The sequence below is a fragment of the Periplaneta americana genome, chromosome 2 (assembly GCF_040183065.1).
Source record: "Periplaneta americana isolate PAMFEO1 chromosome 2, P.americana_PAMFEO1_priV1, whole genome shotgun sequence".
NCBI classification, from domain to species: domain Eukaryota; kingdom Metazoa; phylum Arthropoda; class Insecta; order Blattodea; family Blattidae; genus Periplaneta; species Periplaneta americana.
Genome location: NC_091118.1, coordinates 18,754,893 through 18,826,981, shown reverse-complemented (window position 1 = coordinate 18,826,981; position 72,089 = coordinate 18,754,893). Strand labels below are relative to the sequence as shown.

The 72,089-nt window shown below is 35.7% G+C and overlaps 3 protein-coding genes across 3 annotated transcripts in view; all 3 read left to right on the top strand.

The window, feature by feature from the left end:
• The window catches only part of LOC138714830 (gastrin-releasing peptide receptor-like), a 9,523-nt gene extending 4,030 nt beyond the window's left edge, over window positions 1-5,493 (top strand). The window contains exon 2 of the mRNA XM_069847010.1: window positions 2,137-5,493. Coding sequence (XP_069703111.1) covers window positions 2,139-3,821 — 1,683 coding nt within the window. The 5' untranslated portion in view covers window positions 2,137-2,138 and the 3' untranslated portion in view covers window positions 3,822-5,493. The remainder of the gene's footprint in view (window positions 1-2,136) is intronic.
• A 14,420-nt stretch (window positions 5,494-19,913) lies between these two features.
• On the top strand, window positions 19,914-34,014 carry LOC138714825 (gastrin-releasing peptide receptor-like). Its single transcript, XM_069846997.1, has 3 exons — window positions 19,914-20,018; window positions 28,354-28,485; window positions 31,601-34,014. The coding sequence occupies exons 2-3, from the start codon at window positions 28,470-28,472 to the stop codon at window positions 33,265-33,267; spliced, it is 1,683 nt and encodes a 560-aa protein (XP_069703098.1). The 5' UTR covers window positions 19,914-20,018; window positions 28,354-28,469; the 3' UTR covers window positions 33,268-34,014.
• An 11,363-nt stretch (window positions 34,015-45,377) lies between these two features.
• On the top strand, window positions 45,378-65,874 carry LOC138714860 (galanin receptor 2a-like). Its single transcript, XM_069847081.1, has 2 exons — window positions 45,378-45,550; window positions 61,378-65,874. Exon 2 carries the CDS (start codon window positions 61,380-61,382, stop codon window positions 63,024-63,026), a length of 1,647 nt encoding a protein of 548 aa, XP_069703182.1. The 5' UTR covers window positions 45,378-45,550; window positions 61,378-61,379; the 3' UTR covers window positions 63,027-65,874.
• The last annotated feature ends 6,215 nt before the right edge of the window (window positions 65,875-72,089 follow it).

Here is a 72,089-nt window from a genome sequence, read left to right as displayed (position 1 = left end):
TTTCTACGGTTTTAGTAAATGGCGCTTGGCACATTATGGTTCTGAACCCTTCATATAATGTAAGGGAAGTCGCCACATAAACCTAGCTCTGCGAGACATATGCTAGGGAAATTAGTAATTAAAAAAAATTAAGATTGTCGGAGACTCGAACCTTGATCTAGTACTATTCACTCGTTTTATAGATCCGTAAGCTCTTGAAACTGATAGTACCAGATCAGCATAATACGTGGTTTTACTATTCATATTCCCTTCGACTAAATTTGTATTCATCGATACAAAAATTAGTCAAAAGTGACGCAGCACATTCGGTGAGCACTAGATTGGCCGTGGTAGACCCACTCTTTGGCCTTCTCGTTCTCCCGACCTCACTCCACTTCATTATTATTTGTGAGGCATCTTCGAAGAGTCAGATATACGAGATTCCAATTGAAAGACAGAAGCTCCGTAGCTACTGCCTCTTTACAAGGAATGAATAGTGTCTTTGAACGTGTGAGACCAGCCATGACACGTCGATACAGAGCGTGTATTGAAACAGAAAGCCACACATTCGTACAGTTTTTGTAGGAGCTCACAATAAAAAGTGAAATTTAATCCTTTCGTTCTCAATAATATCAAAACGTTTTGTATTTCTTGTCCTTCACAGGAAGACTACTCAATATTAGTTTCAGATCTAGTGTTATTCAACAAAAAGATCTTTGTATTGGTCTATGCTATTATCCTTAGAAGTTTGAGTACTGAATTTTGTTACATATATAATAGTAATAATTATTATTGCTATTATTATTATTATTATTATTATTATTATTATTATTAGAGTTATTATTTTGTTACTTCATTTTTATTTTCATGATTATTTATATAATAATAATAATAATAATAATAATAATAATAATAATAATAATAATAATAATGTTAATAATAATAATTATCAAAATTGTAATTACGAGGGGGATCCAGGAAATAACGACCGTTTTGTTGTAATAATTAAAACAAAAATACTTATTTGAAAAAACAAAGTCTGTTACATAACTGAAGCTTCCTTTACTTCTCTACATAATCACCACCTACATTTAAACATTTGTCGTATCTGTTCACTAGCTTTAAAATTCCCGTGTTATACTCCTCTGTCGCCAGTTCATTAAGCCAGGTGTTCACTGTCTTCAACTCTTCATCACTTCCAAAACGATCCCAAAAGACAGTAGCCATGACTTTTTGTGTTGAGAGAGTCTGTTTGAATTTTCTCGGTTTCTTGGATGATGAGGGATGATGCCATGACGTGACTGGCGCTTGGTCTCTGAGGTGTTGTGAGACATCCAGGTCTCATCACCAGTCACAATTTGATCAAGAAATGCGTCTCCATCTGTGTGATATCGCATCATGAATGTCAATGCTGAGGCCATTCTCTGAGTTTTGTGTTGGTCACTCAGTTGCCGTGGAACCCATCGTGCACAGATTTTGTGGTACCCAAGATGTTGCGACACAATTTCACCAAGCAAAGAACGAGAAATGTCAGGAAAGGCAATATGCAATTCGTCGAGTGATGTGCGCCTGTCTTGCAAGATTCTGTCGTTCATTTTAGTATTCAGGTCTTCTGTGATGAGTGATGGGCGTCCGGGTCGAGTTTCATCGTGGACACTTGTTCCCCCATTGTTGAACATTTCGCACCATTTTCTCACATTTCTTTCATTCATTACAGTATCACCATACACTTCTTTCAATTGCCGGTAAATTTCTGCAGGTTTCAAATGTCGGGCATTCAAAAATCGAATCACACTCCTCACCTCACAGTCGGCGGGATTATCAATCACGTCGTTCATTTTGAAGTAACACAAAATGCACAATGGCGACTTGTTGCAACCAGTACTCACAACATTATGAGAACACATGTTAAGGAAGCCAGTTGACCTTCAAACAAGTAAGGGGAGTCAGCTGCGCGGCGGGTATGCGCGAACGGTCGTTATTTCCTGGATCCCCCTCGTATTATCATCATACTGTAATTATATTTATTATTATAATAATTATTATTATTCCTTACTCTCTTTCAGGGGAGTGGTAGGATTTTGTTAGTTTACAATTTCTTTACATTGTACTATTGTTGCTGTCTCACACAAATCGAATTATTGTTTTACTTTACAGATATGTCCGTGTTCCTGTTCCATCTACTGGGGCTGCTCAGCTTTCTCGTCTGCGTTCCTACAGAAGCGGTACCGGATGAAGGTGAAGCAACCACGAAGACATTTGTCAACTCTAGCTGCCCTGTAGAAATCATTCATACTGTCAGCCCTTACTGGACTTCAAACTATACAGATGGGGGTGAACTGGAGAAAGCACTGCAAGACATTGTGGAAGTCATAGCCTTACAGGAACAAACTCTGAACTCTCTATTACTGAACGTATCAAACTTCAATCAAACTGAAGAACAAACTGCGATGAACCAGAAAGAAGTCTTCCCTAAACTTATGTCTGATTTGGTGAAGTTGTCGCATGAAGAAGAAGATGTACTCCCTCATCATAATCAAAGCCACTATGATGAGGTTGGAAACAATGATACTGAAGAGTATGAGAAATATCTGCGGATAATACGGGATAAAACACAACACATGGACCATATGGTAAATATACTGGAGATTAATCTGCAGCTCTTTGAACCAGACGTTGGGCTCACTAAAGAAATAAAAAACAATAACACTTCTGAGGTGAATTCTGTGAGGTGCGTCATTGACAAATACAGATCATGTATTAAGTTATTAAATTGCACTATTGAGGACATGAGTGAAGTATTAAACGTAGAGTATTTTCTCGAATTTCGAATGAAATTTCATCTTCTCTGCCACAGATTATGTGACGACGAAACCTTGAATGATCACAATGATGGAAAGAGCAAATCGGACGTGTTGTTCTTAACTATGGGAATTATCTTCTTCATTTTAGGAGTTATAGGAAACAGTGTCTTGCTGCTTATTTTCTCAAGGCACAAGGAGATGCGCACCGCTCCCAACTTAATAATATTAAACTTGACTATAACAGACATGTTGGATCTCTTGTGCAATTTTCTATTATTTTATTTATCTCAGTTTAATGAGTACTTTGTTTTTGGTACTATAATGTGTCACATGTATTTATTGGTGTGTTACACGGTTGTTTATGCCAGCATTTATTCAGTATTAGCCATGTACGTTCAGCGATGTGTAGTCCTGACGCGTATTTCGAACCCTCAAGCCTCCAGCCGTCCAACACGTAGGAAACTCTATTGTGCACTCATGTTAATAATAGTTTGGGTAATTTCAATTATTCTAGCCATCTATCCCCTTGGATATACCATCACAAATAAAGGTTGTGGTACGGACTGGGATAATAGAGATTTTATGAGAACCTTCAGGTTAAGAGAACTAATTCTTATCTTTGTGATTCCTTTCATTGTAATAGCCATTTCGTCTTGTCTAACCGCTCGTGTGCTGAATCGCAGCATTCCCGGTGAAAGCATTGGCCTTGAAGAAGTGAGAAGGGGGAGAGTACTAAGCTCGAAAGTAGTCATTGCTCTCACATTTGTCTTCACTTTTTCCTACGGTACACATAATGTTCTCTTGTGCATTAACGAATATCTTATCGACACCCCCAACAAATTAAGACTGACCATATACATTACTTACATTCTAACCTTTACTGATGCTTGTTTTAACCCCATAGCTTTGTTTGTGACAAGCAGCATATTCAGACGATACATGAAGAAGTATTTATTATTTTGGAAATCCTCGAGTTATGCTAAAATAAATGCTGTCACACATACCGCTAATGCAAGAATTCAAAACACCGGCGTGTGAGAGTTGTACACCCAATATTTTTAAAGGCATTATTTGTGAAATTGGAGAATATTCGTATGAATGATTTTATCTTGACAACATAATGTTATTATCATGCATGACTCATTGCTTTAAGCCTATTGCTGTTGCATACAATGCAATTGTGCTTGTTGTAATTTTAATAGGCTATCTTTCGCACTGTACAGTATATTTTGCATGGCCATTAGCAGCAATTCCTTCATGAAAATTTGTTTTGTTTTGTCTCACTGAGTGTTAAGGGGAGAGGATGATTAAATATGGTGAAAAACGGTGAACTTTCATTTTTCTTTTAAAATATTTTTGGTGTGTGGAAAATTCATTACATAAAATGTAATACAGGTAGGCCTACTCATTTATGGTCTTGTCTGGAGTATTGGATTACGCGGAGATAGAATGATTTGACTGGGAGGGCACACTAGGATGATAAATTAGGCTAATTCACAAATACGAACCAGTACTCTTATCATGAACACGCAAATATGCCTTCAAGCACAAAAAAATACAAATGCATAAATATACATCCACAATGAAAAAATAAACGCTCTGAAACCTATACCTTGCTTGGCTAACAAGGTAACCGTTCCTGGTCGTGTACTTTGAATTTAATGAAAATGCATATTTACGCTACAGTCGCGACGCTGTTATTTCCGGCGTGACTCCTCTTTGCTTACGCCTTAGGCTTTATAACGTCTAGGTAAATAGTATCGTTCACCATTTTTGTTCTTTCTTTGCCGAGCTACCAAACGAGGAATCTATTTGCCGCACCGTTAAATATTATCATGTCGTAGCTCCTATGATAATAAATCAAACGCAACGTAATTGAGCAAATAAATGAGCGGAAAATAATGTCCTCGTGTGCTTTCTGCGAATGCCAACGAAAGAGCCAAAATGGTGGGCGATTATATTACGTAATTATCGAACCTTAGGAAGTGCATAACGTCATCAGCAGCCAATGACAAGACGCACATGTTTAAATGTAGCCGACTTGCAACGTGATTGTCTGCCGGAAATAAGAGCGACGGGACTATAATTTTCGTTCGTTAAGGAACGTGGTGATAGTCGTTCGTTTCGCTTTTTCCTCGTTTAGGAAATATGACTTGAAAATCGACGCTACTTATCCCGCTTCTTGCTTGTTTGATACTAGGAACATAAAATTTTTACTGCATGTTGTGTACACTGTGGTAAACAAAACAGCGCATGGGTTTTATGATTAAATTAATATTTTTGAAATAAAAAACGAAATATTTATTGTGGCAATGGAAAATTTGTATTTTTAAGTATGCAGTGATTATAACAATTATTTCCCTCTCTTATAATAAAGATAAAGGAAAACTGATGCGTCATGTTTTTCTAAATATGCCACTGACTTGCAAAAAAAATCCAATCATTTTACTAAAAGATTGAGCGACACATTACATTTTGAAATACGCAATTTTTCAGAATATTTTTGTTGACAGCCTTCATGTGTTTAAGTGAGGGTGATAAGTGAAATTTCTATTTTCTACATTTTCAGGCTACATCCTTGATTTATTGTACACACAATCACAGTTTGATAGATAATGATGTGGTGCAGTTTCATTCCTGAGTCAATTAGTTTCCGAGTTATTAACAATATATTAACACTACGAACTCATTGCTATTATTAATGAAAAGAGAACTAGTTTATTTATTACAAATAGTAGGAATTAAAAATTCAAATTAACGCAAAAGGAATAGTAATTACCAGGGAACGGATTTATATGGACTAAAAATATATGAAATATGTAAATATATATGTAGTTATTTTTACCAAAATATGGAATTAAATATGGATTTTTACCAAAATATGGAATTAAATATGGACTTAAAATTATAAAAAAATGACTATGTACGTTAAATATTGGTACATTTTAATCAAACTAAACAAAAAATATAATGGACGTACCTTATCTTCCAATGTAGTTTCAACAAAACACAATTTTTATTGTCTGTTACCATAACAATAGGTTACAAACATTTCTTTCAAGTGCTGAAAAGTGAATCTTCTTCTATTGTCTCTGAGGATAGATTTATACTGACTAAAAGAGCGTTCGACGTCACAAGAAGTAACTGGTACATAATTCAATTTCACAATGTCTGCTGGGGATAAGTCCAAGTTAATCTTCACTGTTGATTCACCACTCATCACAGCAACAACCTTTTGTAGTTCTTCATATCCAGGGTTTTTTGAAAGTACAGTGTCCACCTTAGCTCTTACTGCATCTGCAACTTTACCTCTACCACGATTCAGTTGTTCCACAGTACTATTTATAATTTCAAAACTTTCAGATAGTGAAAGGTGCCTATTTTGGAGACTTTTGAGCGTTTTTATGATGCATGAAAATGTATGCTGAATGTGAGCTAAGTCATTCTTCACACTTATGTCACAGGTAACTGTTTTCGCAGTATCAATTGAGACTGCATCTTCAGAGTCCAATGCAAGGAGAACATTGTTAATAGAGTCTATATGTTCGGCATAATATTCAACTGCTTCTAGCCATGTACCCCATCTAGTTAAAATTGGCTTTGGTGGCAATGGAATTTCAGGGTGCATTTCTTTCAACACGTTAACTCTACTGGGAGCTTTGAGAAATACTTTTTTCACTGATGAAATCAACAAATCTACTTTAGGGAAATTGTCTCTGACCACTTCTGCCACACGATGAAATGCATGCGCCACACAAGTAAAATGAGTCAATTTAGGATATACAACAGATAATGCTTGTCCAGCTTTGACCATATAAGGGGCAGCATCGCTAATAAAGAATAACACATTATCGTACATAATACCCTTTGGCCACAGGATACCCATAGCTTCGTTGAACAGTTTAACTATAGTTTTGTTATTGCACTTTTCTAGAACATCACAATGTAAAAGAATTCGTTCAGAATATTGTTCACTTAACAAACCGATAACTACATTACCAACAAGTCTACCTTCTTTGTCGGGAGTCTCATCAATGGAAACCCAAATTGAACTATCTTTAATTTCATCTCTTATCTTCTGTATTGTCTCATCGTAGATGGATGGAGCATACGTCTTCCTAAGTGTTGACTCATCCGGGATTGTATGTTGAGTATATTTTTCAAGGAATTCCCTGAAGACCTTATTCTTTAGTTTGTAGAGAGGAATATCAGCAGAGATGAGAGAACGGCACAGGTCGATGTTAAACTCAGATCTTACATTCGATGTTGTTGGTTGTGTTAAAAACAATTGTCTCTGCTTGGAATTTAGTTGTTTGTTGGCCTGATGTTTACTAGTTGTAATGTGTTGTTGCACCAGGAACTTTTGTGTAGATGATACTGCACACTGACACAAATTACAAAATAATATTTTATTGTCAGTTGATAAACCATCTTCTTTAAATTCTGAAATGTAACTTGTTAGTTTTGATTTTAAATTGACTGAATGACGTACTTTTGGCATATTTACCGTCTTTATAGTATGATTTACAAAACTGAACCTATGTGTACTCTGACTGGCATTTAACTGTTGAGCTGCACAACTGAAGTCTGTTAAAAATTTTAAATTAAATTAATACAGTTTTGTAACTTACTTTCCCATTGTTGATAGGACTGCTAATTTTCAAATAACTCTGATGTTAAAGGGATTACTGAACATGTGTTTAAATCTCTATTGTTGAAATGTATTTTTAAAAGTTAATGGAATTTTGTTTTGTTTTATTGTTAAACCTAATATAATATGGACTGTTTTATATGAAATATGGAAAATATATGGAAATTAACGAAAATATGTACTAAACTCTAAAATATGGAAAAATATGGAAAATAAAAGTAGGATTTTTCAACCCTACACATTGTGAAACATAAAGATAATGCAAAATATAAATTATATTAGCTTTATAAGTAAATATGTATTTACATATAAATCCTTTCCCTGGTAATTACGTTATAAGAGCGGTATATTGACGTTTTCGTGTTCGGGGAAAAGATTGAAAAAGCGAAACGTAGTTGAGCTTTTTTAATTTCCGAGAACATGAAAACAAACATACCGCTCGTGTATCGTACATTATTTTGTGCGAAGATCGTTTATTACATACCTGAAAGACGAATTTCTAATTAGTTGCAATGAAATCTCCATGTGGGTTTCTGTTTAACGACGGTAACTTCGGAAAACCAAAATATCTTTCTTCAACATTGTTGCTATAACATTTTTTCTGTGTTTACTATACTCCAGCAGACCGTGATATACGTCTATCTTTTTTCCCCCAGTCTATAAATGCGAACTTAAAACAAACGGTAAGGTTATGTAATGATTTATTTTTCATTTTAATATTTTAACAATATTATTTATATAACATATTGCAGTAATAACATCGGCATCTGGAATCTTGTTGATTTTTTCACGGCTTCCTTAATGTTATTTGTATCAGGAATGCAATAAGTTTCGTGGAGTAGTAGACTTAACTTAATTTTTGCAAATATTTAAAAACAATAATTAACATGGTTATTTAGGTGAAATTGCAGTGGTAAGTTTCCAATTTATAATTATTACTATGTTAAACGTCTCTAAAAATAATATGTTAAAAGCCTAAAGCAGTAAAATGAATGTCGCGCTTAAGCGGTAAGAAGAGGGAAATTGTTATGTGTGTTACGTTGGGAATACTGAATGTGATATTTCACACTTACCGCGTATTGGTTCTGTGCGGAAAACAAGCAAATACGCACGATCTCGCACAAAAGTATTTTTAATAATAAGCTCACCATAAACTTCAATAATATGTATATATCATTATCGTGATGATCCTCAAACTGTGCTACTTAAATGAGGCAAATTAAAATTCTACTTCCGCATTTTTTTTTTCCTAACAATTTCCCACGCAACTTCATAGCTTGCTTTCTCATGAATTCCGGCCTGGTTGTTGCATTTGATTTGATTTATTGTTGCCTGTATTTAATTTATTTCTATCATAAAACATGCTTAGTTCTGACGATCAGCACCTGCCAAGGGATAGAGTTTTTAAATCGTGGTGATGAATTTTATGTCGAAATTGCGTATACATATAGACGGGCCAGTTCAAAAGGGAAACAACTATACTGCGTTTCAAATTGGAATGATGCAAATTGGAATACAGAGAGACGCAGCAAAAAGTTACCGCACTATGCAGGGTACGTGTTTGTTACGCGCGTGATGTTACGTAGTGTTCACTACTACACTTGTTATTGAACATTATTTGTGTTGTTATTCCACTCGTCACTTAAGGGGAGAGGATGGTATTTTTTTTAACTTTTTTTATTTGGTGTAAAATATTAATTTTTTGTATGTAGAGAGCTCATAGCTGTAGGAACTCAACCAAATATAAATATTTTGAAAAAAAAACTTATTTGGGAGCCCAAATTTGAAAAAAAAATATATACCCAATACAGGATTGTACTAAAACCGATATATCTAAACCGTTTTTAAAGATAGATTCAAACTTTTTTTTAAATATAATTACAAAAGCATGTTCTACAAACTGTCCGTAACAGAATTTTGATATTAGTTCCTATGTTCGTAAAATAAACAATTAAAATTTAATAACAATTTTCTGATTTCCTTTCTTGCAAACAAACGGACGTATTTTTAAAATGAAACCAATTAACAAAATTCTGTTACAGAGAAACGTTTCCTAATAGTCTAAAGAATGTGTGTTCTAAATTTCTTGCATGTATCTTTAATAGTTCAGAAATTATATCCATTTTTGTCTGGCAATGTAACAAAAAAAATGAAGTTACTGGAAACCGATAAAAGCGGGCGTGTGATTTAAAAATCCATAGCGCAGGAAGTTTAAAAATGACGTCTCAACATCCGATAAGAGTACAAATACCCACAAAATGTTATGCAATGCATTCCACACATATCAAAGAGTATTTTAAAGAAAAAAAATTTTTATTTATTTTACCGGAAACAACAATAAAAGTGGGCGAGTGATTTAAAAATCCATAACGCAGGAAGTTTAAAAATGACGTCTCAACATCCGATAAGGGCACAAATACCCACAAAATGTTATGCCATGCATTCCACATATATCACAGAGTATTTTAAAGAATTTTTTTTAATTTACTCATTTTTCACCAAAAAATACCATCCTCTCCCCTTAACACTCCGTACGCTTCCCGATGTCCGCGCACTCCATCCCCACCACTCGGGAATTTTAGGCCTACTGTAATGAAACTGAACGCCCGCCCGTGCTGCTACAGCTTACCCGTGAGTCGAGCAATGGAAGGATGATATAAGATGTATGTGTAGAGACCCGAAGTATAGTATAATATACCTGCATTGTGCCCTAACTATAACCTGCAGAATTTTTTCAGCTTTTTTCCTCATGTCAGTGACTTTTTGTTAAGTATAGAATTATATTGAACTTTAAAAATAAAACAACAAATGTATCAGGACTCAGGATGATATACATACTACGCGACCAAGGCGGGAACCGTTTTGTTTGGTGGCGCTGCGATTCGCTTCACAACACAGGCCGTGCTGTAAAGTCCGCATCAGATGCAAAATGAAGCACATGCCGAACTGCGCTCTTGTTTCATTATTATTAACACGATTTATACAGGTACATCATTTTATTTTTACTAACATTTTTAATATTAATCTGGCTATACCTTTCTATTAACGATTGAAAGAGGAAACACAGTTTGCTACCCCTTCCACGACTGGAGTTCGATGATACTGGCGTAAAATACAAACCTCTTTACTAGGTATAGGAGGGAAGAAAAGTAGTTCAATTATGTAAACTAGGAAATATCACAATTTTAAGTTTGATAATTTTCATTAGGTTTTCGTTTAATCAAAATACAGTACAGTATTACCACTTAGTGTTTTACTCACGAACTGAGCTATCCATTCGGACGTATTAATTATGCAGTGTATATTATACTGTCTACAGCACATTAGCGTACAATATAGAGAATGAAGTTAAATTGAAAAATAATCATAATATGGATATTTAAACACATTTTTGAAAATGGTGGCCGTTCATTTCGATACAGGCGTCAGTTATTTTGTGCATATTATCGCACTATAGACTATTGTACCTAATTCCAATTACCAGTTTCGTCCTTCGTACTAGTAACTCAAGTTGAAATAATTCTATACCTACTCTATAAAAGAGTACCTTACGTACTGTAAATTCAATCTTCACATCTGCCCGATCCGAAAAGATAAAATTACTCAGAAATGCTATCTACTGTCCGTTCAAGTTGTTTTGTCGCAGGGTCGTAGGAAGGGGGGTGAATCACGTGACAGTTAATTACTTAACGGGGCCCTTTTATTTAAGTTACTTTAAACACTTTTATAATATTACGTAGACGTCCAATTCCTAACAGAAATTAATGTTTTCAGAAAAGAGCTAAGACAGCCCAGCTACTATACTTTAGAGAGGGGTAACAGAAGCAGGTGGATGAAACCGGGATGCGACGTAGGCAAACGGACGACAGTACCTGTGCGAAAATATGATTCAATATTGAAAGCTCTTTCGTCACTGGAAAACGCGAACATATTTCTGGAACGTACTATACTCCTAACTCAGTACTGCTTACACGCCTTCGGCTCTGTGTCGTGAACGGTTGGAAGTTTACTAGTAGAAGGGGTGGGAGTGAAGTACATTTAAAAACTCAGATACAATAAAAATTGAAGTAAAAATAAAATGATGTCCCTGTATGTTATATGTTCGTATAACGGATTACTATATCAGAGCGTTCTATTAGATACTTCCTTTTATCTTTACATTTTTTTAATGCAAACCTCATGGATAGTATGAGTTTTTGTAAAGTTTCCTTGCATCCTTTAAAACCTATCTCTCTCACAAAATTTATGCAACTTTCCTAATGTTGGAAGCTCTTTGTAGAGACTATAATATTTATGAACTTCTCTTCTTATGATATACGCTAGGGCTGATTACCTAGTTGGTTTTTTCCGAGGTTTTCCCCAACGGTAAGGTGAATGCCAGGTAATCTATGGCGAATCCTCGACCTCATTTCGCCAAATATCATCTCGCTATCACCAATCTCATCGACACTAAATAACTTCGTAGTTGATACAGCGTCGTTAAATAACCAACTAAAAAAATCTTGTCCGTGTCGTCTAATTCAACCTATTTGCAGGAGGTCGTCTGACTTTGCTTGGTGTTGATATTTCTAAACCCTTGTCCTCACATTCTTTACCTTCCATTCTAATCCTACTAATTGTCTCCTTATTTAACTTCACATCAGCTGTTGTCTTCGACAGAGGTAGGAATAAATAAGATGTCTTTTCTTCATCACAAAACTTTATGGCATTATAAATAATGCTCCGCGCTTGGCTACGAAACACACGTCTCCCTACACGCGGCATTGCGACCAGATTGAAACGCTAGGCACTGGATGTGACGACACTCCAGCAGTAAACATACGTAGCGAGCACGGAGTTCCTCATTCTGTCACGACAGGTCCCGCCTTGGTCGCGTAGTACGTATACAATCCAATTAATATCATCTTGGTTTCAAACTTATAGTACAGTATATACAAAACAAACGGAATTTGGAGTAATTTCAATGATCCTCGGATTTTTCACAGCAACACGAAACTTTAAAAAGTAATTTTTCAAAACTTTAAATTTTGAGTTGTTTCCTTTTTGAACTCGCCCGTCGAATCATATAGGCTACATTGATGATCAAAGAGAAAGCAGCTGCATGTTTTAGAAAAAAAAAATAAATTTTAATGAATTGAATCTTAAAAAATTAAACACTTAACCTTTGATATAGCTATGCCAACGATGCATATTTCCATAATGCTGGTGCACATTTCTTATTTTATCAAGCTAGTAATACATTTTGTCACAGAAAACAACTGACGTTCAGCCCTTCCTCACAAATAAAGTATTGTTCGTTCCATTCCTTATGCAAATAATAATTCCTTGCTTTCTTCGATTCACTTATTTCCCTTGACAGAGACATTTTTTCTTTATCAAGCCATCACTGGGAACTACAAGAGTGAGTGCTTTGTAGTTTGTCAACAACCCCTGCAAGTACAGCTGAAACAGAGGTTGGGCGTTGAGAAATCGCGTTCTACATGTTCTAAACACAGTCTACTATATACAGTCACGAAGCTTGGGATGATTTTTTGCCAACGAGTTGCATTTCTCGCGATAGTTGCTAGCCGCTTGGAGCGCTGTGAGTACTAGGAACAATAGACTTTGTCGTGATCTAATACAGGCCGTAAGGCAGGCCATGTGACTCGCTTAACCCGATCAGTCGAGTTGGTATAGCGCTGGCCTTCTATGCCCAAGGTTGCGGGTTCGAGCCCGAGCCAGGTCGATGGCATTTAAGTGTGCTTAAATGCGACAGGCTCACGTCAGTAGATTTACTGGCATATAAAAGAACTCCTGCGGGACAAAATTCCGGCACATCCGGCGACGCTGATATAACCTCTGCAGTTGCGAGCGTCGTTAAATAAAACATAACATAACATTAACCCGATCACGAAGGGCGGCGTTTCAACCATATAAATTAATTGGAATGCATAAAGAGAAACATATATTTCTCTAAAATGTAGTGTAATTGCATTAATAAAATTTAAAACAATGATTAGGGGACACTTCAGTCATAATTCCTTGCGAGTTAAGGTATAATGTTATGGTTGTGTGAAAATTACGTTGTTCGTATGTGTAATACCTGCCTTTATTTCGATTAGATATTGCGAAATTCTTGTACATTCATTTATGCACGATTCAATAATTTTCAGTTGCACCGCACGAATATTTAGATATGTTGAAATTATAGATTATGTTTACTGCACCAGTTGTCCCTTTCTGTCTAATTTTAGTGGTCTCCAATGCCCTGCCACTACATATGTATGTTATGTCATATGGATATTATAGGTTATGTTTACTATATTTAACTTATATTCCTATATTCGCAATTATACATTATAATTAAACATAATGTCATGAATTACGTCCGTCACATTCTATTTGTCTGTATTTAATACTACAATTGAGTACTAAATTATTGTATTTATCTACTACTTAAGAGACGAAGTAACACAATCGTACGTACATTAATTTCATAGGAGTGGTATGGTAAATTTTCTGTCTACAATTAAGGAAGGTAGATGTGCTAAATCAAAATCACAATATAAATTCGTTTTTATTGAACCTCAAAATAGCTTCCATTCTAAACTTGAAATGTTGACGCGAACAGATTATGTTAACATGTAAAATTCTCTTCACATTAAAATAACACAGTTTTGTAATTATTTCTGCAACAAGAAGTAAACGAAACTTATGGACAAATTACACTAAATAAAGCTTAGCAATGATAAGCAATAAAGTTATAATATAATATTTCACTGAGCTCCATACACTGAAATAGAAAACCCGAACAAAAATTACGCCCTGGTCTAGATCGAAAAAGCATTGACTGTGCCGTATTTCGCATTTTTGTGAAAAGCGATGTAAACTGTGAAATGTTCGTTACCAGTTGTAATAACTGTAAATAGCTAAAATACAATAATATGAATAATAGTATGGGACAAGGAGACGTTTGTAGTACTATAAATTGTAAGAAAAATAGGTTAGAGTTATCCTTCTTCCGAAAGATCCAGGAAGGTGAGTTTATAGAATATAATTATATAGTTTATGAAGATTATATATAAACTTTGTCTATTTCATATTTCAATAGTGGAAGGCGAAAGTACAATACATTTTATCGTCTGCTAGGGAAAGAGTCTGCGATGAGGCGATAGTAGCGATCCTGGTGGTGAGCAACTATCTATGGATGCATCTTTCAACTGTCTATGTTTGCATATTTAGTAAGTATTAAGCTTCGTGACTGTATATAGTAGACTGTGTTCTAAATGTAATACATTTGCCGACCGCTGCATGGGGAGGAAGAGGACTTGGAAGAAACGAAAAACTAAATACCCAGTTTCAATGCAGTCTCTGTTCTAACATTTAATTATATATTTTTATATTTTACAAGCTATATTACATTGTGCGTTAGTAGATGTTTTATTAAATCCACACAAAATGACCACTAACGCTATTCACCTTTCCTGATGCTTCTTTTAACCCGACACATATATCCAATGCACGTAAGAGTTTTATTTAACGACACTTTCAAATGCATAGTTAAATCACCGTTACAAATTAAACGCTTGGGAGAAATGTTGCCTGGAGCTTTCTCTCAAGGACAAGGTTGCTTCACGTGCTCTGAAGTATCTTACCGCTTATTAAAATCCATCATACTCAGCTGGATTTTAAGCCACGGATCTGAGATACAATGACCAGAATATTAACACCGAGACCACTACAGACGATATATTCCGATGATATAAACAAAAAATTGTTTTGGAAATGCTCTAGTAATGATTAAAAAATAACTTCATCACATTCACATTCATGCAGGCCTCATACACCAATTATTGATAACATATATATTCCATTGTAACGTACCTTTAAATTCAAAATATTAAGAATTATTATTATTATTATTATTATTATTATTATTATTATTATTTATTTATACTGGCAGAGTTAAGGCCATAGGGCCTTCTCTTACACTCTACCAGGTCACAAAGTATACAAGTAGTTAAAATTCAACAAAAGTTATAGAACAGAATACTAACATATTACAAAAAAATAATAATAATAGCATAATAAAATCGACACTAAACAACATGAACATAATACCATAATAGAAAAAAGAAAGTAAAATACATTGGAATATAGTGAAAGCAACTCATTTAGTACAAATGGTTAATATGGAAAAACGTAAGGAAGAATATATCAAAATGGAATGTAATAAAACAGTAACAAAAAAGAAAAGAAATACAAAAATTAAATGAAATTCACTATAAAAAGGCTATGATAATAAATTCATCGACTGATAAAGAGAACAAAAAGAGCAAAGGAAAAAAAAATATATAGCCTATATTTTTACAAAACTATGGCAGAGAAAAGGGCTTATAACTGAAAGGAATCTAATTCAAAAAGTGCAATTTTAATTTATTTTTGAAACTAGACAATGTCCGACAGTCTCTCACATGTTGTAGTAGAGAGTTCCAGAGATGAGCTGCAGAGACGGTGAAAGATGAAGAGTAGAAGGATGTTCTGTGTTTAGGAATGGAGAGTGTGATATGGTGTTGTGAGCGAGTATCTATTTCGTGATATGAGGACAAATGTTGAAAACGAGAAGCTAGGTAGCTAGGGTTAGAGGTTTGAAGAATATTGAAGAGTAAAGTGAGAGAGTGAATAGTTCTTCGCTCCTTGAGACGGACCCAGTACAGCATATTTAGTGAAGGTGTGATACGGTCAGATCTACGGACGTTGCAAATAAATCGAACGCATCCATTATGAACACGCTGTAGTCTGTCGTCAGTCTCATGTTAAGGTCAGCGTAGAGAGTGTCCCAGTAATCAAAATGAGGCATCAAGAGCGACTGCACTAAATTCTTCTTGAGATGCAACGGAAGGAAATTTCGAATTCTTTTTAGTGTGTGAATTTTCATAAAAATTATTTTATGCTCGACCATGCCGAAATGCAGTAATTATACACCTGGTAGCAGTCCTTTAATGCATGTCATTAAAGTACACCTACTCATTAAAGTACAGGTGTTCAGCCAATGACAAGTCAGCTTTGTACCGTTATAAACCCGCCAGTATCGATTATTCTCGAATATGCAATCCAAAGAGAATTAGGGAAAAGTCACGGAGGCTGGAAATCTAATACTGTCGCAGAAGGTTATGTTCTGTTACTATAATAATTAGAGTTAATTGTAAATAATATTTAAATAAATTCAATTTGTCATCTCGTTTTTCAATTCTAAATCAATTTTCAGGTTATACCAGAGTAATGTTCATCTTATTCTGTGCCAAAGTCAATGAAATTCGGCCTCGGAAAAAATCAATACTTTCGCGTCTGCGCACATCTCACAATTCAGGTCAGTTCGCACATAACCATAATTTTGAATACTTTCAAGTTAGAAATATGGTCGAGCATAAAAAGTCGTATGAAACTTGCCTATAATGGTAATTAAGACGCTCGTATGAAAATTATGAAACTCGCTTGCGCTCGTTTAATAAGCAGTCATACTTGCGTCTTAATTACTGCCATTATAGGCTCGTTGCATAATGTACTATTACATATGTGTGTGATTTGTGTATTCCAACTTAAGGTTTTGTCCATATAAATTCCTAGATTTTTTTACCCTATCACTGTAAGGGATGATAGTTTCACTCATTTTAACAGGAGATAAGTCACCTGTGTTTAATTTACTTAAAAGTCGTTGATGTCCAATTATAATTACCTGTGATTTCTCTGAGTTCAATTTCAGTCCAAACTTTTTCGTCCATGAAATAATTGATTTTAGGTCATTGTTTACTTCATTTATTGCGTAATTTAGTGCCGATATAGGTGCAGAGGTATATATTTGTAAGTCGTCAGCAAATAGGATATGTCTACAGTGTTTAATAGATTGTGATATGTCATTTATGTACATAAATATATGCTTAAAAATATAGTTTCTATATAATGCTTTTTAATTACTCTATATAGATTCATGATTATTTCATTAGTAAATAACTTTTAAGAAGGTACAATGTTATTTTTAACGAAAGAAAAAAAGACAAGTACTTTCATGCTCGTGATAGATGCAGTTTATTGTTGCTTTTTATGATGCCCAACTGTAACACCTGAATGGCTCAATGTGCTCTGCCTTTTATACCCCAGAGCCGTCCACCCACAAACAGAGCAAGACAAATCGAACATTCGTTAAACTGAATACTGAGGCAGTCCGCAAGGCAGAAGAGCATTGCATACTGCCTACAGTGCCAGGATTTCAGTAGTAATGTAACATTTCCATTTTTCCCAACCAGCCGTGCACGACTCTAATTGTCACTAATGATTTCGACAAATGTATTAATTTGGCTACTGGGATGTTTACCTGAGTGAAGTATATCATAATCAACACCCAGTCATGAAGATCACCGCTCATCTCTTGAGTAACAAACAATAACTTATATGGTGGTGATGGTGGTATTGGAGGTGGTGGTGGTGGTGGAGGTGGTGGCGGTGGTGGTGAAGAGGAGTAGAAAGGAAGGAGAAATACTATCACTCAGATTCCATTTCTAAACGACTGCAAACATGTAAACTGTAAAAGATTGACATCATCTAAGGTGATGAATTTATACAAAAATGTAAAAACAAAATTGGTACACATAAAATTTTCCCCTGTTAAATGTGATAAATATACTGGAACAAAATTATGAAACAATTCTAACAATTTACATTTCATAAGTTCTCTAGTGTACACATTGAAAGACACTCTTTCAGCTTTCCCAATGACGGGACTGCCTCATTGGACAAAGCATAATAAACATATTGAGTGAAAACAAAAACAGACCACAAAAGAGAAATGAGGGGAACAAACAAAAGGGAAAATTAAGTACAGGAAAGATAATAGCATGCATATAACAACCCTAAACATAGTAAACAAACAGATTAGACATTCGAGGAAAAGTGTCCCTTTTTAGGAAACAAAGTACAGATGGTATTTTAAAATGGTAAGTGATCCTCTGATACCGGCAAGGGAAACATCACGAATAAAGTCGTTGTTCAGCTGGAACTTCTTGCAGAAACTGGCAAAGAGGCGAGGTATTGTGCCCCTAGCGCCAAACATTAGCCCAACTATTTCAATGGAGTTGAGGTGATATTTCTCCAAATAGAATGCATTAGATATGCTGGATTAAAAATGTATAAAATTGTATCCTTAAAACTAAGCTATTGTATAAGTTTCTACAAATTTTCACAAACTTGAGTTTGTGCAAATAATATATGTCACTTTAAAGGTTTGTCAATTTCCTCTTTGATTTCTAATGTCCATCATTAGGTTCCGATACAAATCCTTATCACAACTGAAGAGAACAGGGCTGGCAGGCAATGGGACCACCACTTCCAATCCATCTACCTTGAAAATGGTGATCTAACAATTGGCGTACTGGAAGTTTCAAATGTGCTGGAGCACCGTCTAGTTGATACCATAGTTTCCTGGCCATGCCGGTTCCCAGATCCAACACCATTGGATTTCTTTCTCTGGGGCTGCATGAAGGAGAAAGTGTACCAAACGGGGATAGCATATATCTTAATGTCATCTATCATCTGATATCTTCTTCTGCCCCGAACTCTTCTCCCATTTACCATTCCTTCCAGTGCATCCTTGAGCAGGCAGTTTCTTCTCATCCAGTGATCTAACCAATTCCTTTTCCTATTCCTGAGCAGTTTCAGCATCATTCTTTCTTCTCCCACTCTTTCCAACACAGCTTCATTTCTTATTCTGTCTGTCCACTTCACACGTTCCATTCTTCTTCATATCTACATTTCAAATGCTTCTAGTCGCTTCTCTTCACTTCATCGTAATGTTCATGTTTCTGCCCTATAGAATGCCACACTTCACACAAAGCATTTCACTACTCTCCTGCTTAGTTCTTTTTCTAGAAGTCCGCAGATGTTCTTTTTTATTAAAAGCTTCCTTTGCCTTACTATCCTCTCTTTGACTTCCTGGCTGCAGAATGTCCTGTACAGCATCCCTTATTTCCTGTTTAATTTTTGCACACTATTACTGAATCATTCAGTACATAACATGAGAAATTACGAAACTCATATATAACTTCGAAACGTTGGGTGTTTCTGTAAGACATACTATTTCTATTCCACACTTCGATGTGTTTAATAGGATAACAAGGAAGCTTTCTTGTGTTGATATGATAGGTATAGTTAAAACTATGCTGAGGAAAACTTCAGTCTCTATATTTACTCGCCCGACGGCGCATGCACATTCAATTGTATCGACGTTCAAGTTGAAAATCACGTACTTCAATTTAGTAACAAAAAATACCATACACACTGTATATAACAAGAATCTCACGTGACCTTGAGGGTATTATTAATGTCTGCAAGCAGGAGGACGATGACTGAACTCTAATCTTTCTACCATGTGTGGATCTTACCATTACAAAAAAGGGGGTTATGAGGTTCTCTAAGATTTCAGGTGATGATTGGAAACAACCAATAGCTCAGTCCTACGGCTACAACGTGACCGTCGCCATCATTTCGAAGTTTAGCCTGAAGAAGGAAGAAGCTGCGGAAGAAAGTGTGAAACTCTTTACACCAATTCACAAGTACGTGCAAAATCAATTTGATTCATAAGGCCGTTTTGTATAAAACATAAAAAGAAACATTCAACAAATGTTGAACTAACATGTGAAAATAAAAATTGTTTTATGTAGGTCCAAACCGGATGTATTTTATCGTAACTAATTGCCTTTGATAACGTTAAATGCCCTATGCAGACCATTTCACTTAAGTAAGTCCATGTATTCGCCAATGTATTGTATGAATCTTTGTTTTCAATCAATCAGAGACATCTATACAGAAATCGCATCGTTTTAAATAAACAATTTTATTTTACCGCTATTGCTTGGCAATTGTTTCCTCCTACTCAGATTATTTAGGAGGCCATCGCTGATTGTTAGATTCTTTTTAATATTGATTTCTCTAGTAATTCCTGCATTTATTTCATTTTATTAATAATCAAAATCAATATTTTCATTCCTTATTCCTCTTTTAGCGCAGTTTACATTAGAGCACTGTCAAATATTTTTCCTCTTTCTTTAAAATAATACCAGGACGTACGACCCAATGAAAAATAATAATCCGTAAGTATTTTAATATTAATGATCATAATAATGATGATAATGATAATGATGATAATAATAATAATAATAATAATAATAATAATAATAATAATAATAATATACGATATCTTCTCATCAAATAATTATTATTCCGTTCGCGAAACAAATTTCACGTCATGCTTTGATTTTTCTCAGATAAATAATTGACGATCAACTAAATTTGTCTATGACAACACGATGTTATCTATACTAACAATAAATCTGTAACCGACATTTTTTTGAAATATTTGTTTGTATGTTTGTCTGTTGTCTATCTGTCTGGATGTTTGTTATCTTTTCACGCGATAATGGCTGAATCGATTTATATGAAAATTGGAATATAAATTAAGTTCGTTGTAACTTAGATTATAGGCTATATATCTTTCAAAATACTTTATTTAAAAGGGAGCTTATAAGGGGGCCTTAATTAAATAAATCGAAATAGCTCGCTTATTATTAATTTTTATGAAAACTATTACATAACAAAAGTTTCTTTAAAAACGATTTCCGATAAGTTTTATTCTATGCCAAATTTTGATAGGACTAATATTACTATCATGTACAGAAGTACATAATATTTCCGTCCAGGAATTCTGCATTACCATATGGCGAGATATACAGTATATCAGTTTTAAAATAACATTGCTTTTTTATATATTGGCCAGGTCAATTAAAATACGAGTAATAAGAGGTAAAACAAATGACTCTGCGTTTATTTAAGGCGGCCTTGGAGTCCTTGGACAACAATCGGATTAATATACGGATGATATGATGTGTTTATAATATACTAAATATTATTATATTATAAAGAGAGAGTATTTGTGTGTTTGTAGGAGGCAATCTCAGGAAACTATTTAATAGATTTAAATAATTCTTTCATCATTGGAAAGTGTAGTTCCTTTAGATCGACGTAGCCTTTAGTAGTAGGTTATTTTACGACGCTTTATCCACATCTAGGTTATTTAGCGTCTGAATGAGATGAAGGTGATAATGCCGGTGAAATGAGTCCGGGGTCCAGCAACGAAAGTTACCCAGCATTTGCTCATATTGGATTGAGGGAAAACCCCGTAAAAAACCTCAACCAGGTAACTTGCCCCGACCGGGAATCGAACCCGGGCCACCTGGTTTCGCGGCTAGACGTGCTAACCGTTACTCCACCGTAGCCTTTATGTCATTACTGAAGTTCATGAGTGAATGGAGGACTGGGCACAAATGCTTATAAGGTAGGACTAAACAGAACCTTACCCACAGAAAACTTTATATATTGTTGAAATTAATAATTAGCTATATGTACTGCAGTTAAATTTAATGCTATTTGGAGGTACTGCACTGAAATTTGATGTCCGATTTGCGTTCCGTTTTTTAATGAAAGAATGAAAGTCAGAGATGGAATAATTTTACAAATATACACGCGGCACATATTAAGTATTAATTATTCAGTAACATAACAGTACATATTGCTTAATTACGTATTTGGGTGAGCTACGGTAACGTATACCTAATAGGGAAGAGTTCTATGTAGTGCACAATACTCCATTTTGAATAATTAACAAACCCAAATTTTTAGCATGACTTGTGGTTTGTAGGCCATCTCAAACCTCAAACTCCATCACTCTGGGCGCGAGATATTATACACTCTGTCAGTTATGGCCGAATCTATACTAATAATAAATCTGTAGCCGAAATTTTTCTGGTAATTTTCGATTTGTCAAAAATAATTGGTCCTAACATATACAATTAACCACCCTGAAACCGAAAATCGCTTTTTTGAAATTTTTGTTTGTCTGTCTGTCTGTCTGTATGTTTGTTACCTTTTCACGCGATAATGGCTGAACCGATTTAGATGAAAATTGGAATATAAATTAAGTTCGTTGTAACTTAGATTTTAGGCTATATGGCATTCAAAATACATTATTTAAAAGGGGGGTTATAAGGGGGCCTGAATTAAATAAATCGAAATATCTCGCTTATTATTGATTTTTGTGAAAAATGTTACATAACAAAGGTTTCTTTAAAAATAATTTGCGATAAGTTTTATTCCTTGAAAATGTTTGATAGGACTGATATTTAATGAGATAAATTAGTTTTAAAATTAAAATAACTGCCATCTAAGGCCGTGTAATGAATTAAAAAACAAATGACTTCGTCTATAAGGGGCCTTGGACAGCAACAATCGAAAGCTATGAAAGATAGCCTACAGATAATGTTTCTGTGTTTGTATGAAGTAATATCAGAAGCTAAATTAACCGATTTGTATAATTAATTATTATTTCACCATTGGAAAGTGTAGTTTCTCTAGATGGACATAATGCTATATGTGTTATTACAGTAACTTGTGAGTGAATCGAGGACAGGTAAGATTAAAATAGCTTCTTATGCACAGAAAACTTGATAGACTATTCTGTACATTCGTTTCCTGTATTTCCTAAAATAATTTTTATGACCAAATGAGTGGTGTCTAGATCAAAATGATCGCATTTTAATTATGCAAATACAATTTAAATTAAGTAACATAATAAACGATTTATCCTTATATCAAACACGAATGTTCCCTGGATCAAATATCCTATTTTAATTATGTAATTATTTTATATTTATTTCTAACGGGTGCAGTGGAGCGCACGGGTACGGCTAGTGTTACAATAAAAACATTAATAACATAGGCATTTCAGCATAACGTCATACAATAGCAGATGAAACTATGAAGTATTACATAATTGAAATACGACCATTTGGTCTAGGGAGCATCCGTTTTCGTTGCAAGAATAATTCCTCTATGTTTGTAAATTAGTCTTGAATACGTTGCGCTACTGGAAAAGTTTTTCTTCCTGAGATTCAAGAGCCCTCACAACCAATTAAAAACTTAGGTAAGTACTTATAGTAGTACATCCGTTATAAACACACGTTTTAAGTAATATAGGGCAGTACAACACCTTATTTCAAATGGTATCGTTTGGTGTCAAAACCTTCTTCCAGCTGAGAGTAAATAATCTTCAGTTCTTACAAATAAATTCTATTTCAGACGCTGTTAGGTCTAACATAATACCAAGCTTAAAAGTAGAATTAATCGAACTCCAGAAACTATTGCATGGTAATAACAGTTACATTCATAGTTCTAAATACAACTTTGAAAGTAATTCAGGAGCAAACGATTTATAATTGATAATAAATTAATTATTAACTAACAATAACGAAGCTGTATTTGGAAATATAACAGATTTAAGTCAATGATATTTATTTATAACAAGTGCAGCGAAGCGCGCGGGTACGTCTGGTAAGTCCATCTCAAGCTGTATGCGAAAATATGAACTAAACGTTTTAAATTATTCTTTAAAATCGTAGAGCGGATGTAACATCATCTGCCACCTTTGAGGGATGAGATGTGGGAGACTGAAAATAGGGGATAGCGTCATGCATTACAGGCGCCATGTTCGGTTCAAGTTTGTCGAGTTTTCAGAGTTCGAAATTCGCCTGTCGTGTTTGTTCCACTTTCTGATAAAAATATTCGCTGTCTTCCACATCCACCTCTGCATCATTTAACCGCTTAAGGATTTCAGCACAGATCTTACGATCAGTTTTTTTATATTAAATAAAACGAAGTTTGTAATGTTTTGGTTGCCTCTCTCATGTTCTAACATTGCAGGACACTACAGTAGGAGGGAATATCCTTCTTTAATAATAATAATAATAATAATAATAATAATAATAATAATAATAATAATAATAATAATAATAATCATAGCAGCAACGGGTCGAAAACATAGCATTAAACACGAAGGTTATGCCATCATCTCTAAATGTCATAAATTGTATAAGAAAGTTTGTAGATCTGTAATTTAACCACAAACATGGCAACAAATCTACAGCAAAGACCTGCTTCCGATACAGCTTGTCCCTTGGTCGCACTAGACTAGAACGTATTTTAAGTATACTGTTTATCTACAATAATCTCACTAGAGGTTTTGATTATTCTAAAGAAATTCAAATCTCGAGTAGGATTTGAAGTGACTCTTACACGATATGAAGAAAGTATATAAAGATTAGAAGAACTAAGTACTGCAATACAATAAAATATTAATTGACTTACTAAAATAATGAACTGTCTTGGAAAGTAATTTTGTACCAACATCTCATTAGAAATATTCCGCTAGATGGCAGTAGTGCGTTATCAGCTGATCTCGTGAAACCAGTTTGCAGTTGTGGCAATTATACAATCTTCATTGAACTCTATGGACGATTACTAGTCAAGAAGGCTTTGTTGATTCAGTTTCATTGTTATTAAAACAGTTGCGTTCCACTTCAATTATATTAAACAATCACTGATACGTGACTATCCATAATCTCATACAGCAGAAGCTAAAGCATAACATACATAATATAAACAAGATAAATGACAGAAAAGTTTTAATTAAGAAAGATTACATAAACATGAGTCATTTTAAAAGGTACAATTATTATTGAAAGTACAATGTTGGCAAACAAAGAAACAAATGCTAGGGAGGTGATAAAAACAAATGCTTGGGACATGATAAAAGCAAATACTAGGGAGGTGATAAAAATTGTAGGATAAGCAGTAATGATTGGTTGAAACATGTCGTTCTGTACAGCTGTGTAAAATGATTTCGTCTAAGCTATAGGACAGATTTTGTCAATATACGCGGTACTCAACCTGAAACGATAACCATATTATACCGCTGGTGAAGTCACAGGAATATCTTCTGAAAAAAATTAACGGATATTTGAAAAAATGAGAAATAATTATGATTTTGTCGAAAACGCATCTAACAACTTTTGCAAAAAGAAAAAATGACTCATTCTTGTTGTAGTCTTAGCACAGTGGTCGTCAGCACTCGCTGAAATGTGCAAAGTGTACGCGGTGCCGTCCCGTGTGCACCGTCGTGCAGCAGGGAGAGAGAGAGAGCATACCCGCTAGCAGCTACGGAGTGCACCATAGTGCACTGCTTTTTCCGCGGGTAAGAGAGGCTAGCCCCAGCGTGCTCTGTGCTGACGACCCCTGTCTCAGCAGATTAGGAAAACTTTAGTCACGAATAAAAATACAGAAGTACTTCCTTTCAAAACGTATTGCTATAAACAATCAGATTAAACGCCTTATCCCTTTATTGGCATTTAGACGTGTAAAATAAGATTGTATGTAAAAATTAAATCATTCATAACATTTTTAAAAGCAGAGAGACAGGCAATGACACGTTACGCGCGTCAGGGTACGTCGGGGAACAGACTGCTCGACTCACCGGTAGAGGCAGGTTCACAATAAACCGGGAACGGAAACGACAACGAGAACGGGAACGGAAATATTGTTAAAATAAATATATTTAAATGCGAGCATTCACAATTAACTATTGTGAATGCTCACATTTAATTGCATTTATTTTAATATTATTTCCGTTCTCGTTTCCTTTCTCGGTTTATTTGAATCAGCCTTAAGCTGTGACAGCGCGAATGGGCGTTCAGTTTCATTACGGTAGGCCTAAAATTCCCGAGTTGTGTTGTATTACCACACTTGTTACCCTGAACATTATTTGGGTTCGCTATCAGTATGGTGAAGTTTAGTATTGCACAACGGATATTTCTACTTGAGTCACTTCTCCTAACGAGAAATCGCATGACAGTACCGTTCCCAAGTTCCTACGTCAGTGCCGTGACGCTGCAATGCCTCCGAGATAATACAATGCAGTATAACTAAGTTATTCAGAAAATGGCGAGAAACATTGTCCGTTTTTTTTAACAGATAACCACAGAAGAGGGTATTAACAGAGAAGCTTGCAGATATTCAAACAAGAATCGAAACCAGCCCGACGAAATCTTCACGCAGATTGGCGCAAGAGTGTGGTATTTCGAAAAGATCGGCATTACGGCGACTGAAAATGCTACAATTTCATTTATCAATATAAATATATAGCGAAATAATTCCTCTAATTTGGCTTTAACTACAACGTGAGCCAGATCTCTGCGTTCTTCTATTGTTCACCAGTTTCGTTATACAGGGACATCATTTCATTTTTACTAACATTTTTAATATTAACCTGGCTATACCTTTGGATTAATGATTGAGACTCGGAAACACCGTTTACTACCTCCTTCCACGACTGGAGTTCGATGATACTGGCGTAAAATACAAACAAATCACTTTACTAGGCACAGGAAGGAAGAAAAGTAGTTCATCCATTTATGTAAAGTAGGAAATATCGTGATTTTGAGTGTGATAATTTTCATTAGGTTTTGTTTAATCAAAATACAGTACAGTATTTGCAATAAGTGTTTTTACTCACGAACTGAGTTATCCATGCGAACGTATTCATTATGCAGTGTATATTCTATACTGTCTACAGAACATTAGTGTACGATATAGAGAATGAAGTTAAAATGAAAAATAATCATAATATGGATATTTAAACACATTTTTGAAAATGGTGGCCGATCATTTCGATACAGGCTTCAGTTCTTTTGTGCATATTATCGCAGTATAGACTATTGCATCTAATTCCAATTACCAGTTTCGTCCTTCATACTTAGTAACTCATGTTAAAATAATTCTGTACCTACTCTATAAAAGAGTACCTTACGTACTGTAAATTCAGTCTTCACTTCTGCCCGACCCGCAAAGATAAAATTACTCAGACATGCTATCTACTGTCTGTCCAAGTGGTTATGTCGCAGGATCGTAGAAAGGGGGGGGGGGAATCACGTGATAATTAATTACTTAACGAGGCCCTTTTATTTAAGCTATTTTAAACAGTTGCATAATATTACGTAGACGTCCAATTAATTCCTAACAGAAGTTAATGTTTTCAGAAAAGAGCTAAGAAAGCCCAGCCACTAGTCTTTACAGTGGAGCGAGCAGAAGCAGGTGGGGGAAATCGGGATGCGACGTAGACAAACGGACGACAGTACCTGTGCGAAAGTAAGATTCAATATTGGAAGTTTTCGTCACTAGAGAACGCGAACATATTTCTGAAACGTACTATTATCACTAATTCAGTACTGCGGACTTGGTTCTGTGTGGACAGTTGGAACTTCGTTAGTAGAAGGGGTGGGAGTGAAGTACATTCAAAAACTCAGGTACAATAAAAGTTGAAGTAAAAATAAAATGATGTCCCTGTATTACGATATACTGTCTGAGGAGGGAAATTAGATGTGCATCGTCAATAACATTTAGAGATACCGTCGCTCTTAATGAAGTTCATTTTCGACAATATTTGATCACATACATATGCAGAATCAAACACAGAACTCATACGCGCTTTGTGATTGTTTTTAATACAGAAGTATTCATTTTCCCGTTGTTCTGTAACTTTCATTTTCCGAATGACATTGCGCTGAATTCCACCACTAGACAGTGAATACAAACCCGCTATACATTATCATGTGAATGACCCATGGGATTGAAGGAAGGGATGAATTACGTAATTTGACTGGCGCTCATTTCTGCATCCCTGGTATTTGTTACCACACCGTTCAATAAAAATGGATAGTGATGAAACGCGGAAATCTCTTCAGGTCAAAGGCATCCAGAATTTGAGGTTGTCTTATATTAAATATAAAACAACCCGTATAACTGTAACAAGCAGTTAACGTAGCCTTGAGGATTTTGTTACCTAATAATGAATACAGTGTACACAAATATTGCTTGCGTGTACTCATCTCTAATTGTTACTTTCTTGTGTAGGCCCTATCTGTTTTTCTGAATCTGCCGGGAGTCTCGATTATGCAACATGACAGTGTTTCAATGTTATTTTAAGGACAAAATGTGGTCTTTTAGGAAATGTTTTGGATTAACCTACATCTCACTGTTGTGGCTGCAATGTGAAGGTCGCCAATATTCACAAGACCTTAGTCTGAAGACAAGAGAGGTTGTGAAAGGAAGTGTATACAGAAATGTTGACATTAATTCGTAAGTATATAGATATTGTATTCACAAAATCTCTTTTACTTAACAAGCGATGTTGTCTGAAGTAGTTAAAATTTGTTTTACATAAACTGGTTTAACTTTTATCGAAACAAATCCACTCTGACGAAGCGTAACATGAAGCTAACTTTACAACTTATCATAAGCAATTCGACACGTGTATTTCAGGCATTCGTATATGAAGAGTCCACTGCAAGAATGATGGATGTCATTTGGAATACATTTTGCAGGAGAAGCAATTGAAAGTTTGAAATGCTTAGCGCTCAAAGCTTAACTGTGATTTTCCGATCATTACTGGACAATGATTATCAGTGTTAATGCCTATAACTCTCTATGTGCATTCTATATGTCTTAAGCTATGCATTGACAGTCTTGGTTCATAATCGACAAGAAAGTGACATCCATCATTTTTGCAGTGGACTCTTCATATGCTATCCTATTTGTTTTTCATTACACAAATTGTAAGGAGAAGGAACTGTAATGACGTAAATAGTCCATTTCATTGTCTTCTCGGAAATACTATATCTCTCGCGCATCCCTATTTTCAAGCATGCTCTGTCTTCATGTGTATACACATTTCACCTGAACTACTGGACAAATTTGATAAAAAAATGCGGTAGTAATTTGATAGTAAATGTAACATAGAATAATGGACACGAAATAAAGTCATTATTCCTGATAAAATTTCACGAATTTTCAGAGAATGGCACAAAATGGTGATTTAGTTGGAAATGCATCCAAATAGGCTATTTTCCTCAAAGTATCCATTTTACATAAAATGTGACAAATGACATGATTTGCAAATTCTCACTTCTTCATAAGTCTTAGAAACCTTTTTTCAGTATTATATTATGTCGCCAGTCCAAAATTTTTAATTCTGGGACGTATGTCAAAGCACGTTTGAGTAGCTAAACGCAGGTTGTGAACTGTGGATTCGATTAACAATAAACGAAGAATGCTTGTATTATTATTATTATTATTATTATTATTATCTTTTCTATTTGTATTATTTTTATTAGTCTATTATTATTATTATTATTATTATTATTATTATTATTATTACTACCATTTCAATTTTATTAACAGTACAGTATATAAAAATTAATAATAAACAAATAAAATGAATAATAAACTATTATTATTACTATTAGTACTACTACTACTACTGAAATTCTATCACCACGGCATGGCGCATCCTCAGGTTGCAAATAGAGGAGACAGCATCCAGATACGAACGATAGCTGTGAATATATTGAATAAATAGTCGTGGACAGCTGATAAGGGGTGGTCCTCCAGCTTGGGGGTTGAGCGAAGGGCTAACAACTCATCACCGTAAACAACAGCTTGTTACGAAACCACACAATAAGCCTCGGAATGGGACTGATTCTCTGGCACGACCACAGCAAAGAAATAAGGTTATGAGATTTGGTACTTAGAACGTAACTAGTCTTTATAGAACAGAACGGGTAACATTAGTAGCAAAAGAACTCGCTAGATACAGAATAAACTTCGTGGGAGTACAAGAGGTTAGGTTAGATGGGAATGGCACATCACAAATAGATTACTTGTATTATGGGGAAGGAAACAATCACCATTAGGAACAGAATTCTTTGATCATAAAAGAATAAAATAAGCAGTAAAAAAGGTCCAATTTAACAGTAACAGGATATCGTATATAGTACTTATGGGTAGATGGTACGATATATTACTACAGAAGAGAAAGACGACCATACAAAGGATATCTTGTATGAGGAATTGGAACACACTTTTGATCAGTTATCTAGATATCACATGAAAATTATATTGGGTGAGTTCAATGCAATAGTAGGACGGGAGGATATTTTTAAACCAAATATTGGAAAAGAGAGACTACACGTAACTAGTAATGATAATGGAGTTAGGTTAGTCAACTTTGCCACATCAAACAAATACTACATTCCCCCATAACGGTATCCTTATTGAATATGGTATTCCCAAGGAACTAGTTCGATTAATTAAAATGTGTCTCAGTGAAACGTACAGCAGAGTCAGTATAGGCCAGCTTCTGTCTGATGTTTTTCCAATTCTCTGCGGGCTAAAGCAAGGAGATGCACTATCACATTTACCTTTTAAATGCAATACATAATAATTTTAAGGCAAATGCCTATAATGCATAAACTCTAAAGTATCCTAAATAGTGTTTAACACCTTTTTTTAATTTACTTCCCTACAAATACGTAATCTTTTCTTAATTTCACCTGGACACAGAGTGGCTTAATTTTAAAAGTCGTCTATGTGACTGTGAGGTTATCGGTGCTCCTCCTTAGTCCCGTTTTCCTCGCGGACAAACGACATTCTTTTGTAACTTCTGCTAACACTACAACGTGTGTGTAGACCTACTCTTTGGCCTTCTCGTTCTCCCGACCTCACTTCACTTCATTATTATTAACTGAGACGACTTTGAAGATTCACTTGAAAGAGAGAAGATCCGTAGCTCGAGTTCTTGCAGCTACTGCCTCTTTACAACTGATGAATAGAGTCTTTAAACGTGTGAGACCAGCCATGACACGTCGATACAGAGCGTGTATTGAAACAGAAAGCCACACATTTGAACAGTTTTTGTAGGAGCTCACAATAAGAAGTGAAATGTAATCCTTTCGTTCTCAATAATATCAAAACGTTTTGTATTTCTTGTCCTTCACAGGAAGACTACTCAATATTAGTTTCAGATCTAGTGTAACTTAAAAAGATTTTTGTATTGGTCTCTGCTATTATTCTAAGAACTTTGAGAACTGAATTTTGTTACATTACATACAGTAGTAACAATAATAATAAAAAAATAATAATAACAATGATTATTACCGCTATTATTATGCTATTATTTTGTTTTCATTATTATTACTATTTTTACTACTACTACTACTACTACTACTACTACTACTACTACTACTACTACTACTACTACTACTATTATTATTATTATTATTATTATTATTATTATTATTATTATTTACTCTCTTTCAGGGGAGTGCTAGAATTTTGTCAGTTTACAATTTCTTTGCATTGTATTATTATTATTGTTGTTATCCCACATAAATCGAATTACTGTTTTACTCTACAGATACGTCCGTGTTCCTCGTCCATCTACTGGGGCTGCTCAGCTTTCTGGTCTACATTCCTTCAACAGATGGCGGTGAAGCAACATTTATTAACTCTAGCTGCCCTGTAGAAATCATTCACACTGTCAGCCCTTACTGGACTTCAAACGATACAGATAAGGGTGAACTGGAGAAAGCGCTGCAAGACATTGTGGAAGTCATAGCCTTACAGGAAGAAACTCTGAACTCTCTATTACTGAACGTATCAAACTTCAATCAAAGTGAAGAACAAACTGCGATGAACCAGAAAGAAGTCTTTCCTGAACTTCTTTATGATTTCGTGAAGTTGTCGCATGAAGAAGAAGGTGTACTCACTCATCCAAATCAAAGTCACTATGCTGAAGTTGGAAACAATGATACTGAAGAGTATGAGAAATATCTGCGGATAATACGGGATAAAACACAACACATGGACCATATGGTAAATATACTGGAGATTAATCTGCAGCTCTTTGAACCAGACGTTGGCCTCACTAAAGAAACAAAACAAATCAATAACACTTCTGAGGTGAATTCAATGAGGGGCGTTATTGATAACTACAGATCGTGTATTAAGTTATTAAATTCCACTATTGAGGACATGAGTGAGATTTTAAACGTAGAGTATTTTGTTGAATTTCGAATGAAATTTCATCTTCACTGCCACAAATTATGTGAAACATTGAACGATCACCACGATGATGGAAACAGCAAACTGGGCGTGTTGTTCTTAACTATGGGAATTGTCTTCTTCATTTTAGGAGTTATAGGAAACAGTGTCTTGCTGCTTATTTTCTCAAGGCACAAGGAGATGCGTACCGTTCCCAACTTAATAATATTAAATTTGACTATAACAGACATTTTGAATATCTTGTGCAACAATCTATTATTTTATTTATTCCAACTTAGTGAGTATTGGATCTTTGGTATTATAATGTGCCAGATGTATTTACTGGTGTGTTACACGGTTGTTTATGCCAGCATTTATTCAGTACTAGCCATGTACGTTCAGCGATGTGTAGTTCTGACGCGTATTTCGAACCCTCAAGCCTCCAGCCGTCCAACACGTAGGAAACTCTATTGTGCACTCATGTTAATAATAGTTTGGGTAATTTCAATTATTCTAGCCATCTATCCACTTGGATATACCATCACAGATAAAGGCTGTGGTACGGACTGGGATAATAGAGATTTTATGAGAACCTTCAGGTTAAGAGAACTATTTCTTATCTTTGTGATTCCTTTCATTGTAATAGCCATTTCGTCTTGTCTAACCGCTCGTGTGCTGAATCGCAGCATCCCCGGTGAAAGCATTGGCCTTGAAGAAGTGAGAAGGGGGAGAGTACTAAGCTCGAAAGTAATCATTGCTCTCACATTTGTCTTCACTTTTTCCTACGGTACACATAATGTTCTCTTGTGCATTAACGAATATCTTATCGACACCCCCAACAAATTAAGACTGACCACATTCATTACTTACATTCTAACCTTTGCTAATGCTTGTTTTAACCCCATAGCTCTGTTTGTGACAAGTAGCACATTCAGACGATACATGAAGAAGTATTTATTATTTTGGAAATCCTCGAGTAATTCTAAAATAAACGCGGTCACACATGCCGCTAATGTAAAAACTCAAAACACCCGTGTGTGAGAATTGTACTCCGAATATTTTTAAAAGTGTTATTCGTGGAATTGAAGAATATTCTTATGAATGATTTTATCTTGACAACATAATATTATCATGCACGTCTCATTTTTTTAGGCCTATTGCAATTGCATAGAATACAATTGTGTGTGTTATAATTTTAATAGGCTATCTTTCGCACTGTGCAATATATTTTGTAAGGATATTAGCAGCAATTCCTTCATCAAAATTTGTTTTGTTCTGTCTCGCTGAGTGTTAAGGGAAGAGAATTGTTAAATATGTTGAAAAACGGTAAATTTTTATTTTTCCTTTAAAATATTTTGGTGTGTGAAAAATGCATTACATAAAATGTAATACAGGTACGCATTTATGGCCTTGCCTGGAATGTTGTAATAGGCGGAGATAGAATGATTTGCTTGGGATGGCACACCAGGATGATAAAACAGGCTGATTTACAAAAATACGAACCAGTACTCTTATCATGAACACATGAATGTGCCTTCAAGCACAAAAAAATGAATAAATATACATCCATAATGAAAAAATAAACGTTCATTATAACCTCTGAAACCTATATCTTGCTTAGCTATAGTCCCGTCGCTCTAATTTCCGGCAGCCAATCGCGTTGCAGGTCGGCTACATTTAAACGTGTGCGTCTTGTGATTCGCTGATTCATTTCTTAAGCCTCGATATATACTTAATATAATCGCCAGCCATTTTAGCTCTTTTTTTTTTTTTTTTTTTTTTTTTTTTTTTTTTTTTTTTTTTTTGGCGTTCGCAGAAAGCACACGAAGACGTTATTTGCCGCTCAATTATTTGCTGAATTACAGTGCGTTTGATTTATTATCATAGGAGCTACGACATGACAATGTTTAACGGTGTGGCAAATAGATTCCTCGTATGGTAGCTCGGCAATGTGAGAACAAAAATGGCGAACGATACTATCTACCTACTACTACTAGTAGATTTTATAGAGCCTTTACTTTCTAATACGTAAGCAAAGGTGCGGAGTCACGCCGGAAATAACAGCGTCGGGACTATAACAAGAAAACCGTCCCAGTTCGTATAGATTGAATTTAATTAAAATGCATATTTAGCTCATTTTCGTTCGTTAAGCGACGTGGTGATAGTCGTTCGTTTCGCTTCTTCCTCGTTTACGAAATATGAGTTGTAAATCGATGCTACTTATGCCGCTTCTTGCTCGCACTCGGATCCTCATAGCTCAGCGACACCGTATCACAGCTCTCGAATTAATGCTCTAGTCTATTTGTTTTCTCTTAACTCATGTTAATGAAATAGCAGTGCAAGCTGGAAATTTTGAAAGACAACTGTACATACTATGCTTTCAAGAACCGAAAGGGGGATTTGGACCTAAACTAAAACTACGTGTAGACAATTATAAGCCATTTAATGTCGTGGTCGATGCAAGTAGTTCCGGTAAACTGACAAAAAAGGTCACGTGAGAGGTTGGTTGAGATGTAGACTATTAATTCTCCCGGATGTTATCCACTGTAAGATGAGACGCACTGCTACTTCTGAATTCCAGGAGTGGTCAGATAGATGACACTATTTACTGATGAAGTAAACAATAGGTACATTAAGTGTTAAGACAATTAAAACGCAAATTATCCCCCCATAAATTACAAAATTTTTACAATCCTTGGATGAGTTTTCTTGGGCAATATAAAATTGTAATTCGAAGGCTAGAAGAGTATTTCGAACATAAAATTATATGTCAAAACATTCCAGACACACTGAACGATAAGGCTTCATAATGACATTCCATTCTGTTGTGTATCAACAGTTTCATTCACATGTCTTCAAAGACAACAGACATGCTGATATATGTGTGCAAGAGGTGTGGATGTGTGATGGAGAACCACGCGAGGAAGATTGATAACGTTCTTGCAACAATGTTGCACACTGAAAGGTAGGTCTGTGTGGGTGCGTGCGTGTGTGGGTTTTTTTTTTTTTTTTTTTTTTTTTTTGCAGAAGAGTGTGAAAAACCAGCATATATAAAATGTTAGTACTGTTCAATGGCTCTTTGTTCCGACCACTTCATTTCGAACCTCAATATCATATTTAAGGTGAATCACAAAGTTAATACATATTTTAAATTCAAATTTAATTTATATTTCAGCAAGAGTAGTATTCTATTAAAGTCGGTTAAGAGAAAAAGAAAACAGAAAAGTGTTCATTGATTAAAGTTCTCGTTAACACTTTGTTGAAAACATAAAATTTACTCTGTCACACGTTAAAAGTGTTAAAATTGTTAAAAAGGTATTTACCTTCGACAGACGGCCCGTTTCTACGCTATTTGCCGTCGTCTTCAGTGTCTCTTGAACCACTGCTGATTTTGGCTCTGCGATGTGCAGTTGTCGATGGTAGGGGTGGGGGTGTGTTGCTCCTATGGTGGGGGTTGGTTGTCTGTATGCTATGAAAAGTGTTTTTAATGATAAGCTCACCAGAAACTTTAATATGTATATCATGATCATGATGGTATTCAAAATTCTTCTTATCTTAAGGTACACAAACTGTGCTACTTACCCTAAATGAGGCACATTTAAATAAATTCTCCTTGCGTATTTTTTTTTTTAACAATTTCTCACGCAACTTCATGGCTCGCCTTCTCATGAATTCCGGCCTGGTTGTTGTATTTTTTTTATTGTTGGTTGTATTTAATTTATTTGTATCATAAAACTTGCTTAGTTTTATCAGTTGTTTAGCATGATCAGCACCTGCCAAGGGATAGATTGTAAATAGTAATGATGAATTTTAAGTCGAAATTGCACATTATATATCGACGGGCCAGATCAAAAGGGGAAATTTAAAGTTTTGCGTTTCAGATTGGAATGATGTTTTATATACAGGCAGTGAAACGTTACCGCACTATACAAGGGATGTGTTTGTTAAGCGCACTTTATTACGTAGTGTTGCACTACTACCCTTGTTATTAAACATTATTTGTGTTATTTGTGATTTCACTCGTCAACTAAACACTCCGTACGCTTCCCGCTGTCTTCGCACTCCATCCCCATCACTCGGGAACTTTAGGCCTATTGTAATAAGTTAGAAATTTATTTTTTCAGTCGTTGACTTTACTACTTTATATATTTTGTTAGGTGTTAACCTTTACATAATAAGTTGTGTGATGTAGGAACGTTTTCGTTGAGCATGTCAACATCATCAGATACAAACTGTCATTTTGCAATATCAATACTCTCAGTGTTATCTACACAATCTACACATACAATACATGTTTACTATCATATGGGGATAAAACCTTTAAAAATTATATGAATTAGTTTTATAATGTTCAATTGTGGATACCCCAAATGTCAACAATTAAAATATACTTATATTACCATGGATATATTTTTTGCAAGTCATCACATGTCAACAATATTATTATGAGCGATGTAATGATATGAGACTAAAAGTGAGATTAAAATATAAAAATGAGCTAACTCTATTCAATGCTTTACTATGCATGTGAGGATTGCAAATTACAATGTTTGTTACAAGGTATTCACTTTTCCATATCATGGTTTTTTTTTTTTTTACCTTGGGGATTTAGTGAAGTGAATTTTTAATGGCAGGCAGAGTAACTATCTCATGCCCCCATGTTTTAGATTGCTAACAGTGCACTTCATTAGAACCAGGTACCCAGCTTCGAAGCCGTTAGCCCTGTGAACTTACAATATATTTATGTTCCCCCATTATCATAATTCAGGGTTGTTATCTAAGAAATTAGCAAGTTCTTTGTGATAGTAGAAGAGAAAGAGTGGGGGAAGGGAAGTGGTCCGCGGCCCATTTCTTTTAGGGCTCATCCCGACATTTATCTATTGCTCAAGGGAAACCACGGAAAAACCCAGAGCAGGACGAGATGTCGTGCTGACGACAAGCCAATTGGCTATAGTGGGGTCGGAATATGTTCAGGTGGGAGGTTTTAGTTTAATCATGATTCAAAGTACAAATACATTAAAGGTACATAAAAATTGTTTGCAATAAGAGCAATCCATCTATGCTGCCAATAACGTGATGACCCTGAAACAGAGAAATAATATTATTAGTGCATTAATAGCCTTGTCTGTGTGTAGAGTCAAGTGGTTAATTAGTGTTCAAGTTGGTATTCGTCTTGTAAGTTGTCGTTCCAAGCTAGAGGGTGGAGTACACTCTTAGGTCTTTTATGTTTGTCTAACGCAGGATTGTAATTTCCTAATGAAGAAATTAGTGGGTTTGTACTGCTGTACGACTTGGTGTACGTGCAGAAGGCTTGATTTGAAATAAATTCTTGAATTGTCGGAATTTCTAGTTCTTCATGAATCAATCTAACAGGAGTTACTCTAGGAAGTCCTGTGATGAATCTTAAAATTTTGTTTTGGAAAACTTGTAATTTTTTACGGACTGTAATAGGTGCTCCATATCATGGTGTAAGATTCTAGCCTGTTATAACTGCCTATATTTTGCAGATCTTGGTGTTATTATTTATGACAATATGTTGGGTTTAAATTGTTTATAGTGAATTAGATGCTGGCGTATGTTCTGTTGTTGCTCATGTTACGGGATGATTATTCAATCCAGTAGTGATGTTGTAGAAGTTTATTTAACATGGTGTGAATCGAATGTATGAAATCGTTGTTGTAGAAGTGTTTTCTTTGGATGTTGGTCGTGTACTGGTTAAGTGGAGACTATTGTAATAAACTGAACGCCCGCCATTGCTGCTCCAGCTTACCGGTGAGTCGAGCAATGGATTGCGGGCAATATGTTCCCCGACGTCCCCTGCATAGTGAGGTAACTTCTCACTGCCTCTCTCTATATACAAATGTATATAATGCAATTAATATCATCTTCGTTTTAAATTTGTAATACATTATATATGAAACATCATTAACAGAATTTGAAGTCATTTCAATGATACTTGGATTTTTCACAGCAACATTAAAATTTAAAATATAGTTTTCCAAAACTTTAAATTCTGAGTTGCTTCCCTTTTCAACTAGCCCGTCGAATCATACAGGGACATCATTTTATTTTTACTTCAATTTTTATTGTACCTGAGTTTTTTAATGTACTTCACTCCCACCCCTTCTACTAGTAAACTTCCAACCGCCCAAGGCCGCGTATGCAGTTAGTGAGTATAGTACGTTCCAGAAATATGTTCGCGTTTTCCAGTGACGAAAGAGCAATCAATATTGAATCATATTTTCGCACAGGTACTGTCGTCCGTTTCCCTACGTTGCATCCCGGTTTCTCCCATCTGCTTCTGTTCGCCCCTCTGTAAAGTCTAGTGGCTGGGCTGTCTTAGCTCTTTTCTGAAAACATTAATTTCTGTTAGGAATTGGACGTCTACGTAATGTTATACAACTGTTTAAAATAACTTAAATAAAAGGGCCTCGTTAAGTAATTAACTGTCACGTGATCCCCCCTTTCTACGACCCTGCGACAAAACCACTTGAACGGACTGTAGATAACATTTCTGAGTAATTTTATCTTTTCGGATCGGGCAGAAGTGAAGATTAAATTTACAGTACGTAAGGTACTCTTTTATAGAGTAGGTATAGAATTATTTCAACATGAGTTACTCGTACGAAGGACGAAACTGGTAATTGAAATTAGGTACAATAGTCTATATTGCGATAATATGCACAAAAGAACTGAAGCCTGTATCGAAATGAACGGCCACCATTTTCAAAAATGTGTTTAAATATCCATATTATGATTATTTTTCAATTTAACTTCATTCTCTATATTGTACGCTAATGTGCTGTAGACAGTATAATATACACTGCATAATGAATACATCCACATGGACAGCTCAGTTCGTGAGTAAAAACACTTATTGTTAATACTGTACTGTATTTTTATTAAACAAAAACCTAATGAAAATTATCAAACTCAAAATTGCGATATTTCCTAGTTTACATAAATGGATGAACTACTTTTTTCCCCTCCTATACCTAGTAAAGTGATTTGTATTTTACGCCAGTATCATCGAAATCCAGTCTTAGAAGGGGGAGCAAGCGGTGTTTCCGGTTCTAGACCTTTAATCCAAAGATATAGCCAGGTTAATATTAAAAATGTTAGTAAAAATAAAATGATGTTCCTGTATATATCTATAATTAAAAAGAAAGCAGCTGCATGATTTAGAAAAAAAAAGGAGAATTAAATTTTAATGAATTGAACCTTATAAAATTAAACACTTAATCTTTGATATAGCTATGCACACGATGCATATTTTCATAATGTCGCTGCACATTTCTTATTTTATCAAGCTAGTAATACATTTTGCCACAGCAAACATCTAATGATCAGCTAAGACGATGAATTTATACAAAAATGTAAAAACAAAATTGATACTCATAAAATTTTCCCCTGTTAAATGTAATAAATATACTGGAACAAAATTATGAAACAATTCTAACAATTTACATTTAATAAGTTCTCTAGTGTAAGAATTACTGCTGTAAATATGCTGGATTAAAAATGTATAAAATTGTATCCTTAAAACTTGGCTCTTGCATAAGTTTCTATAAATTTTCACAAACTTGAGTATGTGTAAATTATGTCACTTTAAAGGTTTGTCAATTTCCTCTTTGATTGCTAATGTCTATTATTAGGTTCTGATACAAATTCTTATCACAACTGAAGAGAACAGGGCTGGCCAAGCAGTGGGACCATCCCTTCCAATCCATCTACCTCGAAAATGGTGATCTAACAATATTGAAGTACTGGAAGTTTGAAATGTGCTGGAGCACAGTCTAGTTAACACCATAGATGCCTCGCCACCCAGGTCCCCAGACCTAACACCATTGGACTTCTTTCTCTGGGACTGCATAAAGGAGAAAGTGTACCAAACAGAGATAGCAAGCATATATCTTGATGTCATCTATCATCTGATATCTTCTTCTGCCCCGAACTCTTCTCCCGTTCACTATTCCTTCCCGTGCATCATTCAGTAGGCAGTTTCTTCTCAGTCAGTGATCCAATCAATTCCTTTTCCTCTTCATAACCAGTTTCAGCATCATTCTTACTTCTCCCACTCTGTCCTATACAACTTAATTTCTTATTCTGTCTGTCCACTTCACACGTTTCATATCTACATTTCAAATGCTTCTAGTCGCTTCTCTTCATTTCATTGCAATGTTCATTTTTCTGCCCCATACAATGCCACACTTCATACAAAACACTTCACTACTCTTTTCCTTAGTTCTTTTTCTAGAGGTCCGCAGAAGATGTTCTTTTTTATTAAAAGCTTCCTTTACCATTAGTATCTTCCCTTTCACTTCTTGGCTGCAGAATGTCCTGTACAGCATCCCTTATTTCCTATTTAATTTTTGCACACTTTTACTGACTTAATCTGTACATAAAATGAGAAATTACGGAGCTCATACATAACTTCGAAACGTTGGATGTTTCTGTAAGACATGCTGCATCTATCCCACATGTTGATGTGTTTAATAAGATAACAAGAAAGCTTGATATGACTGTTATAGTTAAAACTATACTCAGAAAAACTTTATTTACTCGTCTGAAGTTTGTTAATAAATGCCATTTCACGTTTAAACTAATAAATTAAGTAAAAGTTAAAATAAAAATATAATAATTTTACCGTACCGGGAGGCGAACTCACAACCTCTGGTACGGATGTCAGACTTCTTACCACTGGGCCACACACTGCTCGTAAGGTTTACTACATTATAGACGGACGACTTTCAATGAAGAGACACCACAGCAATTCCTTGCAGTGCGTTACGTTTACACGAGTGAACCGCGCGATAGAACTTAGCATTTCTGTCGACCAAGAGTCGGCCCATTCTTTTTGCCGCTAAGTGTACATACATGGATGGCACATTTTATGACACATAGAAAGAATTCAAGAATTACAAAAATTGCCCAACACAAAATAAAATTGTCTTTTTTTACTGTAGTTAGGAAGACAAGATTTCTTTCCCTTTCTGCTATATCAGGTAAAATTGTTTGAGTAGAATGAATGCGTAACACTACTTCCAACGCAACATCGGAGAAACATGACCTAGTTTTACTCTTATTCAGGTTCATGACTGGTAACATGTGTTCGCAATGATAGGTAGAGCCAAACATAACAATTAACTTGCATGTAATGCGTGGATAAGCGGAAACTCTTTTTGTTCCAAGTTCTTATAAAACGCAACGAGGCCGCCTGGAATATTGTAATATCTATCTTTCAAAATTGTGTGACACTGAAGCCTTATCAATTCTCTTTGGAATTTGACTGGAGCCTGCTCAACATTAACAGAAAAGAGTGTCATAAAATGTTCACAAAGTTCCTACACGCGGCAACAGATCGTTTGTGGAGAGAGAGAGAGAGAGAGAGAGAGAGAGAGAGAGAGAGAGAGAGAGAGAGAGAGAGAGAGCGAGAGAGAGAGAGAGACTAAAGGTGCTATTCATAGACATTTCGCATCTCACGCTACAAGCATGCTAAACTAGTCCCAGCTATCCACTGGTTACTAGTACAGAATTCAAATCATATCATATCGCTAACACTGGTTTATGAATACGAAAAACGCTGATAATCCACCGGAAGCCCGGGCTGAGAATGTCTATGAATACGGCCCTAATTGTCTCAAATAACGTCACCAGGAAAGTACATAATATCTCTGAAGCTGAAATCATGCACTCCTTTACAAACATTCCTTCCGTAAATTGCCGGCTACTTTTGGCGATATTTAGGGCAACAATATAGCTTGCATGCACAGCTCTTTCGGAACTTGGCTCAATGTGCTGCGAAAGAAAGGCAAAATTAATTTTTAATGACATTGTAACTATACAAAAAATACATACATAGTTAAACGGACAGAAAATCCTTTAATAGTTTTTATGCTCGACCATGCCAAAATGTAGTAATTATACACCTGGTAGTAGCCCTTTAATGCATGTCATTAAAGTACACGTACTCATTAAAGGTCAGGTCTTTCAGCCAATGACGACTCAGGTTACAACTGTTCAGCCAATGACAGATCAGCTTTCTACCGTTATAAAACCGCAAGTATCGATTATTCTCGGATATGCAATCGAAAGAGAATTAGCGAAAAGTCACGGAGACTGGAAATCCAATACTGTCGCAGAAGGTTATGTTCTGTTACTATAATAATTAGCGTTAATTGTAAATAATATTCAAATAAATTCAATTTGTCATCTCGTTTTTCAATATCTAATTTTATTTCAATGTTATCTCTGTAGGTTCTTATGGCATAGCAAGGTCAATGTGCACATCTGTTCCTCGAAAAAACTCAATACTTTCGCGTCTGCGCACATCTCACAACATACGGGACATTGCTCCAGGTCAGATACAATAAAATTAATAATATCAAGTTAGAAATATGGTCGAGCATAAAAAGTCGTATCAAACTCGCCTATAATGGTAATTAAGAAGCTCGTATGAAAATTATAAAACTCGCTTGCGCTCGTTTCATAAATATCCATACTCACTTCTTAATTACCTTCATTATAGGCTCGTTGCATAATGTACTATACAAACGCTTTTATAATAATCCCCATAACTACATTGTTGACAACTGTTCAAAATAAACTTACTATAACCTAACCATTAATTTAATTATATTGCTCTTAGAGTACTTAATTAGTTGAAATTATGTTTATCTCGTCGTAAGAAGACTGCATTTAGACCTTTAGTTTCGTTATTAATGCCTTCCTCTCTTCGCCGATAATATGAGCGTGGGTATCAGAATGTTTAACTTCAAGGATGACGCTCAATTTTGTACGTTTTTGCCGTACATTGATATGGCATATTGAACATTGTTGTCGTCAGATTAGACAAGGTACAAGCTCTCAAAAGAGGGATTAAACCCTGAACCGACTGTCGACGCACTTCTCTTCATTCTTATTCAAAACAGTTAAGCACAAACGATAGTACACCATATGGATGAATGAATGATGTAACGCATAATCCTGAAATTCCTGCAGGATATCAGCGAACAGACGAGAAGAGTTGATGATCGCATGCATTCGTACACCACCACAGCCTCAGCGACAGAGGGGAGTGGGAGTCCGCCAGGGCAGACACAGGGCAGCGTCCGGGCGCCCTAGCCCTCACACGCTGTGTTGGAATGGTCTGCTGTATATAACAAGAATCTCACGTGACCTTAAGGGTATAATCATGGATAAATATATAATAGGATGCGAAACTTAATGAGTTTCCCGTAACACATACTAGAGGCGCTGTTGTAGAAATTGATCTTGCTGCCATCTATTTTTGGGAGAGGCGTTATTATATCTAGCAGCGCACCAAGTAGCTAAAAGAGTAATTACTCTATGGATTTAGCAGTGCACCTGGTGACGAAAATGTTGAACTGTGCAGAAAGTATTCCCTCCCACCCTCATCGATATTCAAAACGAACCCAATTTAAAATAAAACATTTACAGTTTTATTCCTCACAGCAAATTCTACTGAAAATTCTTACTGGAGCCAACAGGAAGATAAAAGAGACGATGTGTTTTACACTACCCGATTAAAATATAACCAGACAGAGACAAAAAATAAAGCAAAAGGTTAGATAATTGGGATTGTATTCTTTCGGTATTTATTGTATAGCACAATGGAAAAGTCTGCAAGAACTACGTAGATAGTCCAATTTATTATATTACTATTACTTTACAATACATTCAACACTATTTTTACAACGTCCATAAGCATCACTGTTTAACATACACTGCTTATACACACACGTATCACTTTATGTTCACTTATCAATAAGTTTCAGTCCGCCATCTCGTCTCCTCGACTCTCCCGTACAGCAGTATCTCGAACGGATAAATGGAGAACTCTCGGTAATGTACCCAACACGTAGTTCTAATGTTCACCACCTACGACGTTGGGCGCTGATCACCTTATTTCAAACCCCCAAATCCAGATGGTGCTGACCGCAGTTTCGCATCCTATTATATATTTATCCATGGTAAAATTATGATCTGTCCAAAACAACTTCCGACCTGACAAATGGCGCCTTTAGCATGTTACCATGGCAACCATTCAAATCAACCAATCACGAGAGAGGTGTAACCATGGTAACGGGACGGTGTTGCCGTGTCTATGTTTACAAGTTGCACGTGAATACCACGGCCTAGAGGTGAATACAGTGTCCGGAGTGACTTTGAGTTGGCTGGTTAGCGCGTGCTTTGTGTGAATTAAAAATATTATTTAGTTGTATTATTGGTCTAGTGTACCGGTATCGATAATAATTTTGTTTCAATTATATTACACGTATTATCTTCGTTGTCATTGGTGGAATGTATGGCTAGTGTGTGTTTTCTAGTTTCTGCGAGAGTTTCTAAACAGGTGAGTTATGCAGTGTCGGAAGGAAGGAAAGGCAGGTGGAGAACAAAGAATATTGTACAAGGTGCCTCGTTAAAGAGTCAAGCGTGAGAGATGGTGTGTTATGTAAGAGAGTATTTTGAGAGGCAAAAAGATAACGGCGGGCCTCTTTTACCTTTGGCGCAAGTCGTAATGAGAACTGTTGCTTGTGTTAAAATTAATAAGAGCACTGTTATCGATATTGGAAAAGAAAAAGGCCGTGCAGATTTTTAATCATAAATATTTTTACAGTTTACAATTTTTGAACGCCTTTCTAACAATATTACGTACATTGAAGAATACCGACACTCATAAAAGTAGACGTTTCGTATTAAATTTGAACCTGTTTTTACCGTCCTTTCGACGCTTTTCTAACGGTATTACATTGAAGAATACCAGTACTACTACTACTACTACTACTACTACTACTACTACTACTACTACTACTACTACTAATAATAATAATAATAATAATAATAATAATAATAATAATAATAATAATAATAAACTAATAAAAGTAATAATGTACACAAATTTTAATGCCTAGTGTTCAACAAATTGCTTAGAAATGTATGCGTTCATGTCAGCCGTTCATTACTGCACTCTATCGGCAGCGCGCTCGCTTATACGAAAGATGGGCAACATGACAACACTGCTCCCCCTTCTCTGTAAACTGTCAAGTCGGAAGTAGTATTGGTCAAGGTATAATGTCTGCAAGCATGCGGACGGTGACTGAACATGTCTAACATGTGTGGCTCTTACCATCAAAACAAAGAGGGGGTTACGAGGTTCTTTAAGATTTCAGGTGATGATTGGAAACAACCTATAGGTCAGTCCTGCGGCTACAACGTGACCGCCGCCATCATTTCCAAGTTCTAGCCTGAAGACGGAAGAAGCTGCGGAAGAAAGTGTGAAACTCTTCACACCAATTCACAAGTACGTACAAAATCAATTTGATTCATAAGGCCGTTTTGTATAAAACATAAAAAAGAAACATTCAACAACAGATGTTGAACCAATTTGTGAAAATAAAAATTGTTTTATGTAGGTCCAAACAGGATCTATTTTATCGTAACTAATTGCCTTTGATAACGTTAAATGCCCTATGTAGACTAGTTCACTTAAGTAAGCCCATGTATTGTAAGAATGTGTTGTTTTCAATCAATCAGAGACATCTATACAGAAATCGCATCGTTTTAAATAAACCATTTTGTTTTACCGCTATTGTTTGACAATTGTATCCTCCTACATGCACATCTCCGATTGTTAGATTCATTTTAAGATTGATTTCTCTCGTAAGTCCTGCATTTATTTCATTGTATTTATAATCAAAATCAATATTTTCATTCCTTATTCCTTTGTTAGCGCAGTTTACATTAGATCGCTGTCGTATTGTAACAAATATTTTTCCTCTTTCTTTAAAATAATACCAGGCCATACGACCTAATGAAAAATAATAATCTGTAAGTATTTTAATATTAATGATTATAATAATAGTACATTATGCAACGAGCCTATAATGATAGTAATTAAGAAGCGAGTATGGATGTTTATGAAACGAGCGCAAGCGAGTTTCATAATTTTCATACGAGCTTCTTAATTACCATTATAGGCGAGTTTCATACGACTTTTTATGCTCGACCATATTTCTAACTTGAAATTACAGTATTCAGATGCATATACATTTTATTTGTATCTACAAGATCGGAAGTGACCTTGTTCTAGGTCGTGAATTGTGAGATGTGCGCAGACGTGAAAGTATTGATTTTTTCCGAGGGACAGTAATGTCATTGACCTTGTGTAATTCGTTAAACTTGGTATAATTTTGATTATTGAATTCGACATTGAAAAACGAGATGACAAATTGAATTTATTTGAATATTATTTACAATTAACACTAATTATTATAGTAACAGAATATAACCTTCTGCGACAGTATTGTATTTCCAGCCTCCGTGACTTTTCGCTAATTCTCTTTCGATTGCATATCCGAGAATAATCGATACTTGCGGTTTTATAACGGTACAAAGCTGACTCGTTATTGGCTGAACACCTGTAACCTGAGTTGTCATTGGCTGAAAACACCTGAACTTTAATGAGTAGGTGTACTTTAATGACATGTATTAAAGGACTGCTACCAGGTGTATAATTACTACATTTCGGCATGGTCGAGCATAATAATAATAATAATAATAATAATAATAATAATAATAATAATAATAATAATAATAATTAATAATAATAATAAATAATATACGTTGTCTTCTGATTAATTAATTATTATTCCGTTCGTGAAACAGTCGTAGCAAATTTCACTTCTCAAATAAATAATTGACGATCAACTAAATTTATCTATGACAACACGATGTTATGAATTAATATAAGTCCATCTGAAGCTGTATGCGAAAATACTGAACTAAACGTTTTACCTCATTCTTAACAATCGCAGAGCGGATGTAACAATCATCTGTCACCTGTGAGGGATGAGATGTGGGAGACTGAAAATAGGGTATAGCGTCATGCATTACAAGCGAATGTTCGCTTCAAGTTTATCGAATTTTGAGAAGTTTCATATTCGCTAATGTTCGCTTCGCAGAAGAAGGCCTGTCGTGTTTGTTCCAATTTCTGACAAAAAAAAATAGGCCTATTCGCTGTCTTCCGCTTCCACCTCTTCATGATTTAACCGCTCAACGATTTCAGCACAGATCTTGAGATTAGTTTTTTATATTAAATAAAACGAAGTTTGTAATGTTTTGGTTGCCTCTCTTTGTTCTAACATTGCAGGACACTACAGTAGTAGGGAATATCCTTCTTTAATAATAATAATAATAATAATAATAATAATAATAGCAGCAATGGGTAGAAAACATAACATTAAACACGAAGGTTATGCCATCATCTCTAAATGTCATAAATTGTATAAGAAAGTTTGTAGATCTGTAATTTAACCACAAACATGACAACATATCCACAGCAAAGACCTGCTTCCGAAACAGCTTATCCCTTGGTCGCACTATACTAGAACGTATTTTAAGTATACTGTTTATCTACAGCAGGTATGCTCATTCTCTGACTCCCGATTACGTTCTGTAATCACAACCTTCCAAAGTAGAGCGTGCTGTTCCTCGTTCGAAGCTCGACGGATGTCTGCGGAAGGCAGTTCAAGTACTTAGTAAACGTACGAACAGTGTGGGACAATGACACAATGACAAAACCTTCTGTAAGCAAACGATCATTCCGTACAGTTTGGGAGGAAGGCTATTTTTCTTGTGCGTTCGGTGAAAACGTAAAGTGTTTACTATGTTTTAAGTACTGTCAGGAATACTACTGAGCAACATAAAACAACATTAGCCTATAGGCTCTGACACCCAGAACATGCCGAAGTAACAGGGAAGCTGTTTTCTGTAATGTGTATTCATATACCAACGTTATTATTATTATTATTATTATTATTATTATTATTATTATTATTATTATTATTGTATTGATTTTATTCCAGCAGAAATACATGTGATAAAATAATTTTTCAGGGGTGCAACGTGCACTACAACTTCAAGAATTGAAAGCACTTAAAGAAAGGTCAAACATTGAAGAGAGTCGAACAATTCAGAGTCTACGTTTAGGAGCAAGTTGTGTAGCATGTTGGGAATTAGCTAAGGCACTACAACCCTTCACGGAAGGTGAACTTGTAAATAGATGTATGGTGCCTGAACAAAATATAGTTAATTATAGCTCTGTAGCCTACAGGAACAGTTCAAACGTGAATTCACAGAATAGATACTTAGTGATTTTGAACGTATGGAGAGTGGTATTAATCTTTTTGTTAATCCTTTCATAGTAAATTTAGTACAGTCCGTGAGAGTGCAGTTCCAGGACGAGTTAACTGATCTACAAAGTAACGTAGTATTCAGAACTAATATGTCTTGACAAGCATACAGAGGTGTGAAAATTATTAGAATAATCTTAATTTTAAAGGTTTTTTAATAGTTCCTTCACAAATATTCATTGAATTGATGAATATTGGTATATAATATTACTATACTGATGTAGGATATATTTACTACTAACAATGCCGGAAAGCATTGTTGTACATTGGTATTTTTCTTATTTTACAATTGTTATGGGAATTCAGAAATTATTATATTATGTTGGCGGAATTGGAAACATAAAAAATTAATTAAGAAATGCTTTAAACAAATTGTTCTTTGCGTCAAGGTTCAAATGAACGTATACATCTGTTTTGTGCATATAATTTTTTATGTTCCCAATTCCGCCAACATAATATAATAATTTCTGAATTCCCATAACAATTGTAAAATAAGAAAAATACCAATGTACAACAATGCTTTCCGGCATTGTTAGTAGTAAATATATCCTACATCAGTATAGTAATATATACCAATATTCATCAATTCAATTAATATTTGTGAAGGAACTATTAACTTTAAAATTAAGATTATTCTAATAATTTTCACACCTCCGTAGAATTATTTAAAAAATGAACAAAACGAAATATCCCAAGATGAGCTTATTCGTTGCCACTATGTTAGCTACCTTCGCCTCGACATATGTGTGCGAGGAATTATTTTCGAGAATGATGGTTGCTAAATCCAAACATAGATCCCGATTAACAGATGAACATCTTTTGAGCCAACTGCGCATTGCAGTAAATTCGTTGGAAATAGATTTCCGATTACTTGCAGAAAAGAATGCGCATGTCGATGGTGGAATATGAAAATGTCCACACCTGTGGAGTAACGGTCAGCGCGTCTGGTTGTGAAACCAGGTGACCCGGGTTCGAATCCCGGTCGGGGCAAGTTACCTGGTTGAGGTTTTTCCGGGGTTTTCCCTCAACCCAATAAGAGCAAATGCTGGGTAACTTTCGGTGCTGGACCCCGGACTCATTTCACCGGCATTATCACCTTCATATCATTCAGACGCTAAATAACCTAGATGTTGATGCTGGGTAACTTTCGGTGCTGGACCCCGGACTCATTTCACCGGCATTATCACCTTCATATCATTCAGACGCTAAATAACCTAGACGTTGATGCTGGGTAACTTTCGGTGCTGGACCCCGGACTCATTTCACCGGCATTATCACCTTCATATCATTCAGACGCTAAATAACCTAGACGTTGATGCTGGGTAACTTTCGGTGCTGGACCCCGGACTCATTTCACCGGCATTATCACCTTCATATCATTCAGACGCTAAATAACCTAGACGTTGATGCTGGGTAACTTTCGGTGCTGGACCCCGGACTCATTTCACCGGCATTATCACCTTCATATCATTCAGACGCTAAATAACCTAGATGTTGATGCTGGGTAACTTTCGGTGCTGGACCCCGGACTCATTTCACCGGCATTATCACCTTCATATCATTCAGAAGCTAAATAACCTAGATGTTGATACAGCGTCGTAAAATAACCCAATAAAAATATATGAAAATAACATTAGTCATTATCTATGATATAATAATATCATAACTATAATAAATAATGTAATAACTGAATATTACAGTGTATACTCTTTCCTTTTCAAATTCAGTTTATTATCCATATTTGTAAGAGTGTAAGAACTGTATCACTGGCGGTCCTGCAATGTACAGTACAATGCAATGTAGTTGCGGAGCCCAGTCCGTACACTGTGTGTTATGCAGTGCAGCATCATCCGTGTAATCGGCGCTTTTACAATTTTGAGCATACCTGATCTACAGTAATGTCACTAGAGATTTTGATTTATCTAAAAAAAAATCAAAACTCGAGTGGGATTTCAATTGACTATTACACGATATGAAGAAAGTATATAAAGATTAGAAGAAATGAAGTACTCGAATAAAATAAAATATTAATTGACTTACTAAAATAATAAACTGTCTTGAAAATGTATTATTGTACCATATCATCATTAGAAATATTCCGCTAGATGGCAGTAGTTTGTTACCAGCTGTTCTCGTGAAACCAGTTGTGGCAGCTATACAATCTTCATTGAACTCTATGGACGATTATTATTATTAGTCAAGAAGGCTTTATTGATTCAGTTTCATTTTTATTAAAACAGTTGCGTTCCACTTCAATTATTAATCACTGACACGTGTCTATCCACAATCCATAATCTCATACAGAAGAAGCTAAAGCATAACCTAAATAATATAAACAAGATAAATGACGGAAAAGTGTTAATTAAGGGTGATGAAATAAACATGAATCATTTTAAAAGGTACAATTATTGAAAGCACAATGTTGGCAAACAAAGAAACAAATGCTAGGGAGGTGATAAAAACAAATGTTAGGGACGTGATAAAAGCAAATGCTAGGGAGGTGATAAAAATTGTAGGATAAGCAGATAAGATTGGTTGAAACACGTCGTTACGTACAGTTTTATTGGTAAAAAGTAGTATGACGTAGTAAAGGTGTAATAGTCTGTGTAAAATGATTTCGTCTAACCTATAGGACAGATTTTGTCAATATACGGTACTCAACCTGAAACGATAAACTTATTATACCGCTGGTAAAGTCACAGGCCTATCTCCTGAAAAAATTAATGGATATTTGAAAAGATGAGAAATAATTACGATTTTGTCGAAAATGCATCCAGCAACTTTTGCAAAAAAAAAAAAAATTATTATGTCAGGTATCATTGCAAATTATATGCTTTACGAAGAATGGTCCCACATTTCGTAGAAATTATGTTATTAACAACTCCTGGCGGAAACATTTAATTCACTACGTAGGCCTATGTGTAGGCGAGTTTGAGTAACTTGAGTTAGCTCTGGACCAAGGCCGGGGGAGGAGAGATTCAACTCTCCATTTGGGTAGTAGTAGTAGCAACAGTAGCAGTAGTAGTAGTAGTAGTAGTAGTAGTAGTGGTAGCAGTGGCAGTAGTAGTAGTAGTAGCAGCAACATTTAGTAGTAGTAATAGTAGTAGTAGTAGTAGTAGTAGGTGGTTATAGTAGCAGCAGCATGTAGTAGTAGTAGTAGTAGTAGTAGTAGTAGTAGTAGTAGTAGTAGTAGTAGTAGTAGGTGGTTATAGCAGCAGCATGTAGTAGTAGTAGTAGTAGTAGTAGTAGTAGTAGTGGGCGGTTATAGCAGTAATAGTAGTAGTAGTAGTGGGTGGTTATAGCAGCAGCAGCATGTAATAGTAGTAGTAGTAGTAGTAGTAGTAGTAGTAGTATGTAGTAGCAGTAGCAGCAGTAGTAGTAGTAGCAGCAACATTTAGTAGTAGTAATAGTAGTAGTAGTAGGTGGTTATAGTAGCAGCATGTAGTAGTAGTAGTAGTAGTAGGTGGTTATAACAGCAGCATGTAGTAGTAGTAGTAGTAGTAGTAGTAGTAGTAGTAGTAGTAGTAGTAGTAGTAGTAATAGTAGTAGTAGTAGCAGTGGGTGGTTATAGCAGCAGCATGTAATAGTAGTAGTAGTAGTAGTAGTAGTAGTAGGCAGTGGCGTATACTGGTTGAAGGGTTTGGGCTACCGCTGACCCTATTATTACACAAAATATATCTAACAATTACTTTAATTTTAATTACTATGGTAAAACTAATAATACAAAATTATTACATTATGCTATATTATAAACTTTTTCTTTTGTGCGGTAGCCCCGGTAGCCCGCAAAATACGCCCAGTAGGTGGTTATAGCAGCAGCATGTAGTAGTAATAGTAGTAGTAGTAGTGGGTGGTTATAGTAGCAGCAGCATGTAGTAGTAGTAGTAGTAGTAGTAGTAGTAGGTGGTTATAGCAGCAGCATGTAGTAGTAGTAGTGGGTGGTTATAGTAGCAGCAGCATGTAGTAGTAGTAGTAGTAGTAGTAGTAGTGGATGGTTATAGCAGCAGCATGTAATAGTAGTAGTAGTAGTTGGTTATAGCAGCAGCATGTAGTAGTAGTAGTAGTAGTTGGTTATAGTAGCAGCAGCATGTAGTAGTAGTAGGTGGTTATAGTAGCAGCAGCATGTAGTAGTAGTAGTAGTAGTAAGTAGTAGTAGTAGTAGTGGGTGGTTATAGCAGCAGCAGCATGTAGTAGTAGTAGTTGGTTATAGTAGCAGCAGCATGTAGTAGTAGTAGTTGGTTATAGTAGCAGCAGCATGTAGTAGTAGTAGTAGTAGTAGTAGTAGTTGGTTATAGTAGCAGCAGCATGTAGTAGTAGTAGGTGGTTATAGTAGCAGCAGCATGTAGTAGTAGTAGGTGGTTATAGTAGCAGCAGCATGTAGTAGTAGTAGTAGTAGTTGGTTATAGTAGCAGCAGCATGTAGTAGTAGTAGGTGGTTATAGTAGCAGCAGCATGTAGTAGTAGTAGTAGTAGTAGTAGGTGGTTATAGTAGCAGCAGCATGTAGTAGTAGTAGGTGGTTATAGTAGCAGCAGCATGTAGTAGTAGTAGGTGGTTATAGTAGCAGCAGCATGTAGTAGTAGTAGTAGTAGGTGGTTATAGTAGCAGCAGCATGTAGTAGTAGTAGGTGGTTATAGTAGCAGCAGCATGTAGTAGTAGTAGTAGTAGTTGGTTATAGTAGCAGCAGCATGTAGTAGTAGTAGTAGTAGTAGTAGTTGGTTATAGTAGGAGCAGCATGTAGTAGTAGTAGTAGTAGTAGTTGGTTATAGTAGGAGCAGCATGTAGTAGTAGTAGTAGTAGTAGTAGTAGTAGTAGTTGGTTATAGTAGGAGCAGCATGTAGTAGTAGTAGTAGTAGTAGGTGGTTATTATAGTAGCAGCAGCATGTAGTAGTAGTAGTAGTAGTAGTAGTAGTAGTAGTAGTAGTAGGTGGTTATAGTAGCAGTAGTAGTAGGTGGTTATAGTAGCAGTAGTAGTAGGTGGTTATAGTAGCAGCAGCAGCAGCAGCAGCAGCAGTAGTAGTAGTAGTAGTAGTAGTAGTAGTAGTAGTAGTAGTAGTAGCTGCAGCAATATTTGTAAGTAGCAGTAGGCTATTATAGTAATAGCAGTAGCAGTAATGCTTTTTATAAAGTCAGCATCTGTAGTTACTTGTGCACCTGCACAAACGTTCCTAAGCATGTACAGAAGCGACTACAATGGCAAATACACGTTTTAAAAACGCTGCCAAACTAAATCTCTCAATAGACCTATTGACAGTCTACGTAAATCAAGAAGGTGAAAGATGCGGCAACAAACTGATAATAATATAAGGACTTTCAAACGTAAGTTCCAAATATACATCGCGAAAATATAGGCCTACAACAAGTGATGGAAACGACTAATGTAAAATAACCGTCATTCTTAAGAAATAAAGCAAAATACTGGGACTTCAAGTGTCAGAAGAATACCTGGAAAAGAAATAAATATTAATCTTAAGTATTCCTTTCCAGATACAAATGTTCCAGAGGAAAAATAACTCACGTAATACAGTACCGTGGAGTAAATATATTAAAAATACGTTAAACATGTTCCAGATGTTGAGTAGTCCCATCTACAAGTAAACGTAACGAAGGGCCAATAGCAATCTAATATCGCTTTGGTAGAACATGTAGTGGATAAACATGATGACGTCGAGCGCTATAATATGTTTAATAATATAATAAATAATAATAAAATGTGTTCTACTGTCAAGGCTACATAACAGGTGACACACTCCTGCTGAGGATTACTTCTAAGATGATAACTGGCTAATCCTCAACTTGGCATATTACGCTCTGCTAAACTAATCATATTCGCGGAAGTATTCTTCATGGGGTGAGAGTTATCCGAGCTACATGCTACATGAAGTGTTACCTCTTTTGAAGCCACTCGTCTTCTCATTGCCATGGAACACAATTCTTGGGATAGTTTATTACGCCTTTTCGCTTTCAAAAGAAATAAACTCTGTGGCTCGAAGGCAAAACGCGAAGTCATTTTTCGCAGTTTTTCAGGAGCGGACATTTAAAGTTTGAACGACCGTATGAAATCACAAGAATCTGTTTCATAACAAAGGGTGGGGAGGAAAATAACACAGATGCATGTCATTTTTTGCCACTAAGAAGATACTATCAGGATGCACAACATATCGCAAAATTTCTTTCTCGCTAAAAAAAAAAAAATCGACGTAACACGTTAAAATTTGCCTTGAAACCATAGAATTATAGTGTGCCATTTCGAGCAGCTTCTTTGGCTGCAACATATACCCCCTCGCCTCCGGGAATTCTAAAGTTGCTCGGAATAATAAATGTAATTAGAAAGACCTCAAAATAACAAAGGAGATAATGCATGAGGAAGCAGACAACCATCTTATTTTGAACGCTAATTAAATGTTATGTTTCACTATCACTAGAATTTCATTGTCGCTAGAATATGCGACACGAATCATACTCAAGTTGAGGTTGAGGTCAGCACTTAGATCGGAGTCATATGGCAACGGGCAGTGGTAAAAATTCGTATTATAATCATTTTATTATTACCAGCAACGGAACTTCATGCAATTGCATGTTTTTAATGATTTGGCATATTGGAGAAAGTAAAAGTGGATCTTTGCTGACCATGGTTTTTACATTCCAATGAAGTTAACTTTATTTTTTATAAATGCATATTTCGAGGGTTTTCTCTTTTAAATGCATAGGCCTATATATTTTTATTTTGCATATTTAGGGTCGAATTCATAGTCGTCACTTATAAAATGAGGAAACACTTAAGTAATGAGCATTTCTTAGCACTTATTTCAGATCGTATTGCAGAGACGCTACTCTTTCATATGCACTGAGTATTCCCTTGACATCGAAAGAAATATGGCAACAAGGCTAGATGTGAGCGCTTTCGCACATTCAATTGTTTTCCAGCGCCTTGAAATTGCTAAATCGGCATTACTATCGTACACAAATACAGAAGTAAATATTATAGAGCTAAAAATTATACAAAATGTCGAGAAAGCATTTTACAGAAGAAGAAAGCAGTGAGTTAAGAGAACTCGTTATGAAATAGACATCGTCGAAAGTAAAAAATCTGATAATTGATCTCTAGAAAAGAAGAAATTAACATGGGACAAAATTGCAGTTGAGTTTAATGCAAACTCCGGAAATATTCCTGTAAGTAAATAATTTTAATTAACTGTTCAGTAATTTTTATGGTATACAAAGTGGAAGTGATATAATTATCCAAATTTTAACAGCTTATTCCTTGGGTAGAATACAAACGAAAATGAAAATAATACTTTTTTGGGACGTGAATACTTTTCGAAAAAAAATACCACTTAATCATAACTGCAATTACGCTGTAGCATAATAAATCAAAGGAACCAGTATTTTCAGCAGTGGTGAAATCGGTAGGCCTCATGGTTGTATTGTGAATTTCAATGAGATATACCAGTGTTCTTGTTGAAACTATATCTACTCTTAAATTGTTGGTCATTGTACATCTCTAAAGGGTTTTACATATCTCTGATATATCTTTTGTTTTGCCAAAACAAATTTTCATTTTCATTTTCGTTATAGAACTCAATAACTTCATCAAAATCATAATCATCATCCACTATATACTGAATCAGCTGATTACAAAGCATATAAGGAAACACTTAAGTAAGCTGACAGGCTACCTTATTTGAATAAGTGTTCACTTCAGTGGGATTTATGAATTGGAAATGATTATAAGCAACTGCTTAAGGAATTCCTTACAATAAGTGTTGACTATGAATTCGGCCCTTAAATGCAATGGACATCTCTTTCTTGTTTTTACCGATTTATTATCCAATTTCAAAATTTCTTTCTGATAAAAATTAAAATAATTTCCAAAAAATATAACAATTATATCATAAATAAAACCAATAACTATTTAATTGCCGTTGAGAACATGAAATTGCTAAACGGCAATGGATACTTGTCCCTGGTGTATAAGTTGGATCGTTGTCCACTTCAACATGAGGCTAGCAGCTGCTCTGTGTAATTACTAGCCGTTAAGTGTAATTTTTCAGGAGCCAGGGCGAAAATACGCGTAGTCTAGATACTGGTATTATTAAGATTTTTACCACGTTTTACTCTGATTTCGTGGAACCAAAAATGAATGTATTTATAGTCCCGTCGCTCTTATTTCCGACAGCTAATCACGTTGCAGGTCGGCTACATTTAAACGTGTGCGTCTTGTGATTCGCTGATGACGACGTTATGCATTTCATAAAACTCGATAAATACTTAATATAATCGCCCGCCATTTTGGCTCTTTCGTTGGCGTTCGCAGAAGACACACGAGGACGTTATTTGCCACTCAATTATTTGCTGAATTACAGAGAGCTTGATTTATTATCATAGGAGCTACGACATGATAATGTTCAACGGTGCGGCAAATACTGGGTGTTCATTTCAAAGTGTGTCATGACGTCACTGTTGTTGGGTCACAGATTTGAAGCGAGTTTCAGCTTATATGTTAGAGAAGTTGCCTATTATTTAAGGCGTTCTTCAATCTGAACTTGAGAACGTGTACGGTATATCTTGAACGTCGTAGCAACAGATGGCGGTCTGTACGGTCTGTGTGCTACCATAACCTCTTTCAAACTGTGTTTTGCGCCGGCAAGTCGTACGCAGGATATTTGTTATCATCGGTTGCGTACGGTAACATTCCACAACACAAATCAAATGCTCCGTGTCCATGTTGACCGTCGAAGTTAATGTCAACAAATACGTAAGTAATCGTCTTAACCCTCTCCCCATATCCCGACAGTACGTATTTCCAAACAGTTCACATTCCTGCCACTACCTGCGTTACCGTACGTATCGGTACGTACTCTTCAGAATGAACGCCGTACTTGCTAGGCAACTTCTCTACCTCATAGGTTATACACCTCTGCGGAAGTGTAGGAAGATTGAAATCTCTAGGCTCATCGGCTAGCCACATGACGGCATACAGCGAGCCATGACACACTTTGAACTGAACACCCAATAGATTCCTCGTCTGGCAGCTCGGCAACGAAAGGACAAAAATGGCGAACGATACTACCTACCTAGACTTTATACAGTCTTCACTTCCTAAGGCGTAACCAAAGAGGAGGTGTCACGTCGGAAGTAGCAGCGACAATGAAGCACATGTTGTTGAGGTTATAAAATTGCTGGGAAGTCAGTACTGCTAGTGCTCTCTGATTTCATAGAAACAAAACTGAATGTATTTAAACACCTGCGACAATGAAATCTCATGGAGTGTAAATTTTCATTTCGACAAGTTTCACTGTACAACCAAGCAAAGAACCAGTAGTACACGACTTTAATAATCGACATGCCGAAAGAAAAAAGTAGCAGAAAAGATTTCCTGAATAAATGGATTTCTGAAGACCAATGTCTTTCTACTGATGGCAAAATCGTCGTCTGTGCAATATGGCTTCGTAACACTTATTAATTTATTTTCATTTATATCGTATTATTAAACGTCTAAAGTGTATTTTTACTGCATATACAGTAGAAGCTCTTAAGTTCGACAGAAAACAAATTCATCTGCTTACGTAGCAGAATTAGACACGCCCCTATATGGGCACTAAGAAATGAGTTTGCCATTTGAATGGGAATTGGTTGTGTCTTGTAGTGATACTTTTGTTAAAGGAAAACAAAATATTTTATTGATTAGGACATCTATATTTAATTACTGCTTTTAAATTAACGAACTCTTCTTTTTCTATTTGAGAATTTTTCAGTTTGTGAGATGGAATTTGTATTCATTTCACCTGCCACATCTACTACCCTTATTGGACTGAACTCTCAATTCTGTTCAGTCGAACTTAGGAGAGTCCACTGTATTTCAAACTTTAGCGCATATTTGAACAGTTTTTACTGTCTATTTTCAGGTTTTTAGTGCATAATGTTCCGTGATCTAATTATACCATTATTATTATTATTTTTAATACTGTTATTATTATTATTATTATTATTATTATTATTATTATTATTATTATTATTTCAGTATTTTGCCATTCATTTGAATGAAAATCGTAGAGTCATCCTCATATTTTAACTCTGATTACATTTGGAGCAGTCAGCTTAAAATTTACTGGCTTGTTTTACTCTACAGATATATGTTCAATATTTTACCGTCCATTGAAAGAAAGTAAAGGTCACCCTCATATTTTAACTTAGATTACAGTTGGAGCAGTCAGCTCAAAACTTACTGGCTTGTTTTACTCTATAGATATATGTTCAATATTTTACCGTCCACTGAAAGAAAGTCAAAGTCATCCTCATATTTTAACTTAGATTACAGTTGGAGCAGTCAGCTCAAAACTTACTGGCTTGTTTTACTCTATAGATATATGTTCAATATTTTACCGTCCAGTGGAAGAAAGTCAAAGTCATCCTCATATTTTAACTTAGATTACAGTTGGAGCAGTCAGCTCAAAACTTACTGGCTTGTTTTACTCTATAGATATATGTTCAATATTTTACCGTCCACTGAAAGAAAGTCAAAGTCATCCTCATATTTTAACTTAGATTACAGTTGGAGCAGTCAGCTCAAAACTTACTGGCTTGTTTTACTCTATAGATATATGTTCAATATTTTACCGTCCAGTGGAAGAAAGTCAAAGTCATCCTCATATTTTAACTTAGATTACAGTTGGAGCAGTCAGCTCAAAACTTACTGGCTTGTTTTACTCTATAGATATATGTTCAATATTTTACCGTCCATTGGAAGAAAGTCAAGGTCATCCTCATATTTTAACTTAGATTACAGTTGGAGCAGTCAGCTCAAAACTTACTGGCTTGTTTTACTCTATAGATATATGTTCAATATTTTACCGTCCAGTGGAAGAAAGTCAAGGTCATCCTCATATTTTAACTTAGATTACAGTTGGAGCAGTCAGCTCAAATCTTACTGGCTTGTTTTACTTCATAGATATAAGTTCAATATTTTACCGTCCATTGAAAGAAAGTCAAAGTCATCCTCATATTTTAACTTAGATTACAGTTGGAGCAGTCAGCTCAAAACTTACTGGCTTGTTTTACTCTATAGATATATGTTCAATATTTTACGGTCCATTGAAAGAAAGTCAAAGTCATCCTCATATTTTAACTTAGATTACAGTTGGAGCAGTCAGCTCAAAACTTACTGGCTTGTTTTACTCTATAGATATAAGTTCAATATTTTACCGTCCATTGAAAGAAAGTCAAAGTCATCCTCATATTTTAACTTAGATTACAGTTGGAGCAGTCAGCTCAAAACTTACTGGCTTGTTTTACTCTATAGATATATGTTCAATATTTTACCGTCCAGTGGAAGAAAGTCAAAGTCATCCTCATATTTTAACTTAGATTACAGTTGGAGCAGTCAGCTCAAAACTTACTGGCTTGTTTTACTCTATAGATATAAGTTCAATATTTTACCGTCCATTGAAAGAAAGTCAAAGTCATCCTCATATTTTAACTTAGATTACAGTTGGAGCAGTCAGCTCAAAACTTACTGGCTTGTTTTACTCTATAGATATATGTTCAATATTTTACCGTCCAGTGGAAGAAAGTCAAAGTCATCCTCATATTTTAACTTAGATTACAGTTGGAGCAGTCAGCTCAAAACTTACTGGCTTGTTTTACTCTATAGATATATGTTCAATATTTTACCGTCCACTGAAAGAAAGTCAAAGTCATCCTCATATTTTAACTTAGATTACAGTTGGAGCAGTCAGCTCAAAACTTACTGGCTTGTTTTACTCTATAGATATATGTTCAATATTTTACCGTCCAGTGGAAGAAAGTCAAAGTCATCCTCATATTTTAACTTAGATTACAGTTGGAGCAGTCAGCTCAAAACTTACTGGCTTGTTTTACTCTATAGATATATGTTCAATATTTTACCGTCCATTGGAAGAAAGTCAAGGTCATCCTCATATTTTAACTTAGATTACAGTTGGAGCAGTCAGCTCAAAACTTACTGGCTTGTTTTACTCTATAGATATATGTTCAATATTTTACCGTCCAGTGGAAGAAAGTCAAGGTCATCCTCATATTTTAACTTAGATTACAGTTGGAGCAGTCAGCTCAAATCTTACTGGCTTGTTTTACTTCATAGATATAAGTTCAATATTTTACCGTCCATTGAAAGAAAGTCAAAGTCATCCTCATATTTTAACTTAGATTACAGTTGGAGCAGTCAGCTCAAAACTTACTGGCTTGTTTTACTCTATAGATATATGTTCAATATTTTACGGTCCATTGAAAGAAAGTCAAAGTCATCCTCATATTTTAACTTAGATTACAGTTGGAGCAGTCAGCTCAAAACTTACTGGCTTGTTTTACTCTATAGATATAAGTTCAATATTTTACCGTCCATTGAAAGAAAGTCAAAGTCATCCTCATATTTTAACTTAGATTACAGTTGGAGCAGTCAGCTCAAAACTTACTGGCTTGTTTTACTCTATAGATATATGTTCAATATTTTACCGTCCAGTGGAAGAAAGTCAAAGTCATCCTCATATTTTAACTTAGATTACAGTTGGAGCAGTCAGCTCAAAACTTACTGGCTTGTTTTACTCTATAGATATAAGTTCAATATTTTACCGTCCATTGAAAGAAAGTCAAAGTCATCCTCATATTTTAACTTAGATTACAGTTGGAGCAGTCAGCTCAAAACTTACTGGCTTGTTTTACTCTATAGATATATGTTCAATATTTTACCGTCCAGTGGAAGAAAGTCAAAGTCATCCTCATATTTTAACTTAGATTACAGTTGGAGCAGTCAGCTCAAAATTTACTGGATTCTTTTACTCTATAGATATAAGTTCAATATTTTACCGTCCATTGAAAGAAAGTCAAAGTCATCCTCATATTTTAACTTAGATTACAGTTGGAGCAGTCAGCTCAAAATTTACTGGATTCTTTTACTCTATAGATATGCTCGTGTTCTTCGTACAAGCACTGGGGCTCCTCTGCTGCGTTGCTCACGTTTCTCCAGCGGTGACAGAAGATGACGCTGAAGCAGCTGCAAAGACTTTGAGTCAATCTAGTTGTCCTGGAGAATTTCTTTACTCTGTGAGTCCTTACTGGACTTCAAATGATACAGATGAGGCTGAACTGGGCGTGAAGAAAGTGTTGCACGAGATTGAAGAGGCCGTAACCTTACAGAAAGAAACTCTAAACTCTCTAGTACTTATATTGATCTCGAGTCAACGTGAAGGGTTCCCAAAATTTACTTCACATCCAGTGAAGTTGTCTCACGAAGAAGGAAGCGTGGTCACTCAACGAAATAGAAGCAATTATGATAAAGTTCAAAATAATGGCAGCGAAGAGTACGACAAATACCTCAAGATAATACGGAATACAACCGAACTCATGAACCATATGATGAATACAACACAGATTGACCTGCGGTTGTTGGAACTGGACGATAATGACCTTAATGGAGAAAGAACACAGAACAACGCATTTAAACTGAGTTCACTGAAGTGTATTATTAATAAATATAGAACTTGTATGATGTTATTCAACTCCACTATTGAGGAATTGGGTGAAGCATTGAACTTAGAGACTTTATTGGAATTTCGAACAAAATTTAATCTTTCCTGCAACAAATTATACGATAATGAAACTCCTAATTTGCAATTCAACCTTGAAGATCATGAAGACAGAAACCTAGCGATATTACTGTTCTCATCCATAGGAATGATCTTCTTCTTCGTAGGACTTATAGGTAACTCCGTCTTACTTCTTATTTTCATAAGACACAAGGAAATGCGCACCGCTCCCAACTTAATGATACTGAACCTGAACATAACGGACTTTTTGGATCTCTTTATCAACCTCATTCTCGATAACATGGTCTACATTCACGGGTCTTGGGAGTATGGTCTGGGAATGTGCAAGTTGTTTTGGCTCGTGTGTTGTACGATAGATTACGCAACTATTTATTCAATTATAGCTATGTATGTCCATAGGTGTTTAGTACTGACGTCTCCCGCTTCCAACCGTTCACCACATGGCAAACATCATTTTGCACTTATGATAGGAACCGTCTGGGCAATTTCAATTAGTCTAGCCGCCTATCCAACCTTCAATTCTACTATTACAGATAATGAGTGTAAACTCACTATAGTCTATAATGCAATCTTCAGGATAACGCAATTCATGATCGTCTTCATGATTCCTTTCATTGTAATAACCATTTCCTCTTGTATAACTGCCCGGGTGCTGAAGAGGGCCATTCCCGGTGAAAGAATTGGTCAAGGACACGTGAAGAAAGGCAGAACGCTGAGTTCCAAAGTAGTCATTGCTCTCACGTTTGTTTTCGCACTTTCATATGGCACACACAGTATTTTCTTGTGCGTTAACCAATGGTTTACTGTCCCCAGCAAATTAAAAAAAGTAACTTACATCTTAACCTTCGCTGATGCTTGCTTTAACCCCATAGCTTTATTCTTAGCAAGTAAGACGTTCAGAAAACACATGAAACAGTATTTATTGTTTTGGAAGTACTCAGGTAATAACAAAGCAAACACGACCTCATCTGTCATTAGCGCAAAAACTGAAGAGACAAGACTGTAAGAACTACTCAAGACTTGTGGATGATTTCATACATATTCTAGCCGGTTGTGCATTACTAACCGTTGTCATTATACAGGGACATCATTTTATTTTTACTAACATTTTTAATATTAACCTGGCTATACCTTTACAGAACCGGAAACACCGTTCGCTACCCCCTTCCACGACTGGAGTTCGATGATACTGGCGTAAAACACAAAGAAATCACTTTACTAGGTATAGGAGGGAAGAAAAGTAGTTCATCCATTTATGTAAACTAGGAAATATCGCGATTTTGAGTTCGATAATTTTTATTAGGTTTTTGTTTAATCAAAATACAATACAGTATTAAGAATAAGTGTTTTTACTCACGAACTGAGTTATCCATGCGAACGTATTCATTATGCAGTGTATATTATACTGTCTACAGCACATTAGCGTACAATTTAGAGAATGACGTTAAATTGAAAAATCATAATATGGATTATTTAAACACATTTTTCAAAATGGTGGCCGTTCATTTCGATACAGGCTTCAATTCTTTTGTGCATATTATCGCACTATAGACTATTGCATCTAATTCCAATTGCCAGTTTCGTCCTTCGTACTAGTAACTCATGTTGAAATAATTCTGTACCTACTCTATAAAAGAGTACCTTACGAACTGTAAATTCAATCTTCACTTCTGCCCGACCCGCACAGATAAAATTACTCAGACATGCTATCTATTGTCCGTCCAAGTGGTTATGCCGCAGGATCGTAGAAAGGGGGGAAGTCACGTGACAGTTAATTACTTAAGGAGGCCCTTTTATTTAAGTTATTTTAAACGTTGTATAATATTACGTAAACGTCCAATTCCTAACAGAAATTAATGTTTTCAGAAAAGAGCTAAGAGAGCCCAGCTTTTACAGAGGGGCGTGCAGAAGCAGGTGGGGGAAATCGGGATGCGACGCAGGCAAACGGACAGTACCTGTGCGAAAATATGATTCAATATTGAAAGCTCTTTCGTCATTGGAAAGCGCGAACATATTTCTGGAACGTACTATACTCACTAACACAGTGCTGTTTACTATATGCGGCCTTGATTCTGTCTGGAGGACAGTTGGAAATTCTTTAGTAGAAGGGGTGAGAGTGAAGTACATTAAAAAACTCAGGTACAATAAAAATTGAAGTAAAAATAAACTGATGTCCCTGTATATTTTGGTGTATCAGGAGTGTGACAATTTCAGTTTGTTTCGTATTTTTCTACGGTACATATATGTTAAGGCTGGCTCACAATAAACCAGGAACGAGAACGGGAAGCAAAGAACGTGAACATGAAGATTTTTTTGACAAACCGAGAACGGAAACGGCTAAGCATATCGATATGTATGTCAATAACGATATGTAAAGTCGATATTACACATTCTGATGTTATTTGTGTATAATTCTGTGGCTGGGAGGAAAAAGGTCTTAAGTAAAAATATTATACTTTTCAGGAGAGGAGTAGAAAGATTGAAATTGGTATCAATTATAGAGTTCTTTTAATTAAGAGGTCTTCCCTGGATATTATTTGTTTATATTTCTTCTAAAATAGGTAATGTTGCTCATTTAATACTTTTCTTGATTATTTCCAAAAATAGCCACACTTAAGACCTTTTAAGACTACAACCCAAACTGAGAAGAAGGGACTATTTAAACATAAGACCTTTTTCATGTCAAAATAAATGAGAAATGTAAATTATTAGGAATGCAAAATAGGTCTTAAACAATATAGGACTGTTTACCCTGGTGCTTAAAGTTTTAAAAGGAAAGGGCATCAGTATGTGATAAAATAGCTAAAATACAATTTAGACTTTTTTAATAGGGAAGCATGGAATGTTAAACAGGTAATGGTTTGTAAGGAATAAAGTATTAAATATTCTTAAGTCCTTCATTCTGTGTGTGCTCGATTCAAAAAGTACTTAGGACATTTGGTAACGCTCTATAAATCCAGTCAGGAGTCTTATTTGACTTTAACCGTTTTACCAGATTGTAAGAATGGTTTCTGCTTTCAGAAAATATAAAAATCTCATTTTCACAAAAAATTGACTTAAGACCTTTTTCCTCCCGGCCACAAAACTGACCAATGATGTTCTCTCTTGAGTATAAGCCAGCCAACATAGACATAGGTTAACCAACTTCGAAATTTAAGACACGGAATATTTAAATATGTTTTTTGTTTAACGACGCTCGCAACTGCAGAGGTTATATCAGCGTCGCTGGATGTGCCGGAATATTGTCCCGCAGGAGTTCTTTTACATGCCAGTAAATATTTCGACATGAGCCTGTCGCATTTAAGCACACTTAAATGTCATCGACCTGGCCCGGGATCGAACCCGCAACCTTGGGCATAGAAGGCCAGCGCTATACCAACTCGCCAACCAGGTCGACGGGAATATTTAAGAATTCAATTCAACTGGTATTCTGGTCACATATACACGTAGCATATATGGAAAGTGATTCTACTGAATTTCTGCGTTAGTTACAAGCAAAGAATAGACAAGACATTATGTCACGGCCTCCTAGTTACAAAATATACGATGACCAAATAGACCGGAAACGAGAACGGCAAAGTTAAAACTTGGCCAACGCTCAGTTCCCGTTCCCAAGCTCCGGCAAGCTTCTCGTTAATTGTGAATGTTCACTTTTAAATGTATTTATTTAAAAAAATCCGTTCTTGTTGTCGTTTCCGTTCCCGCTTTATTGTGAACCAGCCTTTATTCGTGCACTGATTTATTACTTTTTAACCTTATATTACTAGATTTCTGTTGGAGGGACATTATTACTGAACAGTACAGACTACTCACTGCATTTGTATAGAAATATTCTTTAATTAAAATCATGTTTATTCAAACAAGAGTGTGTTATTTTAAAACTTATGATTAATCATTTTAACACGTTTCCAACTCCTACAAACCCTCCTCCCACTGACAGCAGCCTCTCCTTTGATTAGTAGCTCTTGTGCATTAAGCAATTACAACAAAATAATAATTGGGTATTACTACGCATAACTGTAGCACAAATACGCAAATTGCTCATGATCCTGTTCCTTTTAGATTTTTTTTTTTCAAAATACAGACAGGCGTTTTAGAATGTTGGAAAAGGATATTGAAACATAAATATGCAATACTACACTTTGGGGTGCTTATTAAAAATAAATGAAGTTTCGTAATCCTTATTGTAAGTAAAATGTAATACAAGAGAGGCATGTTAAAAAATTATTACATTCTTCTTCATATGAAATAAATTATAGACTACATTTCACATTCAACAATACTGATACCAGTATTTTCTCCAACCATTAGGCCTATATTTAGAAAAGGAAAACATATTTAACCACACTACTGAAACTAAAATATTTTGTATCTGAACTGTAACATTAATATAAAACAATATAAAAATAATAATTTTGGTTTTTGTCCCTGCATAATTTTATATATACTTTTTGAAAAAATCCAATTGTAAACGTTTTAAATTACGTACTATTTTTTATCTGTAAAACGTTTTTATTCTAATCCCGCACTATCAGACAAAAATCTATTAAACTATTATAGTTTGGCGTGTTTTGTAGTTAATGTTTGTTTCCATAAGTTGGCGGTACCGTTGATGATTGTAATGGCTGAATTCGTTGTAAATTTTCAAAGAAAATTAGTGTTTTTTTAAGAATGTAATTTTTTTCAAATGTTAACTTTTCCGCTCATTTCCACGTAAGTTAAAAACTTACAACAAGTAACGTTTTCTCACAAACTAAGATTACAAGCATCTAGGACCATATTCATAGACATTCTCTCATCCTGCCTAAGGTTTTTCCGTGGTTTTCCTAAGACGCTAAGACAAATGTCGGGATGAGCCGTAAAAGAAATGGGCCATGGACCTGCACTCATATCCCCATGAATCTCCCTAATTACTCTAAATTAATTAATAATTACATCTCTCCCCTCTCTTCGTAATTGAGCCACCATAAAGCCAAATGGCTGGTCTCTAAATTGAGACGATTCAACAAGGCTCATGACAACAATCACCTCCTACATAATAGCCAAATTGGCTAGTCTCTTATATATGAGACAACTCATCCTGCCTAAGGTATTCCGTGGTTTTCCTAAGGCGTAAGACAAATGTCGGGATGAGCCCTATAAGAAATGGGCCACCGACCTATATGCCCTTCCTCATATATATCCCCCCTTTCTTGTAAACGACGTATGCCCTAGTTCAGAACCTATAAATTGTATATTAAATATACGAGGTCACTCAATTAGTCGCAATTTGAAAGGACAGGGACCTCTCAAATTGCTTCTTCCGACGGTCTTCACATGCCTTGTCATCGAACAACAGATGACAGCGTCTCGCCATCCTAACGGCAAACACCAGCCATCTCCTCCCCGCCCCGTCCCGTGATCACTCGATCAAATCTCAGTCCCCCTCGCGTATGTGGTACCTAAGAGGTTACGTCCAATTTCGGCTTCCCCTTCAAAATTTTCTAGAGCTCCTTCAGTGGAGCAGCGTAACCCGGAGTGAGACTAGTGGCCAACAGGCTTGGAGCTCACATATTTAGTTTTGTACAACCCCCAACCCCTTGCAAAGACGCGTTTGCGTACCTTTTAAATTTGTCCTCCCAAATCTCTTTCGATTTTTCGATTTTCGATTTTTTCATAGACATTCTTAGCGCGGGTTTCCGGTGGATGATCAGCGAACTAACGTTTTTCGTATTCATAAACTAGTGTTAGCGATATAATATGATATGAATCCTGTACAAGTAATCACTCGATAGCCGGGGCTAGTTTAGCACGCTCGTAGCGCGGGCTAGCGAAATGTCTATGCATAGCACCCTAATAAATGTTTTGTTTTCAGCTTATCTACAGTAAGCATATTAAAAAGTATTGCTGAGCTCTAGTTTCAGGTCATTGGGATAAAATCTTTTTTGTGCATGAATATTAATATAATTTTATTTATTTTTCTTAAAAATAGTCGGTTACTAAGAAAATCATAATTTACTATTTTCATAAAGTAGGCCTACACTCATTTTTAAACAAGAGCTCAGCATTTATAATATGATAAAAATAATTAATAAATGTTTACAAATACATCTAATGCCCTTTATTATCTACTCTCTTCAACATGTACTTGGAGGATTTACTAAAGAACTGTTTTTAAAACATGGGAGGGATAAAAGTAGAAGGAAGAATAATAAAGTGCATAAGATTTGCTGATGATATGGCGTTGTTAGCAGAAGAGTAGAAGATACTAAGGGACATGCTATTGGAGTTACATGACAGCTGTGAGCGGTATGGGTTGATGATAAATGAAATCAAGACGAAGACCATGGTTATCAGAAGAAAAATAAAGAAAGTAAACGTGCGAATTCGAAACGAGGTAGTAGAACACGTGGACAGCTTCAAATACTTTGGGTATACTATAAGCAGTAACATGAGTTGCTCCCAGGAAATCAAAATGAGGATAACAATAGCAAGGGAAGCTTTTAATAGAAAAAAGAATATTTTCTGTGGACCTCTGGAAAAAGAAATAAGGAAGAGATTAGTGAAGTGCTTTATGTAGAGTGTGGTTATAATGTTATGTTTTATTTAACGACGCTCGCAACTGCAGAGGTTATATCAGCGTCGCCGGATGTGCAGGAATTTTGTCCCGCAGGAGTTCTTTTACATGCCAGTAAATCTACTGACATGAGCCTGTCGCATTTAAGCACACTTAAATGCCATCGACCTGGCCCGGGATCGAACCGCAACCTTGGGCATAGAAGGCCAGCGCTATACCAACTCGCCAACCAGGTATACTATAGAGTGTGGTATTGTATGGGGCTGAAACATGGATATTACGACGAAGTGAAGAGAAACGAATAGAAGGATTTGAAATATGAATATGGAAAAGAATGAAACTTGTGAAATGGACAGACGGGATAAGAAATGAAGCTGTGTTGGAAAGAGTGGGTAAAGAAAAAATGATGCTGAAACTGGTCAGGAAGAGAAAAAGGAATTGGTTGAATCACTGGCTGAGAATAAACTGCCTACTGAAGGATGCACTGGAAGGAATAGTGAACGTGAGAAGAGTTCGGGGCAGAAGATGATGTCAGTTGGAAAACGATATTAAGATATATGGATCATAAGCGGAGACAAAGAGAAAGGCGGAAAATAGGAAAGATTGGAGAATGCTGGGTTTTCAGTGAAATACCAGTCCTTGGGCATAAAAATCTTAATGAATCTATAATACTTTCTGAGAAAAAGATGCTTAAATAATTCACTGAACATTGGTAATACAGGACCTTTGATCTCACTTTAAATGAGTTACAACAGCCAGGTGTGTTTTTGCGTTGAACCGCTACAGGAAGGTTATGACCAACCTTATAATAACTAGGCACTCATGTTACACTCAATATTTATTCCAGTAACGAAGCTTCCACTAATCACGCGGCTTTACATTCACACGCAATGTGCCCGCAACAGGTTTATTTAGGAATTTGGCACTTCCTTTAGCGGTAATTCCCTTCACGGAAGTCGAATTACAGCCGTACATGTAGAGACCAGGCGTTCCCACGCAATCAGACATCAAGTCCTTGAAGAAACTTGCAATTAAGCGTGGATGCTGTATAATATTACGTAATCGTGCCTTTCGGGATAGTCCAATGTTTAACTAATGAACGAGAAGAGTGAAGGCGAATACACGCTCTATCTGAGTAGTTCTCACTAGCAATAACCCCCAGGTCACGCAGAATGCTACTTATAACTATACAGGGTGTATCGTGTTGGAAGTTATGAATTTAAGAACACTGATCTCGATAGCAGCAGTAGCAGTAGCAGTAGTAGTAGTAGTAGTATCAGTAGTAGTAGTTTCAGTAGTAGTATCAGTAGTAGTAGTAAATCAGTAAGAGTAGTAAATCAGTAGTAGTAGCATCAGTAGCAGTGGCAGTATCAGTAGCAGTGGTAGTATCAATAATACTAGTAGCAGTATCAATAGTAGTAATAGTATCAGTAGGAGTAGTAGTAGTAGTAATACCAGAAGTAGTATTAGCATTAGTAATAGTAGTAGTATCAGTAGTAGTAGATCAGTAGCAGTAGTAGTAGTATCAGTAATACTAGTATTAGTATCAGTAGGAGTAGTAGTAGTAATATCAGTAGTAGTATCAGTAGTAGTAGTAGTAGTATCAGTAATAGTAGTAGTAGTATCAGTAGGAGTAGTGGTATCAGTAATAGTAGTAGTAGTAATATCAGTAGTAGTATCAGTAATAGTAGTAGTATCAGTAGTAGAATCAGTAGGACTAGTGGTATCAGTAGGAGTAGTAGTAGTATCAGTAATAGTAGTAGTAGTAGTAGATCAGTAGCAGTAGTAGCATCAGTAGTAGTAGTATCAGTAATACTAGTAGTAGTATCAGTAGTAGTAGTATCAGTAGTAGTAGTATCAGTAACAGTAGCAGTAGTAATAGTATCAGTAACAGTAGCAGTAGTAGTAGTATCAGTAACAGTAGCAGTAGTAATAGTATCAGTAGGCGTAGTGGTATCAGTAGTAGTAGTATCAGTAATAGTCGCAGTAGTAGTAGTATCAATAGGCGTAGTGGTATCAGTAGGAGTAGTAGTATCAGTATCAGTAGTAGTATCAGTAATACTAGTAGTAGTATCAGTAGTAGTAATAGTATCAGTAGGAGTAGTAGTAGTAGTAATATCAGTAGTAGTATTAGTATCAGTAATACTAGTAGTAGTATCAGTAGTAGTAATAGTATCAGTAGGAGTAGTAGTAGTAGTAATATCAGTAGTAGTATTAGTATCAGTAATAGTAGTAGTATCAGTAGTAGTAGTATCAGCAATACTAGTAGTATCAGTAATAGTAGTAGTAGTATTATTAGTATTACTAGTGGTATCAGTAGGAGTAGTAGTATCAGTAGTAGTAGTATCAGTAATAGTAGTAGTATCAGTAAGAGTAGTAGTATCAGTAAGAGTAGTGGTGTCAGTAGGAGTAGTAGTATCAGTAGTAGTAGTAGTAGTAGTAGTAGTATCAGTAGGAGTAGTGGTATCAGTAGGAGTAGTAGTAGTAGTATCAGTAATAGTAGTAGTAGTATCAGTAATAGTAGTAGTATCAGTAGTAGTAGTATCAGTAATAGTGCAGTAGTGGTATCAGTAGGCGTGGTGGTATCAGTAGGAGTAGTAGTAGTAGTAGATCAGTAATAGTAGTAGTAGTAGTATCAGTAGGCGTAGTGGTATCAGTAGGAGTAATAGTAGTAGTATCATTAGTAGTAGTAGTAGTAGTAGATCAGTAATAGTAGTAGTAGTAGTAGTATCAGTAGGCGTAGTGGTATCAGTAGGAGTAATAGTAGTAGTATCATTAGTAGTAGTAGTAGTAGTAGTAGTAGTAGTAGTAGTAGTAGTATTAGTAGTAGTAGCAGCAGCAGCAGCAAGAGCAGCAGTAAAGATCGTTTGCTTACAAAATGTAGGTCGACCGAGCGGCGCAGGCCTTGCAACACGCGGCAAACCGTCTCCCTCGTGCTTGCTTAGGCGTGTGTCAAATTCGCTTCCGCTGCCTGTACTTGAAACACGTCGACTACATTCTGTCCGGTGCGTCGTATGTTCACCTCACACTATAAAAATATACCGATGTCACGGCCCTAGTCACAACTAGACCTCGGATTTTTATGGCTCGTTTAGCGTAGGCTGAAACATAATTCTTAAATGTAATTAGTTTTAGGCAATATCATCCTTCGAGAGTTTCTCATGTTGCATACATTTAGGGATTCTTAGATAAAATTGTTGCAACCTATCCTATTCGAGCCTAAAGATCCGAGGTCTAGCAATAACTCATAAGCTTTAAATGAAAGATGAGTGGAACGGAGAAAAATTTTCTCCGTCACCGGGATTTGAACCCGGGTTTTCAGCTCTACGTGCTGATGCTTTATCCACTAAGACACACCGGATTCCCAACCCCGGTGTCGGATCGAATCGTATCAGTTTAAGTTCCACCTCTCGTGTTCCCCCTAGTGGCCTGCCCTCTGCACTACGTCATAGATGTCTATGAACGTAGGACAGTGTCCACATATGTGCGGAGGTGCACTCGTATGAGTGACTG

Bases quoted from the DNA above. Each gene is read 5' to 3' on its own strand.
- LOC138714860 (XM_069847081.1), top strand. From the start codon at position 61,380: ATGCTCGTGTTCTTCGTACAAGCACTGGGGCTCCTCTGCTGCGTTGCT.